General features: G+C 32.6%; 1 protein-coding gene across 1 annotated transcript; it reads right to left on the bottom strand.

Moving 5' to 3' along the window:
• Positions 1-26,730: 26,730 nt before the first annotated feature.
• crc (bZIP transcription factor crc) lies at positions 26,731-70,637 on the bottom strand. Its single transcript, XM_088266617.1, has 5 exons — positions 70,508-70,637; positions 69,269-69,452; positions 68,151-68,275; positions 55,777-56,040; positions 26,731-28,666 (listed from the first exon to the last, which is right to left on the bottom strand). The coding sequence occupies exons 3-5, from the start codon at positions 68,254-68,256 to the stop codon at positions 27,750-27,752; spliced, it is 1,287 nt and encodes a 428-aa protein (XP_088122743.1). The 5' UTR covers positions 68,257-68,275; positions 69,269-69,452; positions 70,508-70,637; the 3' UTR covers positions 26,731-27,749.
• Between the last annotated feature and the right edge of the window lie 1,452 nt (positions 70,638-72,089).

Genomic DNA, 72,089 nt, shown 5'->3' with positions numbered 1-72,089 from the left:
TCCCCATCGTCCTCCTTTCCTCCCTTCCGCCCTCCCCTGCTGGCACCCTGCCTCCTCGGGCGGGAAACGTGGGCGGATATAGAGAATACGTTAGCTGTAAAAACCTGTTGATACTAAGTATGAAACATCCTCAGCTACGCCAGATGCTCGAATCTGAAAGGGTCGGTTATCTCCGACGATATTACCTATTGATTCATGACATCGCTACTCAATAATCATAGCATATCATAATCCATAATAAGCCTGCAAAAAATGTGATCATTTATTGAAATTGAATCATTTATATATATATATATATATATATATATATATATATATATATATATATATATATATATATATATATATATATATATATATATATATATATATATATATATATATATATATATATATATACATATCATAAATTACTTTCACAAACAATAATTTTACTAATGAGAATTCTTTTTCCAAACTCACAATTTACGGAGTTTTCTTTTTTATAGGGGAGCAGCATTTAATATTTATTTAACTTATTATGAACTATGTTTAATGATATTTTTTCATTAATTATTTATTTGGCAGTCACCTAGTGAAATGATGTTTCTGCCAGAATCAAGTATCATTTTTATTTACAAACAAAATAATAATAATAACAGAAAACAACAATAACAATAAATACAAAATTTCATAGTTTAAATGCGTTTAGCTTTATCATTTTCGAAATTATAACTTTAATTCTAGAATTAGGTTCAGAAAGAAGGGTGGATACTTGAGTGCGGAGTTGAATTCCTGTCCGTGTTAAGCTATTTAGAAAGTTTCCCTTCTCTGTTGTGAGTGGATACTGAAAGAACGTATAGTTTGCATCCCCTATATTTTGTCCTCATTCGCAATGTGGTGATGTAACGCACTTTATCTTATAGAGATGCACAGGCAGTGAGCAGTGCCCAGACCTTAAGCGACATAACCTCGAGATGGAAGATCTAGACAAAGATAAGTTGCAGTAGCATGGTTTAAATGGGATCTAGATTGAATGTTGGCGTAATATGCTCCTCGATGCTGTTTGGACTCTTCCCAATGTTTGTCCCAGATTGATCTATGTATACATTTTAATGAAGAGATTAAGTCGACCACCGTAGAGCGGGAATGTTAAATGGATTTTTATTTCTTCTATCTACGAAACTTGTTTTTATTTTAATCTGTTTTGAGGACAAGAGGGAAATCTAGTGTGGGCTAATCAGGAACTTCTCGGCACTTGCTCATTGGGAGGAAACCACGTAAAAATCCTCTGGAGAAGCCTGGACTCTTGGCTGTCTGTATGTTATGTCCTAGCTTGGTTTATGGTAATACATAATGTCATTCACTATTTTTATCATGTGAAAAACAATATAACACAGCATCAAAATTATGCAGTGCCCTATGCACCATTGATGCGGTAAAAAATTAGAAAAAATTCGAAATATTGGTATCTTAAAACATTATCCCTAACCGAATTACACAGTATGTATGTCGTAAAAGTTGAAAACATTTTTTAATTCGTTACTTCACACATATCTTCGAGTTTCACCCATAGATACTTCCTATGAGAGAAGTTAACCTTGTCACTTGTCTCCCCATAGTGCTATGGTATTGACAGCCTAACAGCATAGCTGAGGTCATGAAATAGCTACCTAGAAAATTATCATTTATAACTCAATTATTTCAGTTCCTTAGATAATGGATAAACTGTGTATCTCACTCATCGATCAATTATAGAAGAATGATGAGTAGTTTCTTTAATTGACAATATGCTGAAATCTCCTTTAAGGTTTCGTAAAAAAAATTGTCCACCTCCGTAGTGTGATGGTTAGCGTGTTTAGATACTATGGCAGAAGCCCTGGGTTCGATTCCCAGGTGAAGTAATAATAATATTAATAATACTATTCTGGACTGGTATATGAATACAGCTTTAATGTAAGTAATGATCAAAATTATAATACGATAAAGTGCCCTATACACCAATGGGTGGTTAAAATAACAATACAAGTGATTACTCATATTATTTGAATCGGACTCTTACGATGGATTTTTTTCCTTCCATTACTACATAAAAAAGTAGATAAGAATGAAATTTCAAGCAAGCAAATCAAAGTTACCTTATTTTTTTACGAAAGGTGATAGACCTCACAGTAAAACTAAACAAAACCCATCAATATATGGTTAAAAAATGTGAAGTTATTTGTTGGTGCAAAATCTTAAATCTCCTCAATTTATTTACCGATTGGTATGAAATTTTGTCATAATGTTGCATTCAAATACTCATGTTTTTAAATTACTATTAATTTCATGCAGAAGAAGGAAGCGTGTCTTTTTAAAGGAATTAATAGAAAGCTCATTTGCGCACATAAGCTTATCGCTAAGCAATGGGGTATTAAAAAATGCAATATTTCACTCACTTTGAGCTTAAAATAAATATGAGTAACCTCAATCCTGAAAAAGATTTCGTATTAAATACTTGTTTTTTAAAACATGACTAACTTATAATAAATTTATAACTAACCAACTAAACTAACTATCACGCCGCTTCACTGCAGACCGCTGCTGAGGCAGAGAAAATAGAAGGCCACACCACTCAGTCATTGCAAACACTTCTCCTCTTCCTCATTCATACATCTCCTCGTACGTACCCGTCAAATGTTCCACCTCCTGAACTGACCGCTTTCAAGCATTTGACATACTTATAAAAAATTAACGTTCTTTCCTCAATCATTAATTCCACATGTCCAAACCATCTCAACACACCATTTTTAATTTGATTGAAAATGCTTGTCTCAGCCTTGCAGTTTTTCCTTATTTCACCATTCGAACATCTATCTTAAATAGTTTTGCGACACATTCGTCTGAGAGAACGAATTTCGACTGCATTCAGTCTACTTTCATCCATATTTTGCCAACTCCGTGCTTCACTTCCATACATTGGGATTCAAACCAGGACTCCGTTGTTAACTGCCAGTTTAGCTTTCGCGGATAGTTTTTTTTAAAACTAATTTCAGTACACCATTATTTCTGTTCCCAGAATTCACTCTCTTTTCTATAACTTGAATCAATCTTTCCATCACAAGAAAACATGCTTCCTAAATATACTAAATCATCTACCTGTTCTAATTTTCCAATTCACCAATATTTCACCCCTAGATCTACATTCATTTCTTTCAAATAACAAATTTTTTGATTTGCCAACAGCAAGTGTTCTCTGCTATCGTCTATATAAAAGAACAGCATCGTCAGCATACAAAAGGCAACAGACAGTCTAATTGTTCATCTTAGCTCCCATATTAAAATCTCTTAGTTCTTTCATGGAAAACTGAAAATAACTTTGGGCGGCTATTACGAATTTTGGAAAAACGCTGAGCCTTTTATTTAGATTTTTCTGGCTTGTTTGTAAGAGAAAAAATGTTAATCTCAATAATAGATTTATATTATCCACTGACACTTCGTGATGGAATTGCATTTTTAATTTATTATTCGATTAAAACCAATATTTTTAGCTTTTCCACTTTTTTATTTGACCAGCGACCGGGTTTCGTCGTTACCGACATCATCAGACTGGTGAGAGGCTTTACAAATTTGTATGTTATATATAAAAGAAGGCAGGAGTTGATAACCATGATTTGATATAATTTTATGAGAAATTAATTTAATTTTAGTGAATTTAAGTATTGTATGATATTTTAAATATTTTTTTATAAAGGTTTTTTGTATTGAAAGCAGATCAGATTCAGATCCACAACTTAACTATGATCCTTTTATTAAGTTGTGGATCATGCACTGCATGATCCACAACTTAATAAAAGAAACAAATTCAGGCTCATATTTATTAAGTTGTGGATCATGCAGTGCTGAATACGTGGGGCAAACAGGACGATCGTTTAAAATAAGAATAAACGAACATGTCCAAAGTTGGAGAAATAAAAAAGAAAACTCCACTTTTGCAAACCACTTGATAGAGTCAAATCATGATTTCGATAAAAATTTTAATGTAAAAATCTTACACAAATGTAGTAAAGGTAAAAAATTAGATAGGCTCGAAATTTTGGAAATAAATAGATTAAAAAATTGTCATAATAAAGACATATTAAATGATCAAGTAACACACATTCATTCTCCCTTACTTTACCCATTAGAAAAGAAACAATAGATGCCTTAATGTCTTGTCGATAAGAAATGACTGCCGGGAAATTTACATTTCAGAGAACTTCGGACTCCCCCCGGACAACCACAGCTTAGTGGAAGGAGCCGTCAACCAGCATTTCCTGATACCTCGTTACATAATTTAAATTCATTTACAAAAAATACAAATCTATTTTAACTTTATATAAAATCGTGCTTTCAATACAAAAAACCTTTATAAAAAAATATTTAAAATATCATACAATACTTAAATTCACTAAAATTAAATTAATTTCTCATAAAATTATATCAAATCATGGTTATCAACTCCTGCCTTCTTTTATATATAACATACAAATTTGTAAAGCCTCTCACCAGTCTGATGATGTCGGTAACGACGAAACCCGGTCGCTGGTCAAATAAAAAAGTGGAAAAGCTAAAAATATTGGTTTTAATCTAATAATAAATTAATCTCAATACTTACGCGAACCAGTAGAAAAAGGAAACAAATCTTTTACTTACATAATACATTGTCGTTGACAGGCGCTGCGCTACGTCTAGGCGTCATTGGATAGACTTCGTTCAGACGTAACATTATATTCAGCAAGATCAGAAAATAAATTTGAATACGTATTTATAGATTTGGTGTCTAATTTGTAGAACTTCGTTTTGATTTTATATTATATTTTAAAATGAAACATCGATTTTTAAAGTCTACTAAATGACTTAATTGTATATTATTTTGTGACATCTCATCAAAGATGAAAAAGAATATGGAAGTCTGGGCATTTACGGGGCTGACGAACGTCATGGGCTGGTTTAATTGATCACTTTACACACGTGTAATATTCACCAATTCAACCCATTATTGATAACCACACTACTCAAATTCTTTTATGTTCTATATATATATGAACCAATTTTGAAACATTGTTCTTGAATCACTAGAACTTCACTAGAGACATCTATTGGTTATATGAAAATAAGCTTTTTATTGAGCAGAAACTCTTTGCTCAGACTTCCATATTCTTCTTCATCTTTAAAATAAATCTTCAAAATAAAAATAATATGAAAATAACTCGTGTAATCGGAGATAATCCAGATTTTGTAAACAAGTATTTGGACACACTCAAAATGTAGTAGATTTAATTGTTTTTTATAATGATAAACACAAAAAATAATGTTTTTAACACTTGTTTCCCCTTGTTACGGCAATTTTCAAACTAAATTTATAGTTTAGTAGTTTGAAATTTATTTTCAATCGATCTGAATGTTGATAACTTAACTTGAAGATAAGCCCCAAACAAAGAGGCATTGCGGATTATTTCATTTACTCAAAAAATGTGTCGTGGATCGAAGCCAGTGCCTTGTGCCGACGAGTATCTTTGAGATATGAGAATAAACTAACTAACTAACTATCACACCGCTTCTCCGTAAAAAATAATAAAACACCACACCACTCTGTTTTGGCAAACATTCTTCGTCTCTTCCACATTCGAGTATATGCTGAATATTATTTTCTCTTTATCCCATCCTTGTCTCATGTCTCTTCTTTTATATATACTTCTCTTATGCATAGTTGTGAAGAACTGTAATTGGTACTCATGATTTTATTTTTTGTATTCTTATTTATCATATATTGTAACTGTTGTTCTTCCTTCCAATAAAATAAAAAATAAAAAATATTTGTAAATCGCCGATTATTTCGATTCCTAACCTGCCCACATTAAAATATTTGGCATACCTGTACATGCCGAAATTTTCTCGGTCTTCCTCTGCTTCTTTTGCTAATTACATTTACAAATTTGTTTTGCCGTTCGTTCCTCACTCATTCGTTCCACATATCCAAACCATATCAACAAACTTTTCTTAACTCAAATCTCATTATCTCAGCCTTGCATTATTTCCTTATCTCACAATTGGAAGATCTATCACACATCATTTTGCCGCACATAATATATAGACTTAACACCAACACTTAAATTCATACCAGAAACCAGAATTTCCTCAGTGATCCGGGATATATGGTCACGTGACAATGCGCATCCAATTTGTGTCCCATTTCATTTAGAGACATTAAAAGCCTCAAATATTAATATAGTATTCACAATGACAAGCTTTCACAAGGTTAAATCGCGACCTAATAACGCTAACTCTTCCATTATCGTTATAAATTTGCAAGGAAGACGGAGCTTATTTGAAGGCTTAAACATGGTTTACTCACAAAAAGCTTGTTGTGAAAAACCACGAATTATGTATGTAATATCTTTCAGTTTCAAAAAGAAATATTTGTGTTGACTTTTTAATGATTTTTTTCCTTCCCGTAGTGTAGTGATCAGCGCCTTTGGTTACAGTGCTGGAGATCCCAGGTTCGATTCTGAAGGGGGTCAAAATAAATATGGGTGACTTTCTCTCTCACTCTGGACTGGTACAAGAAGCACAGGGCTCATCCCCTTGCCTTCATGCAATTCACGTTCAAGATAACACTACGTCACTACGATACAGTGCTCTATGCACCATTGGGTGCAGATAAGGGTTTAAAAAATCTGGATTCAGTTTTTTTTGAAGACCGCTCTTACCGACAGACTCCATAAAAATAATATAAAATTGAACCATATTCACAAATTCCGATGAAATTTGACATTGTAGCGAAAAGTTCATATAATTTAAAAGTTTAGACCGATATTCGATATATTAGACTTTAATTTTGTTTATTCTAAAACGCCAGATTGACATTAGTGGATGTTTTTTATTTTTTTCGATTTCTGACCAATATATCATTTTACTCATAGAAAGCTTCAAACATACGCGATACCTTTACTATAAAATTAGGAAAAGTGAAGGTACGATGATAGATCGAAGATGACTGACATAATTGGATTGCGTTTTTTACTGTTTTTCGTCATGTGAAAAAATAAGGTGACAACTTTCGTACAGTCAATCAAATATATTCTTCAAATGTTATACTTCCTACGTATTCCTACTTATTTCAAATGTAAACTTAACATTGTTTTTAATGAATTCAAGTTTTAAAAATATCAAGTTTAAATTTCTCGTATTTCTCGCTTCATGTGCAGATATTTTTTAATATTTTCAACATTTCAACATAGATGAAGAAGAATATGGAAATGTGAAAATTTAATGGCCTTGAGACCGTTATAGGCTTTGTTAAGTGATCACTTTACATACGTATAACATTCACCAATTCTACTCATGATTGATAACTCGAAACTTTTATATATATTGTTAACTCGTGACCTAGTACATGTGAGTTTACAACGGCCATCTTTGTTGGAATAGGGAAAGCTTTTATTACGCAAAGACTCTTTCTATTTGTATTTAAGGCCCGAATCTTACGAGTACTTGAGACCCGCTTGAAAACATGATTTTTAATTGTTTATGTGGTTTATAATTTGTCCAGTTATCTTATTCACAATATTTGTGTGAGTGTGTCCAAATACTTCACAAATCCGGATTATCTCCGCTTACGAGGGAGTTATTTTTAACATTTTTAGACATCTCAACGGATGTTTTATTCCGATTTTGTCTAGTTTTTTAGCTGTAAACGTTGATAGTATTTATAAGTGTGACCTCTAGGAATATATTGTCAAAATGTGGTTTACGAATCTATTATACAGAATTCTACCCAGCATCCGATCTACTTGTCGTTTTTAGATAAGTAATTATATTTTGTTACTTGTATCTGTTCTAAAAATAAACACAATTTTATGCTAAAATAATTCATACTCGAGGAGTATTTTAGGTACAACAGTCGCCTTATTAAACTTATTTCAGTTTTGAACACGACTGATATAAATGTTAAGAAAAAATAACTCTCAGAATCGCAAACAACAACCGATGAACAGTTCGCAGAATTAATATCGAATACGCGGTGAATTTGTTTTCTGAAAATATGTTATTTCAGAACATGGTAAATATAAATACGGTGAAAATATGAATTCATACCTTCCGACTGAAAAAAAATAATATTGGATAGCACAAAAGGAAACTTAGGTCGAGAAATACTGTAGATACAAAAATAAACATTTAAAATACTTATAAAGTATAAAATTGACTTATTAAGGAGTATATATGTATAACTCCGTGTTTTTTCACATACGTTTAAAGATATCTTTGAAAATCGTGACATGCGCTTTGGTGACTTGCAACGAATATCTATTTTAAGTACAAAGATGATTTATCTTTACTAAAAGAAATGCTATGAATCATATGAGTAGGTACATATAATTATTGTATTATTATTTCCTCTGAGTTCACTCCCTAGCTAGGCCTAAGTGGAGCATATGAGTATAAAGATTTATCAAATTTACTGGTGTTTTATTTATAAAATATGATAAAACGAATAAGACAAATAAATGAACTGTGACAAATATTGAATGATGTAAGATATTGAATCCATTGTTTCTATTATATTGCATTGCATCTTTTGCTTTTCTTAGGGATCAACCTTATTCCCTATTATTTTTAAGATATTTAAACTAAATATGCTATAAATCCTTGTGCATAATAGGTAAGGAGAATATTCTTAAGAAACGAAAAAATCACTTAATTTATTAATTAAAATATATTACCATACCACAAAGTTGATAATGCTTTTTAAATACAAAAAAATGTATCGTAGGTACATATATTGAAATTTCTAAAAAGTCAGTGTTCGATATTTTCGGTTTAAGCGATATGACTTAACACTTTGGTATGAACGATTTATTAATGGCTTTCGGATGACCCACGGTCTCAATAGAACTCATGGCATAAGCATGCAGGGATATTATATCATTGGGAATGTTACTGCACACTAGAAGCTCTTGGTAGGGGAGGTATGAAGGCGTGAGGGTGGAAAATAAATACGTAGCCTTCGCATTCGCTCATTTAATCTGCTTCCAGAATGTTAGATGCAAACGGAAAATACACACCCCATGTGAAGCTCAAACAGAAATTATTTCAAGCGCGTTGTGTCAAACACAAGTACAAATAGAAAAAAATCAAAATATTTCATGCATCTGTTTTTAAAAAAAATACAGACTCATACTCTCATACTCTCCTGGGGGCTAAAAAAGATTTCTAAAGAAGGAAAAATCCTTCTTTAAAAATAATATGTTTAAACGTTATTTATGTATATCATTAGTGACGTTATTTACAACGGTAGTAAATTTTATTTTTTTTGTTTGTTTTTTAAAAGCACATCCAAATGTAGATTTAAAAATTTAAGAGATTTAAAGATATGTAAATTTTAATTAAAGTCAAAATACTTTTGACGTAAAATACTATTTTGAGTTTATCAACATAAACATAACTTGTTTCGGCAACAACTTTTTGCTCAGTTTTTGTATTTGTGACGTCGAACATACTGGCTTTTCACGCCCATGAAATTACTCTGATTACCACTATTCTATTTTTGGATATAATAACAGTTCAGTCCGAAGAAAATTGTTATTTGACGATTTTTTATATCTCGCCGCCTCGGCTGAGAACAGTATTTCTCCACAAATATAGGCTGTATTTTGTCAACAACAAATAAAACATAATTTCGCAGGGACCATTTTTCAATTATCGTAAAAACGTACGTCTGAGGTTTGGGGGAAACAGCATGGCAAAGTTAAGTAGGAGGGCATTTCTTAAGTCTTAATTGTATTTTTGCTTTTGAAAAATTACAAATAAAATCTCATGGGCCTGACGATTCTAAAGTTAGGTCGGATTAAATCAAGAAAATTGATTAAATAAACATTTAAAATTCTTTTATTTACCTTTTCGAAAAAGTAAGCCCAAGTTATGGCGGAATCAAAATAAAATTTAATTATCCACGTTTATCCTTTGTGGAGGTCCCAGTAAGAAATCCCCCAAATTTGTAATAATGAGAACTTCTACTCTATGGACTTTGAAAACTAATTATGTGTGGTCTTGCGTACGTAAATATCTGTAGGATTAATAATAACCGAAGATTTATTCATTAAGGTGGAACTCGCAAATATCCAGTTCATCAAGCGATCGGCCGTGCAAGACAAGCACATTTTTTTGGAATATATAATGAAAAATATTTTAATTTTTTTTTACTCCTCGCGATTCTGTAATTCTTTTTTTCAAAACTATATATTTTTTTCAATATAAAAACAGTCTTCTTCTTCTTATTATTATAGGCCTTACGGCCTGTTTTTAAGAGGGATTAGCCTCCTGCGACGTCGATTCCCAGCTATCGGCCCATCTCTTTGGTGGTCTGCCCGGGAAACGTCTACTATGGGGTTGGCCGTACAATGCGATGTGGGGGAGTCTGGATGGTTCCATTCTCCTCACATGCGCATAAAAAGTAAATAATTAAAATGGTGCACGTGTGTAAAATGATCACTTAACCAGCTTATGACAGGTCATCAGCCCTGTAAATACCCATACTTCCGTATTTTTCTTCATCTATGTTGAGATGTCAAAAATGTGAATGTAATATATTTAAGGTGTCTCAACTTGAAACGAAGTATCCATCCTTTTTTAACGAAAATTTGTAGCATTTAAAAAAAAAAACTAGCATTCTAGGACTAAGTAAAAATAACACTTAGAAGGAGGAAACCCAGATTTGTGAACAAATATTTTTACACACTCAAATATTGTGAATAAACATTACATTATTGATGTCATATAATCCATATAACGAAACTGTAACATAATGTTTGAGACAGATTTCCATCGGTTGAATTGGTTTATTGAATCGATTGTTTAGCTGTATTTTCAAATAAGTTTAAAAAAAACATTTACATTGTTAATGGAAAATCACGTGAGCTAAAAGAAAAGCTTTTCGTGTTTGTTTCTGACACGTGATACGAATAAACGATGGAAAAATGATAATAAGATAAAACCCTTAAATCAATTTATTACCGTATAAAGCCTAGAATAAAAAATAAATAAAATACGATACTAACACGCTTATATGGAGTATGATACATTTTGATATGATACACTGGATGATAAGCACGGCAGTGCATGTTTGATAACAAAATGATACGCGTATTCACAATTACCTTTAATAATTGACCTTGTAACTGTAATTGACCTATTCCTTTCTATACCCTGCCTTCATCCAGTTAAAAACATAATATTTTCAATCACAATTATTCTATATCTCATGCCTCTAAAACCATAAACCAAACGCAATAGTCTTTCTTAAACATAGTAAGATTTTCTCATGCTATTTTTCACTAATTCTCTCATTTTCTTTTTTATTGATCAAAATTAGGTGTACATCGCGTAAATAGATATGTATTTTATTAGAATCTTTGTTTCTACCTCTTGAAATGCTTGATTGTCAATTCTCAATCTCAAAAAAATACCTTTCATACTCAATTATTTTAGATGTACTTCCATACTTTTAAATATTTTTTATTCCTGACCAATATTCGACATAAAAAATATCATTTTATTCACTCAATATATAGGTTGAAAGCTTGATAAAGACCAAAAGCCCGGAACTGCCTTCGTGTAATTGACAATCAAGTTGTTACCGCATCGATCGGATGTAATTCCTCTTTGGACCATATGGGTACGAACAGATGTGAAAAAATAAGAATTACCCACAACAATATTTGATAGCACAGAAAATATACTTTTAATTCATAGTTTTAAGACATATCGATTAACTTTAGTATTAGTATATATTTGAGATGTGTTATTAAAATACTACATAAACGATTAAAAGAAAACTTTAGTATTTTCGTCTTAAAAATTAAGTAAAAAGTCTTAATTTGTTGAATGTGTCAGTATTGCAGGTACAAAAGTTTTGGCGACTCAAACGTAGATTTGCAGAGAGTGGTTGGTAATTTTATGAATAATTGAAAAGATTTAAATATAATTGTTTGATAAACAGAAAATATTTGTTTGTAAATCACACAAACGAAAATTTAATAACGGAAGGGAGTGATTTATGAAAATGGTGTTGTTCATTTTGTGTTTTGTTGACTCCCACCATTTGGGTTTAATTACGTTCTAGACTTTTAAAACCGAATAAAAATCATTAAAAAATATATTGTGACTAATTAAAACTAGGTACTAGCTAGTATTTGCGTATTGTTGGAGTGAAAATATTTTTAGCTCACTTGTGATTGATGTTCAAAAGTGAGTATTGTATAGAAATTAAAGTCTCATGCTAGATCAAATTTAATACAATATACATTCTGGAGTGACCTAACTAACTAGAAAGCGAGTAGTTGAATAAAAAAGTATCATATATTGTAATTCTTCTTCTTTACTTTTCGTATCTTCCCAACGTTGACTTCACTTGTGAGAATGTGTCGCTATTTTGGGCAGTCCGAAACAGCTCCTCGATACTCCGTACTTTTGTTCGCTCGTGTATATTTCGGAGTCAGGATATCCGCCTTCTTCTGACACCTCTTTATCGTATAATAATATAAATATCGTAGGAAATGGTGACCATATTTTATTATTTTTCTGATTCAAGATTCAGATGGCGCTGAATAAATACAATAAAATGAATCCTCTTCTGAAGAAGGTCGATCAACCCTCTCATCTGTAACGACTTACTAGTTCATATAACCCGTGGAACTAATTGACTCGTTATTGCTACGTAACACCCCGTAGAGCCGCTTATATAATTGCCCATTAACTGACGCAGTGCCGCTCTAAAAGTACGCGGGAATATAAAACACATTCTCGATTGACCAGTTCGCCTTACCCGGGATGCAGCTTTGTCAAAATATTCCAGGAAAAAAAATTACAACATGCTACATTAGGCATAAATAATTCAATCATGGATACGGGACTTCAGTCCTGAAAAGCTCAAGGGTGAAAGTTTTAGATCCCGAGATTTTCGGGATTATAGGGAATTATATTTTTAATTCTTTGAATCTTCTTCTTCTCTGCGTATCATGTCAGGGTCTCCTGACGTCGACTAACACTTAAGATATTTTTTCTTGTCTTGGGCAGCTAGCTCCAAACAGATATAAACATTAAACGATCGTTTAGAATTTATCTTTATCAAGTTAAAGACATATTATTTACAGTTTGACATCTCAACACAGATAAAGAAAAATATGTAGGTCTGGGTATTCCCGCATGACCTGTTATAAGCTGCTTAAGTGATCTCTTTACATACAGCATTCTACCCATTGACAACCACAATACAAACATTTTGGAACTCATACTTATATCTTCAATCTCATATTTTTCTCTTCATCTATGTTAAAAAGTTCAAATGTAAAATTAATTTCTTAGTAAACAAACCCAGATATGTGAATAAGTATTTAAACACACTCATAATAAAGAGAAATTATTTAAGTGACCAAAGATAAAAGATTGGGATGTGAGTTATGTTTTTCTCATTTAATTTATGCAATAAGTCGATACCGATCCATATAAAAGCTAAAAAAATAATATTTAATTCTCCAATGACCTAAATTTATGATTCTCTTATTTACAACGTAAATAAAAACTTTGTTCTAAAATCGCTTTATATTTTTTAATAACTTTATAATGACGTCGAAAGGATTCGAAGGGAAAATCCTCCTCAAACAAAAGGAGCTGTTTGCCTCGAAACCGGTCGGTATTAAAATTAAGTGATAATTAAATATGTATTGAAAATCATAAAAAGCGATTTTAAAACAAAGTAATTTTAAAAGCATTTAAACAATAAATTTTATTTTGTTTTTATTTATTATTTTTCAAAACATATTATATATAAGTCATATATTATATATAATATTCCCGATGATCAATTTCGATTTCTCATTTTGGGACATGGGATTAAGGGTAACAAGACTGGAACACAAATAATAAAGTTACAAAAATTTTTTCTTTTAAATAACCAAAACTAATACATGGCTAAATACAAAAACAATAAACAAGCATAAGAACTGTATTTAAAAGAAATAAATGAGAAAAATGTATGTTATAAACTATGTAGGTAAAAAAAAATCTAAGCTTTAATATTATACAGGAGTTTCTATCAATTAATCAAAATTGCAAATGTATATTAAATTTTAGTATGGAAATATATTTTTATGTTTAACATTTTCTGTACAACAAATACTGAAAATAATAAAAAAATAACAATTATATAGTATTTTCCAGCTACCAGCGATCAGATTTCGTCGTAACCGACACCAGTTTGATGACGAGACCCAGTCGCTGGTTAAATCAAATTTATGTAGAAAAAACTATGTATTTAGTTGTTATTTAAGTATATAAAATGCATTTCTTCCAAGAAATGTCGGTACAAAACTTAAATCTAGCACATACTGAATTTTTGTGAACCTAACCCCTTGTTTTTATTATGTTATTAAGGAAAGTGAGGTTAAATTTCATTTAGGAAAGACGAACCTCGTTTTTTTAACAAGTTTCGAAACGAGATTAATATTTAATTATACAATACGTTTCTGTTCCCAGCAGCGAAAAATGAGAAAATGTATTTAAAAAAAACTCGAACGTAATTTCACTTTAGGTGAAAATTATTTAATTGCCTTCAGTGATGCCCTAGGGCTGATTTCTTCCAACAATCGTAATATGGTGACCGCAATAATTACAGAGTTACGCGTCCTATTACCGTTCTAATAGATATATTCTTTAATATACGTGTTGACGATTGTTTTTAATTAACAAAACATAGTTATACTTTTGAAAAGCAAAATTATTATGTCATTCGCCTTAAATCAATCATTGGACATTTTCAATTTTTATCATCGATACCACATATGTTTGTCATTTTCAGTACGTAAAACGATATATCTACCAGTATATATGTAAGGAAGTACGATATAACAAAATATATGGTATATGAGTAAAAGTCAAATAAATATATTATTTCGAGAAATAAAAATACTTTGTGTTCTGATCCACTCACATTTTTATTGACCAACTAGTTTCGGCAACAACCTGTTGCCCTCTTCAGGGTTTAATTTATTACTTATTAGTAATAAATTAAACCCTGAAGAGGGCAACAGGTTGTTGCGGAAACTAGTTGGTCAATAAGAATGTGAGTGGATCAGAACACAAAGTATTTTTATTTCTCGAAATAATATATCAATTTGATCCACTAAGTTAATGCTTTCAATATTCAAAACATCAAATAAATAATTTGCGCTTTTAATAAAACAAACTGTCGAACTGGCGTTTCGAACCGTAAAACCCATAGAGAAATTGCGAGAAGTGAAGAATTATTTCCATATTGTATTTCGAAAATTCCTTAAGATTGATGATACTGGACTGCGATTATATTGGTTTTAAGCAAATGAGATACAAAGTAACATAATTTACCACATAATTATACTTTTAACTATATCAGGAAAGGATACGAGAGGTAAAGATGGGAACAAACCGTTTTAATTTATAAACATGTTTTTAATCCCTTTACGGGTCCAATTTCAACTGAATTTTTGAAAATGGGTAGATCTCTAAATATGTCGAAGTTTCTTAACTACAATAAATAAATACCAAAAAATCCAAGCACACATACATACATTTTTTTATAAATCACCATAAAAGAATTCATATTTGTTAGAATAAAAATTGTCATGAAAATAATAGTCCTTTGTTAGTTTAACGATTAAATAATTATGATTTAACTGTATTAGAAACCGTTACCCTGCCGCCGTGGGATTGCTAGTTGACAATGAGACGCCATGTTGTAGATTGTACCTACTTTGCACGGCATTAAATAAATCCTGGCGGGACTTAAGATCACTTTAAAAGTAATAACAAAATTACTTCTCTGTAAATATATACTAAATGATTAAAGAAAACACCTGAATTTTTTTTAACTTGAGTTTTATTATAGACTACATGTTTCAGAAGTTAAACTTCCATCATTCAGGTCTTTATAATAAACATATACAGACCTGAATGATGGAAATTTAACTTCTGAAACATGTAGTCTATAATAAAACTCAAGTGGTAAAAAACAAGTGTTTTCTTTAATCATTGTAACATGTCTTACCATAAAGTTAATGCCGAAACAATAAATAAAATATATACTTAATCATCGAAAACCAAGAACAGATGAAGTTATTCGTATATATATATATATATATATATATATATATATATATATATATATATATATATATATATATATATATATATATATATATATATATATATATATGTATATTTATATATATATATATATATATATATATATATTTATTTATATGTGTGTGTGTATATTTATATATATATATACATATATATATATATATATATATATATATATATATATATATATATATATATATATATATATATATATATATATATATATATATATATATATATATATATATATATATATATATATATATATATATATATATATATATATATATATATATCTATATATATATATATATATATATATATAAATATATATATATCCATATGTATATCCATATGTATAAATGTAATGAAGGTTTCTTAAGTACTTTTTTTTAAGTAAAAATTTTATATACTTAGAAACACTTGTGTGCAAAAAATACGAACCTTAATTCACATCGACAAGCATCTAAAATACGCGCTTTGCGGGTATTTCCTTTTTTTTTAAATCGCTAAATTTATAACTTCACCCTCACAAACAGTATTTGAAAACCCGACTTACAACCCTTTCGGCCTTCAAGCGGTATAATTTATTGTAATAGAGTGCTAAATTTATAATTTTTTCACCGTTTGCTGTCTCCCCAAATTAATATAACGAGTGAGCATTGTGTATTTACGCAAATGTACTAAAATCGAAGCGTGCAACGAATAACGTAGTATCTGATCAAATTAATGTTCGATCCATACTCTTATTGTATAAACAATTAAATAACCAAAAAATATATATAAGTATACTCAGCTCACCGAAAAAAAGCATAAATAATACGTTAAAAAAATTAATTTTACTAGCGATAGATTTACCAGCTCATGATATGGCTACATATCGTCAACATAATATTTTAAGTGGCCAGATAGATAACTTAGACATCAATTTTCGAACGAGTCAAACTCTTTATAAATATACGAATTCGAGGAATTACTATTACCGTTATTTTAAAAATATTTATAAATGTAGTTGTCTTAACAGAAGCAACTTTACATTTAAAAAACATAAGTTAAAATTTGGTAGGTAAAGAGAATCCGAGGGTTAAGAAATGATCATTATGAAAGGTTTGTATGTAGATATGGTTTGGGCATGTGAATCGAATGAGTGAAGTAAGGAAAGAAAACAATTTTATGAGTCGAATGTCGTTATTAATAGAAGCAGAAGTAAACCGAGAAAAAAATGGCATGATTAAGTATTTCAAATACTTGAAAGTTGTCAGGTCAGGAGTTGGAAAAATCTGCGTATATGTATGAATGTATAAGAGGCGAAAATTGTGTGCAAAGACAGATTGGTGTGGCGTTCTGTTCTCTCTGCTCACCCCTGCGGAGAAGCGGCAGTATGGTTAGTTTTTCTTAACGATTCAGCCATATTTTTTGCAGATTTGACGTTTTGAGCCGGGCGTATCGAGATGTGGCACTGTCTTAAAATCCATATCATTAGTTTGCGCTGTTAAAGCTTCGGAAAAGATTTTCTTCACAAACATAGGTTGCGGAAAGAAAAAGCAATTAATTTTCCGCTGGGGTAGTTTGACGCGGCTGACATTTTGTGTGAGCTCGGGGCGCGAGTGGGGAAACAACGGTGCCCCTTGACAGATTATTATAATAAAGGAGGGGCCTTTAGGATAACACCTACTAAAATAGTGACAAACGGACGTGGAGATGTGAATAAATTATCTGATTTTCGATTAACATAAAATTTTGCAAGGAATTTTTACACGATAAAAACTTATACAAAAGATATACAATTTGTAGGCTCCACAAACTGCTTCCAAGATTATTTGTGCTTGACATCTAGACCGCACGATCCGAGATCTCAGATGAGGGGTTTGTTTGTGTTCTATTTGTGCTTTCAACAACGTCATAAATGAAAAATCGACAATTTTCAGTTGTGCATGTTTTCAAAATGCCCAAAAAATGTACTATATCCCAGCAAAAGAGGCATATTTTTAACTTGATATTTACCCGCTACAGGGCAGAAAGTGTTGTTTTTGCATTTTGAAGAAAATGTAGTTTTTAATTATTTTTTTCACATCTTAAATATTTTTTAAATAGAGAAAAACCTTCAGGTTTTATCTAAAAAGATCTGTTGCACAGTAAAAAGTTCAATAAGTGGTTTGATATTTATTTTTAATACATTGTATCATATTTTTAAACTTTAAAAACGTTCTCCTGAAAATTTAAGTTTTTTATTAATGACGTTCTTGAAAGGAGTGAGTGATATGTGCTTTTCCTGTGTGTATTTAAAAATAATTGTTTTATCGTGTCGATTTTTCAGCGATCGTGAATTTAAAAATGTGTGTAAGGCAGGAGTCTCGAAGTTGAGACGAGAAACGCCGATGAATTGTCGGCAGTCAATATCCTGACGACGAGAACCTAATGCTTTGTACAAAAGGCAAGCTTATGCATTTAAAGTACATGGTTTAGTCAACTTGATGCGTTTTCTTGACGACAGTTGTGATCATGGGTTACACTATCCTACGCCTTATTTCATTGTTCATCACCGAGTCAAAACAACGCACGCCTAACATTATTCGCAAACTGAAAAGACTGGCCCTTTTAAGGAGACATGTTTTACAGCCGTGTCATAGGAGACATTCAAGTGAATCGAATAAAATCATTGTTTGAAACTAGGAAATAATTTTATAACTAGGAAAGTGCACCTTTCGAAATTGCTAAAAATATATGGCAGTTTAATCAATCTTTTTTCATTATTTCAATTTGATTTTAATTACTATCTATCTTATTTTACCTTAAAAATAATGTCAAACGGTTTCCAAACAAACAGCTTTTTCGTCTTCTTCTTTTTTATGGAACTTATTTGTGCACTTTCCAATATGGTACATTAAAATATTTTATCTTATATTATATCTATTGCATAAATATATATTTATATATATATATATATATATATATATATATATATATATATATATATATATATATATATATATTTATATGCAGAGGAAGACCGAGAAAAACATGGAACGATCAGGTATGCCAAATACTTGAAAGTGGTCAGGTTAGGAGTCGTAACGATCGGCGGGTATGTATGAGGAGATGCATGAACGTTGAAGAGGCGAAGAATGTTTGCAAGGACAGAGTGGTGTGACGCTCTATTCTCTCTGCCTACGCTTGCGGGGAAGCGGCGTGATGGTTAGTTAGTTAGTTATAAGGTACATTAAATTATATTATAATAATTTAATATACCTTATATAAATATAAAGTATATTAAAATGCAATAAGAAAGCGTTCCCTGAATGTGCCAGACTATTGTCGTACTGTGCGCAGATAGGGTTTATTAATACAATTGTGAATCACTCGCTACCAGCATTGAACGGATCAAAAATATGAAATGGAAGCAAACTGCATCAACATACCTTCTCAGAACTCGCCCCCTTTTCTCCACGTCTAAATTACGTCAGAAGGACATGAAAGGATTCTCAGCATGTATAATTATTTCAAAGCCTTCGACTCAACCTGATATTCTAAAACGTAAACAAGTAATATGTGCGTAACGTCAAAGCGGGTAAATATTCAACATCAAATCCAAAGGCTTTCCATTTTCCGTCGGCCGAATCTTTACACCTACGTAGATTCATAAACGTGAATGATTCAAATGAATAAAAGTTAAATTTTTTTATTGAAAAAAACACCCGTTCATATCCTGAATCTCGTATTCTTAAATGGCGTATAACGTCTGATTTTTAATGTTACGAAATTCTTTCGGACGCAACCTCATTTTATATCACACATAATTTCTCAGAATTACACGTTTGTTTGTAATATACATACATATTATTGAAAAAATAAACATGGAGTTTTATTTACACCCCTAAAACATAAATCAAAACAGATAAAAATATAATTTACGTTTTTTAACGCTTTCAAGAAAAAAACACTAACCATCCAGCCACTTCTGCAAAGGTAGGCAGAGAGAATAGAACTCCACACCACTCATTCATATTTTTGTAAACATTCTTCGCCTGTTCGGAGCTCTTAAGGAAGCGAAATAATCGGTGGGTGTTTATGATGAGATGCATTAATGTGGAAGAGATGAAGGTTTAAAAATACAGAATGGTATGGCGTTCTATTCTCTCTGCCTACCCCTGCGGAAAAGCGGCGAGATGGTTAGTGAGTTTGGAGTACACAATTAATATTTTGACTGTTTAGAAATTTCTGACTACGCGTTGATACGTCCACATATGAACATAAAATTTTTGTATATTGTATTTTCGGATAAATATTTAAAAACATTTTTTTACAAAACATAATCTCTTAAAGCCTCATTTTTCACTCTCGGTGACAAACCCTTTCAAATAATAAACGTACAATGAAAATAGGAGTGGATTTGCTACAAAAATAGAATGAAGTACATATTATATTGATTTTTAGCTGATTTATTTAGAATATTTGTGAAAATCGTACTTTTTTCCATTATTTTTATAAATAAAGTATGGCAATTTTCTGTTTAGCCAAACGTACAGATCAATTACCAACCACCATAGAAACGGACAAAAGACCTACGTGTAGCTGTCTATTACAATACATTTATTAATATACATAAAGCTTTCTTGTTTGAATAATCACGCCTGGGCACCGATATGTATTGTAGTTATCAAAAATTTGTGTATCACCTTCAGATAACCTTTCGTAGCAGAAATAGGAGATGACTTTTATTTTTTTATCACAGTCTTTGACAAATTTTTATTCGCAAATTCAAGATCTTCTCCACTTAGGAATTATTATCAAGTTTTTTTATTTATTAATATCTTATAGATAAAGAAGAATACGGAAGACAATCATGAATAAAATTATGAATTTCACACAGGTCGGAAGCCCTCTAAATATGCAGACTTCCATATTCTTCTTCATCTTTATTGAGATATCCACAAAAAATATTGATATCCTTTTATATATTTTTTTTCTGTCATGTTAAATTTATATGAGCAGATGGTCTTATTAACTTTTTGCATAACATACAACATTGCTAAAAAGCAACAAACTAAAAACGGATTGGTTATATTGGTCAAAACGTTTGATACCTCGTATAAAAAGTGAGAAGAAAAAGATCGTAAATTACAATATAAGTATTGCTGTATTAATTGAGCAACTACATACTTTTATTTTATTGAATATTTCTGATAATTACAAATTGAAAATAATAAATTTAAGTTTTGTACTTAGGTACATTTCTTGGTAGAATTGCATTTTATTGAATAAATACTATTTTCCACATAACTTTTATTTAACCAGCGACCGGGTTTCGTCGTAACCGACTACGTAATCTGATGGTGTCGGTTACGATGAAACCCAGTCGCTAGTAAAATAAAATTTATGGCAAAAATTACATACTTGTAATATTATTATTATCTATGAAAACTTTTTTGATGAATGATAGAGGTTGAAGCTAAAAATGGTATTTTCTTTATTGTAAGAAGTAGGTATATTATGTCTAGTGTTGGTCGGCAGGGCGCCGCCCCCCGCAGCGCCGTTCGATTTGGGCTAAAAGCGTTACGTCACCAATGAGCCTTTAATTTCATTACGGGCCCTGTTAATCCGCCAGTTTGGGCCCAATAATCGACCGGGGCTTTCGCCATACACGTTTCTATAATTGACTTTGGGAACTTGCGGACGGACAACCGAAACGTGGATTTTTCCGAAAAATTCATTTTCCGCTTAAGTGAAAATGGAAAATATTTTCACGATGCTTCGAGGCGGCTTTTAGTGTGTTTCGTTTACGAAACGATACTTGACAACTCATACGTGGGCGGTAGGTAACGCTGTCGCGCTAAGGATACAAGCCGTATCTGAATTGAAGGAGAATAAAATGAAATGAGTCGTAAAATAACCTTGTGGTCAGACATTTTAACAAAAGGTTATACAATATATGGTATAACCATTCATCTAATAGCGTGTAATAAAAGGAGGGCTAAAATGGCGTCCGATTCTGAGATCTCCACATCTCCTCCACACAAATTGGCTTCGCTTCAAGTCTATGCCTTCTCAAATCATAAATCGGACATGCGGATATCACTTTTTCAAATATTTTCATTAGCACGGATATTAAAAAGAAGTTAATGTTGATTATTTTAAAAATTAAACATTTTTATGATACCGTTTATTACATAATCAGTGGTATTATACGAGTGTTTAATTTTTAGAATAATCGACATGTCATTCCACAAAGATATTGCCGAATCAATAAATAATGTAAGTTTAATGTTAAAAAAATTTAAACCATGAATTTTAAATTACTGATAGGAGTTTCACTTTGTATTCTTTGCATATCAATCTAACATTAGTTTAACTAATAATTAAAAAAACTAATTTAACTAAAAAAAAAATATTAAAAATTAAAAAAAAAAAAAAATATATAAATTTTGTATTACCATGTCAGTATTCGGCTCAACACAGGCCATGCCTAAAGAGCCGTAATACGTATAATAAATGTGTATATGAAATGAATATGTATATTGAATGGATCTATGTATTATGAAAACAAATAAATAAATAAATTTAAAAAATTAAAAAAAATAAAAATAAAATAAAAACATGTTTGTATAAACACACAGCGAGATATTAGTATAGCGGTTTCGAGACTCAACGTCTTCATCACGCAACTTTACACCTCTACAATAGCACTATTCATTGACTTACACCTACATTTATCACATGCGTTATTAGTCGGTTCAAAGACCAAGATGTCTGCCAATAGGAGTGTCAAGAATCTGAGGGTTGGGTAGAGTGAGAGGGAACTAAATGAGTGTCCATTTGACCAACGATGTTGAATCAAATAGCGGACTACATACAACATACAACATTTATATGTTTTTTGTTGTGGTTGATTGTACGTAGGAATATATAAATCGTTAAAGAGATGAGACAATACTTGTAACTAAAACATAATAGTTAAAAATAGTTAGAAATAAACAAGGTTTAATATATTTCATTGTAAAAATATACCACTTTTTTGGGAAACAATTTTGTATTTGAAAATATTGATGAGAATATCGGTAGTTCTCGACACTAGTTATGTACATAAACAAAATAAAAATGTGATCTCACACGAATGTTATATTTTTATACTAAAATCTCTATATCATTCTACAAATTTAATGAAGATTCAATACGTTATGTAACACTTGAAAGGTTAAAACATAAAATTAAAAAAAAATAACTAAAAAGGATTCTATTTTTTTTTTAAATAAAAATATCTTGGAAATAATACAATTAAAATAAAACGCCAATCTAAGGATGTCGGCAACAATAAATTAAATGTATTAAAAGAAACTACATTCATAGTTGTTGTTTTATTATGTAACTAAAATATAAAAATATATATTATAATGAGTAACTGATACGAGTATGAATGGATATGAATGGATAACAGGATTGCATTTTTCGACATTATTCGTAAAATTAAAAATAATCGATAAACGTTATTATAGGGAACACCTAAAAAAGCTTGTACTCGCTTCGGCAGTACGTGTACTAAAATTGGAACCTTAAAAAAGCTCTACAAACAAAAAAAGCCAAAATAGGAGTTCATCGGGTTGTTTCAGCTCATACCCTACTTTAGCAATCACATTTGCAAATCCAGTAGGTAGATACTAAACGCTTAGTATATTATAAAACATCCGCCTATCTCAATATGTTAATTTGAATGTTAAAAACCTTCTTTCTGGGACGATTTGCATGCAAATGACGAACAGGTGTTTGAACGAAATCCTCCATTCTGTGGAATACAATACAATCGCATTGAAATCCATTTTGGTCAGTAAAACTTCATTACGTTTCCAACGAGCTTCCTTTATTCAATTTTGCTTTTAACTAAATTGTTTTCATTTTTCCTTCATCTTTTCCTACCTCATCTTGGATAATACTCGGGTTTATATTTTATCGTTTTTTTTCTTCTTTTTTCTGAGGTCAAAAGAGAAAAAGCATTACATTTAATTGTTGTATGTGAATCCGTAGAAAATAACACTTTTGATGATAATAATTTGGTAGATTGTTATATTTTTACCATTTCTTTTTCATTTAAGCGTCACTTGGTAAATACCACTATTTCTTAAAATTTATTGTGACACATGTTTCGATGCATTCCGCATCATTTTCAAATAATATAATACGGGGTACGGTGTTTAAAAATGGTGCGGAACGCATCAAAACACGTGTCACAACAGATTTTAAGAAATAGTGGTATTTACCAAGTAAAACTTTAATTAAAAATGGATAGATTTTACTACAAAGTGACTGACTAATCAATTAATGATCTTGCATTTTTATCTATACCCATCACCCATGTGATTGAATTAAAACCGAATTTAATAATGACTTCTTTAAAAGAAGTAGTTAATTGATTCGTTTTCAGGATTTGATCATTAAAGCTTATCACGTCAATCAGTGTATAAATTTGGTTGCATATTTCGTATATTTAGTTCGTCATATATTTCAAAATTGACTATAAAAAACTTAAGCTGGAATGAAATATAGATCGAGAAGAAGTAACGAACACAATTCCAATCGAGTAACCGAAAAAGTAACAGTTACAGATTAGTACGTTCCTATTTACATCCCTATTTACGTTCAAACAATCCTTTTAGTATATTGACACGATATATTTTTACTAAGAAGATTTTTATATTGTCAGCTAACGAGGGTTTTAATTACTTTTTTACAAGTACTTGGAATTTTTTATTTATTTTACAAAAAGTAATTAGCAGTTCAATAATGTCGACCTTAAGAATTCCATAATCTATTGTCCATATAAACCAAAATGTGAATGATTTCTTACAAATCTTAAATTTCCAACAGAAATTCACAGATTGTTTTAAAATTTTGGCACAACGTTACATTCGAATGCGCGTTTTCATGTTATAGACTAGTAGTCTATAACATGAGTGGTGTTTTTAACATGTTTGTAACACCAGTGGTGTTTTTACCTGTGACTGGAAAACCATATTTTAATCGCAATGGCGCCGTCATCTGTTAAATATAACAGCAACACACATACAATACTAATCATTCCACAGGGCGAACAGCGTGCTTCTTGACAGCTGCTTTCACTTAGCAGTTTAATTTTTTTCGATTGTATTGTTTCATAGATTTATACAATTTCTTTACTTCACATGCATTGTGGAATGAAATGTATTAGAATACGTTCTTTAATTTTTAGAATTTTTTCTTTCTTTTAACCAGATTAAGCCACAGCAATGCGTGGTATACAAAAATGGTACCATGATGTATGATTCTGCTGAATTAATTTATTCTAGTAACAGTTGTTTCGCCTTGCGAGGGTGTTAGACATTAAACAACTAGGTGGAATAAAAAATCGTGTTTTTAATAGATTTATATTATCCACTGACACTTCGTGATGGAATTACATTTTAATATATTATTAGATTAAAACCAATGTTTTTAGCTTTTCTACTTTATTTTTATTTGACCAGCGACACGTTTCTTTACCTAGGATACCTACAGCGTCATCTGTTATCCATAATAGAAAGCTTAACAAGAAAATACGTCTTCAAACCAATAGATGTCACTAAATGCATATTTCTAAATCATTACAAGGACTTTTTTTTCCTTTTGCGAAAGTAATGCATAGTGGACCACATCGTTTTAATGTAGTGGTTTTTTTTTAGTAAGTTAAACAAAGGCAATCTGATTAGCTTTGCACTTCATATATCAGACTGGGGCTGGAATTGCAGTGGAAAGATAACTACTTAGTATTTATTACTTTGAAGCATTGTCAGAAAGATAATGATAATAAAAAGAAAATTAATCAATGGCCCAGGTTGATATAAAATAAATATTAATAGTGAAAAATCACTTATTAATTAACAGCGATTTTTCACTCTTTGAACCCCTAAGGAACCAGAGCTGGGACCTCCAGTATGGTAGCCATACACGTTAACCACCTCACTATTGTAGGAGGAAAAAATGCTATTTACCATATCAAGTTTTGAGCTAGAATCGTACAGTAAATTCTTCTATAATTTTTTACCAAGAGATTTCTCAGATGTTTGCTTACATTAAATATTGCTTGTGCAATTTTCTAGTAAGGCCGTAATTTTTTTTTGGTTTGAATGTTCCCTCAAACATTAAATGAAACTACTGTGCAATCGCTTCACCAAATTGGCAAAATCAACCGACAATACTTTTATGCACGAATGACTTATCGCTCATGCTTTATTGGATTGCTTTGATATTTTGAGCGATCAGCAATCTGATTTTGATGAATGTGCTAATATCGCACTTTGTGTGGATTAGGTAAGAGATTGTTGCCAGTGTTTAGGGCACTTAAGTTCTAAGTATGTATCTTGTCTGAAAGGTGACGTGGACAAAAATCGACTGTGAAAATGGTCAGCTGCAGCTTACCTGTTATTCCCATTTTGTTGTAACATTTTCAGGCATAATGGAACTAGTAGTGTGGCGGGTGAGTATAATATGACAAGGCAACAGAGTGCATGAGGGTACTTTTGATTTACATATAAGAAAATAAAACCATAATTCCGTTTCTCAAAGCATTTATTGAATGATGTATTTTATCAAAAACCATAAAAATATCCAAAGAAAGGGCGGGACAATGATCTTTGGATTTGGGAGAAATCATCGAGCTACAATAAGGCGGTAAAACTGGCATCTCACGATGGGGAAAATATTGTCTGCGAATAATTCATTTTGTACAAAACGGAAAAATAGAACTATGAATATAAATGAAATTAAAATGTGATGATGAGAAAATTAACACAAAAGCATTTTTAGAACTAGACAATTTGAAAACACAAATGTCTCCATCCCGAGTGCAAATTGTCAATAATGCGTATTTATTTATAGAAAGCGGATAAACAAATTTGTGTTAATTCACCCATTCTCAAATGAACTTCTTCACTAATCAGTTACAAAAGAATCTTAACTAACCTAATGACAACTTGGCTTTCTTACATATTTAAGAAGGTAAATAAAATTACCAACAATAATAAGGTGACCTAATTCCACTATGCTGGTAAAATATTGTATACCAGAGTTATAATCCTATCTTTATGCGTCAATAAAAAATCTTATGTAAAACGAGTCAAAACAAAGTTCAAAAGGACACGATTACTTTCGGTCGAATAGAATCGATCAAATAGTTTTTGCTTACAAGTTAATAATAATCATTAATTAACGCTAAAAATAGACATTCTAACGTTAAATAAAGTTACACGAAGTTAAGGTTTGTAATATACTAAGTAAACTGCCCCTGAATATGAATTTATATGATCCAACAACCGAACAAAGAATCTCTTCAGCGTAAAAATATTTCTCACTAAAAACCTACGCCACTTGCGATATTACTTTTTTAAACATCAAATATGATACTACAAAAGAAGCACGGATTCACTTAAGAAATTAAAGTTATAAAATGTAATTTGTGTCGAATGTCAAACATGGCAAGAAATAAAGACAAACATAGCATGATACGAAATATAACAAAATGCTTCCGAAGTGGGATCACACTGGTGAAAGGAGAGGATCGCTCGCTACTACTACTTGATGAGCCCCTTGGCTCGGCACAGCTCGCGCATGAGCCCCTTGAGATACTTGACTTCCCGCTGCAGGTCGGCGCACTTGCCTTGCAGCTCGTCGTGGATGTCCTTCAGTTCCTTCTCCTCCCCGGCCAGAACCTCCACCTCCTGTTTCTTCTTCTGTCGATACCTCGTGGCGGCATTCTTGTTCTGCTCCTTTTTGCGGGACCTCTTATCGTCCGGGTTCCTGGAATAAGGTTTGGAGCGAGAGTAGCTTTTCTGCCTGCCGGAAATACTGGCATTCGAAGATGAGGATGAAGGACCCCAATCGTCGTCACTCGCGTACAAGCTGGAGGACGACGAAGAGTTGGGGGAGAAGGGTCCAGACTGAATGTTGTCATCCGCTACCGATTTGGCGTAAGCGTGTTCCGGAGCGGGTGGCGTGACTCCGGAGTCGGCGAATGTTTCTTTGGAATATTCGGACGAGCCTTGGTAGAAGTCAGAAACTGAGGCGTCGGATTCGTTGGAAACTGGAGACGGAATCGGTTTGATGTCGCTTTCCGATCCGGTGACGTCTCGAGCTCTGCAGAGGACGAGTTCCTCCACAACGGCTAGTTCCCTGGCCAGCTCGGTGGGGTTCTGCTGCTCCAGATCCAAGATGTCGGGTTGCCAGGTGAGCGCGGGGGCGGGGTGGGGGGCGCAGTAGGTCGTGGGGTAGGCGGCGGGGGGCGGGGGCTGGTAGTAGTGCAGCTGCTGGAAGGGGGGGCTCTGCGGAGGGGTGAGGTGGGTGAGCTGGCGGTGCTGGTCCTGGTGGACGCCCACGGCGCCGTAGACACTCTCGAACTCCCGGATGAGAGTCTGAGTGTCCGAGTACGGCTCCAGGGATTGCTCGAATATCGGGAGGTCCACTTTTTCTTCCATCCATTCTGAGAGTGATTCTGTAAAGAAATGAGAACGAATGTTAGATAGATTGAACATTAGTGATTATTTTACAAGCACATCGATTTATTAGTGACATTAAACTGTTGAAACAGAAAAAAATAAAAAAATTTAGACTATTTTATTACGCATTGTACATTCTAAAAACCTAAAAATTGTGACGAAATACCTTTGATATTAATATGCAACTCATCAAATAAATGTTTTGAATCAAGGAAGCACTGTAGTCAAGGGTATTTGTAACCTTTACTATACCCAATGGTGATAGGGCACCTCATAATTTCTAAGCAGTGTTATATAGATCGTGAATTCGCTTCAGGAACCATTCCATGTGATAGTAAATAAACATTAGTAATAAACGAGTGAAAAATCAGTAATATATATTTAAACGCCCCTGAGAGGCCAATCACGCCAGCCATTGCACTGGGAAGGTGGACAAATATGACATACACCATCTGTGATTTTCTTAAAAATAGAGTATATATAGTCCCTGGTAAAATCAAAATATCACATAAATCACATAAAATCACATAAAAAGCGCATCACAGCTTATCTTTTGTAAAACTTTCTACTATAGTACTGCTTACATAACTCATTTACGATAACAATATGACAAATTAAATTATTGTTTTTTTTTACTAAAACAACTTTGTTAGGTTATTATGTCGCTTAGTATTTTAATAATACACAATGAGATTTTGTGTCTGTTTTTTTTTTAATCTTTATTTACAACTGATGGCACAATAACAGCTAAAAGATGTATGGAAACTTTTCTTTTGCAAGTTTTTCGTCAATGATATGATAGCATATCTATATTTTAACACGTTGTCGTCGGGACACGGCATTTGCCGTTTTTCGCGGACTGTCGGTCAACTGCGGGACACGGCCAATGCCGTTTTTGTCGACTGTCGGTTATCGGCGGGAAACGGCAATATACGGGTTTGTTATCAGCGTGAAATAAAATGCGTTGAAGGGTAATCTGCTACCTGGGTGCTAGGCGATAGTCTGTTGACGTTATTTGAGATGTCTTGTCCAGATTGGCTAGTGTGTCGCTTGTAAAGGCATCCCCAGAAATCTACAGTTTTTATGCGATTTCAATCTCATGTTTAGTTTGAGCCATTTCACGTATTGGACTATTTTTCATACCGCTCGCACTGTTTTGTTTACTGTTTGGTGTGTTATTATTTGAATATATTAGCATTGTATAGGGAATGATACCTCGGAGGGGAAGACTATTTTTTTTATAGTTTACAATGCTTCTAAAATTGTGAAATACGGAATACTTAATTAAAAATTATGATTATAATTTATTTTTGATGATCAAATGTCATATATGATTTCTTTGAAAATTTCAATCGAAAATATTATTTGGTTTAGAAATTGTGTCAATTTTAAGAAAGCGATATATTTTTGCGCCAATCGCGAAAAACACCCGCTATAGGCTAGAGTCTATTGTTCGAAGCGCCCGACTACAATGTGTTAACTATGTGTACTATAATATTTTAAATATGAAGGTCCTAGTATGAATCTTTTTTGTAAAAGTCCACTAAGGAAGTGTAAAACCCCACTTTAATGTTTTAAATATGAACTGTGACATTTTTCTCGCAAATGAGCGATACGTTGACATGACAGGGATTTTGTGATCTAATGAATAAATATTTAAAAAGATAAAATGAAATGAGGTCGAGTGATATGTTATCTCCTCCAATTTATTTTCAAAAAATTATGAAACAAATTGTTTTTATTGCATAAACTTGCTGCTGTCGAAAAAAGTATTTATTTTAATTAATTTATATAATATTCCTAAAAGTGATCCATCATGTTATAATTGTACATATTACAAATTACTATGGTACATGTAATATAATATATATTTTTGATGTAACGCTGAACAAAGGTTGTGGTCCCGCAGTTAGTGTCGCGGACTCATAAGTCAGAGTTTCTCGGTTCGAACCCACTCTACCACAATTTGATACCTATTTCTAATAATGAGCCGCTTAGGCTCACACAAATAGTATGAAATTGAAATATTTGTGTAAATAATAAAAACACAAATATTTCTCTTTATTTATTAACTAAAAAAAAAAACAAAGTTTCAACAAACGTAGTGCCCTACGCACCATTGGGTGTGGGTAAGCATCAAAAAAAATTATTGCTATGGGTAACTTGTACCATATTTTGGAAAATACTTCTAAATGCCACAATTGAAATGTAAAATAAACATATATCATAAAACATAATCATTAGATATATTGATGGCTTAATATGTGTATACTGAAATTTATGATTAAATTGATACGATGTCGTAGACAGCCAGACATTTTCAATCACTGATAAGTGATAGGAGATAATGACTATCTATTAATGAGTCCATATATTAGTTTGACGTCACACGAGGGATTCTCGAAAATAAGTTACTAGATAAGTAACACAGTACGGTTTAAAAAGGAACAAAGTAATATGCAATCTGTAAACTGGCTTGTTTATTCAAAAAAAACTTTTTGCAAAATCTATATGTGTGAAAATATATGTAAAATATTTGTACACAGATTGTAAAGGTTATCGCGAAACCGTTTGGCTGTGGAATATCACGCTCAAAGGTTGACATTATTTTGAGCGTGTCACTTGCAAAATAAATCCAAGTTGGAATTAGAAATGATTAACGATACTTGAAAAATGATGACCGCAATTAAAAGTCAATTGATAAGTGTGAAAATTTTGGAGATGACGATTGCGAGTAATTAATAAACTGCAGTGTGAAAAAGGTGAAATTTTTGTCTTTTAAAAAAATTAAATTCTAAAATAGTTGTTTTGTAACACTCTCCTTATCATTCATAGTTCACTTTGTGTAATACCACTTTAATTGGTATTACACAAAGTGAACGATGAATAATAAGGAGAGTGCTATATTACCATACCACAAAGTTAACAATGCTTTTAATATACAAAATACTTTTTTTTGTAATTAACCTTTCAAACCAGATTTGCAAAATGTTGATTATAAATCACCCTGTCTTCGTATGGATATAATGCAGCACACCTTGCACTAAGCATAGGAAAAAGAGTGGAAAATATGGTAAAAAAGGAAGAAAAATTACGCATGTTTTTTTTATTATTATTATGAGTATTTGAATGTACAACGTTCCAACAAAAACAAAACACGCGCAGAAATATTAATTACTCGCAAAACTAACAAAAAATATTTTTTGTACGTTGTAATGTCGCCGTAGTCGAAAATGTATCCCGACGTAAATAGGACGTAACCTGTGATTATTTTCGTGAGAACGGTAAATATTTACGCGGCGAACTGGGTCGATTAAAAAATACGTAAATACCTATCAATAAAATTAAGTCTTATTATTTCATTTATAAACGAAAAATAACTTAGAGACGATCTGAAACTGTCAAAATATTTGCGAAATATAAAAAATGTTAGGTGCTGCCTCCCAACCCCCTCTCCCCGCCACGACCAGTGAAATAATTGGTTGAACGTGAAAAAAATAGGTTTTTGGGAAAATTCTTATTATCCTTTTTTAGCTGTGTATTTCTTTCAAAAGTATTTTTTTAAAGAAAAAATAATACAATTATCCTCGCAATACACATTTAACAACGTCCACTGAATTCTAACTTATATTTGAAAAAAAAAGTTATAAATCATTTAAATTAGTTTATTGTAGCAATTTATGTGAAATGTTGAAATGGAAAATAGTTGTAATTATGTGAAGAATTTCTGCATATAACACAAAATGAACGACGTTTGTTTCACGTAATTTTTGGGTGGCTTTTCGGGTAGGTAGCATTTGCGTACTCACACAATGTTTCTTGTATTTCACCACTAGAAATATATCTGATTTTACTCAATTCATACGCAATATATTGATTTATGTCAAATTACAATATTTTTGTCAGTTACTTGTGAAATTCATCAACGTTGCGTCATTCACGAAAATAAAATTGAGTTAAAAAAAATTATATTAAAAATAATAAATATATACATATGTATATATAAACGGAATATTTTTTTAAGGCAGATGACGAAAAGCGGAAATATGTCAGGCAGGTATGCTTTAAAAAACAGTCAATATTTTGGCAAAAATTTGGCATCGGACCAAAATAAAGTCGTTTGCAACAGGAGAAAACTAGAACACTGCATATTTCATTTTTAGCGAGGCCATCCATACGCATAATAATCAACAAAAATCTAATAATACAATGTGCTTACTATATAATGGAACGCAACGCAAAATATTACAACTTCACGTTTTCCGTATTTCAAATCGGGTTTTAATAGATTTATATTATCCACTGACACTTCGTGATGGAATTGCATTTTTAATTTATTATTAGATTAAAACCAATATTTTTAGCTTTTCCACTTTTTTGAAAACCGCCTAGGGTCAAGCAAAAAAAAGTGGAAAAGCTAAAAATATTGGTTTTAATCTAATAATAAATTAAATCGGGTTTTCTCTACGGCGATTAGTGTCTGACGATTGGGTACAGTTGCGTATCGGAGGAAACACAAAATATTTTATTAAAAAGAAAGTGAATAAATACGTTTAGTCATTTAGTAAAAATAAAGGATTTTGGTATTGAAATGCAACAAGTCGAACTAAAAGCATGTTTTATGTTTGCGTTCGATGCGATGAAGACCGATATTTGTTATCACGGAGGATGAATATCATTCAATTTGCACTACACATATCAGATGGGGACAGATATCAGAAGACAATTCGTATCGGTGCCATTCAATTTATAAAGTTAATTAATTAGTCGATAAATTAAACAAGGTTGCAGCCAAAATAAGTTCACTCACTTTGTCGATTATTGACTATAAATTCGACATAATATTGTACTGACAGATTCTTACACAAATCCCTTTATTATAATATTTAACATATTTCAAACGACGGATCATAATATCAATAAATGATCAATCAAATGGATGAGATTCCTAAAGAAATAATTGTCCTTATGTTTTTCGAGAATATTTTAATTTCCTCTGTAAAAGAATACAAATAAATTCCAAACATTTTCGGTCCATGAAATATATTTAATTAATATTTAGCTTTTTCTTCATGAAATAGGAAACATATGCTGAACGAATATTACTGCGCCAATATCGTTTAGTTTTGTTCCGAAAATTATCGAGTTAAATTAATATACAGGGCACGGTTTCATCTTGTTTTCTGCAAAAACAAGAATATTTTACGCATCCAAAAAACAGGATATGTAACCGGTTCAAAAAGTTATACCTCAATCTTATGCACCTCAGATTTCTTCTCTGGCGATCAGTTCTCGCAAAATCGCTAAACCGAATCGATTATAATTCCTCTGTACAGTAAGTTGTGACACAAAAAGCAACAAACGGGTTTAATAAGGCGGCGCGATAAGGCGCTGGACTCGTACCTAATACCTAATGTATGTGACCACGAGGTTACCAAATGCTGGCGGTGTCTGTCCTTGGACAATCTGAGAAGAAATATTCCACAATCGCCTCGACATCGCAGCGCCGAGAAGGTGGCAGTCGGCAGCGGCATACTACCGTTTGACAATACCCAATTCGGTGCAATTTTTCCATTTCGTGAGCGGCTAATCAAAAGGTCTAATTCGTTCGTAGTATCAATCAATAATTGCGAAAAATTCACGACAATGTCGGATGCGGAGTAACGTCTTCGGAATGATGAAGATCGACACATTGATTGGATTCAATTTGATTCATAAGTCCGTGGTAAGTGAGCGATATTGCTCAACCTTCCCAACAATTGCCCGGAGACACCTCGCACGCAAAATTTGTTTAACGACGAGTACTAGATGGACCTTATTGTTCGGCAATTATTATTTATGGCGCCGGTACCTATCTTACAGACAAATTCCTGTCGATACGTGCTTGGCCCTAGGCGGTTTATAATTCTATACAAGTATGCGAATTGTACTATAAAACGTATTAATAACGGTTGGAAATTCATCTGTTTTCTTTCAACATTCAAAATTGAGGACTTAGGGAGAAAAGCCACACATGTCACAAAACCGTTTATTTATAAGACAGTACAAAAAATCAAATATATTTATTAACACATTACATAGCGCTGGTTATTTTGCACATCCGATTTTATGGACATACGGTTTTCTTTGAAATATGAAAAAATTAAGCGGTATTAAATAGCTTTTTCTTTTTAAACCTCAAGTCCAATCTCTCATACAAATTATGAGACAAATTATGGCTACTGGAAGTCGCGCGATACCGGACGCGTTCAACGCGGAAAAGGAATCTGATGACAGTCGCTACTGTCCACGTTCTGTAGTATGCCCTCTGAAACGAAATCACGCCTATGGCAGTTCAGTACAACATAAATAGTACTGACATTAATATGCGCGACTTAATTAACACCTAAAGCGCGATGGCCTCAAACAAAACGCGCCCAGCGGTGGTGGGTCTGATCTGACCCAGTACAGAAATCGCCTTTTAGGCGTTTTTCGTCGGGTTTTTATATTTTATATATTATTCAAAATAGCCTACATAGCAATAGGATAATGTGTCATAAGTTTTGTATGAGAATTTTCAAGTTTTTGATAGTTTTGAAATTAAATTATCCAAGCGCATAATTTTACATCCAAACGCGTCCGCGCGCTGTGGCTCACTACCACAGACTAACTAATTTATATACTCACTACTACCGCGGAGCATGTCACACGCGCATGTAGCATGGTTGGCAATGAAGCAGTGATTGTAAACATTTTTATTTTTACTGAATTCAAATAATTTGTGTTTTTAATTTTATAACGATATTTTAAGTCAACACCATAACAGATAGAATTATTAACAAAATGCAACTAAGTAATTATCTTCAAATATAAAACGTGGCAGTTAGCTCCAAAAACCACAAAATGATTCTAGGATTTTGAGTTAATATTTCAAGATAAATTTTTGTCCATAATGCAATTAAAATTCATTTTAAATACAGTGAAAATATTTAAATTTTCATTGAAAAATATATACGGAATTGCCCAAAATGGCGTAAATATTCATTTAAAGTTCGCCATTTCTTACATAAACATTTTGCGGGTTTTAGAAATTATGATTACAATTTTGTACGAAACCAAATAAAACAAATTATTATAAAAAATTTATATACAAGTTCGTTAGACATAATAGGTATGATATTTAATTTTATTATTGACCAATAAATTATTACCAAAAAATAAGAGGACAACCGGTACTTTTCTTGGTGAAATCGATGTTTTTATCACTTACTGACATTTCTTATAAAACCACGTTTTCCGTTGCACTTTCAAATTCTGAATCTAAGGTTTTTGAATTCTAAATCACTGTCATCTGCACTATTCTCTCACTTTTCTTTCACTTTTAGAACTGTCCAAAAGTCGTTCAATCTCGTCATGAGATAATTATTTTTTTCCTGCCATTGTGGTAAAGTGTCGAAGATTTAAAAAAAATAAAACTAGAAATCGTTCAAATATAAAACAGTTTATTGTGAAGGTCTGTGTTTTGTAATATTAATATTTTTTAAATGTAGATTTACCTTATAGTCTATATATATGATATTTAATCCGTCATACAAGTAAACAAATAAATCAGTTAAAAACAAATATAAAAAAAAACAATAAACGGAAACAATCGCCAAAGATTGACAATGTATGCTTTTGTTTTTGGGATTTCAAAATCACGGCAGACGGCACACTAACACATTGATAGCGAACAACTGACCTTACTCAATATGATTTTTGATATTTTATTTGTTCTTTTTTTTTAAATAACTCATTTGAATCTGGTCCAATAATTTTCGTTTGTATCTCAATTTGTAGGTAATTTTTTGAAGAACGATTACACTTAAGGAAAACGACGTAAACAAATTACCTATTACGTAATCAATAATTTTCCGCGATGGTGGGTCTGACCAGACCCACCATCGCAGAGGAGGTGTTAAGGCAGCGAACGAGATTCGTTAGTATGTATGTTGGTACAGGAAAACCTTGAGTGTAGAAATACGCAAAAACGTGTATCGCGAACCGATCACAAAGGGCTCAGAACCATACCTCTACCATATAGAATGTATGGCTACTATCGTTACGTAAGTATGTAGAATTCCGATACACAAATAAAAACCTTTGCCGACTTTAAAGCAGTTCAATTAAAGACACATGAACAAAAAAAACTATGTTCGCTGCTTCGCAACTAGTCAACATCAACCGAAACGGTGTCGTCTTCTAGAAACTATAAAAAAATTACAGCCGTCCATATCATATTTTAAAACTTACTTACCTACATAAGTTCAAATTTAGGCTATTGAACTTAAATATTGATAATTCAATCGATTTTAAAGACTAATTTAACTTTTTAAGGTTTTTGGTGCTAAGATCGTTATTAATCCCGAAATAAGTTCACAAGCGACAATATCAGTAAATTCGTTATTTTGTACGATTCGTTATATTTCGTTCGGAAAATACAAATTGACGTCAATCGTATTTTTATGCAGAGAAAGTCCTTGCATGTTATCGCCGAAGAAAACTTCCTCATTTGATAGTAGTGCTCTTGTTTTTATTTAATCACCTCGAGACCGCAAAATACTGCTCATTACGAGGGAGCGTGTTGTATCATAAGTTTACTCCGCACAATAAACACGTCCCACCCAAGGAGAAAATCATGACACATGATAATATCATCGAACAAATTATAACGCGATTTGAAAAAGTCGTAGTGATCTCCCCAAGACTTCAATCCACGAACCCGTAACCCGGAACAATCTGTTCGTTGAGATTTTTGTTCGTAACCCAGATAGTGCATAAGGCACCGCATCATTTCGAAGCGGTGAAACTTGATCGTTAATTACACGAAAGAAAAGTGATTAGTCTTCGGCATTAGGTACCAGTACAAGGTGATACAGTGCCAGCTCGCTAATCCGAACGTAAATCGTGCAATGGGTCGTTCGGTTTACCAGGTGTTTTGAGAAACATGAGAGAAAAAAGGGAAATTTGGATTTATGAAAATGCTCTTTATTTTACATTTTTATGAAGGTAGGTACTGATTGAAGAATTAAAAAATAATAAAAACATATTTTGGCTTTAAAAAATCAGATATTATCTTTTGAACCGACGAACCTATCTAGCGTTCAAGGGCTAATAAATAACTCATTCCAATTCCTCAGTGTTCTGGACGACTTCTTTAGTCCACAGTTGATGGTTATGTTGAAAGCTTTCACAGCTTCAGAAGTATTCATTTTTACCCCCCTGCGAATCGAAACCTTGATCTCAAGCACGGCAGCCAAACGCGCTAACCACTATATTACGGAGGCAGACATAGTAAATACTATAGCTTGATAAAAGTTACATTATTAAAAGTAATATTTTAATATTTCTGCTGATAACTTCCTCGAGAAACGACGAAAAGTCATAAAATTAGTTCAAAAGATTGAGCAGTTGAAAAGACCGTTTAGCAGTTTAGTGGTCCATAATATTGAATATGGGGCATTCGTCTACTTCGCGGGGCGCATTAACTTATCGAATGCTGGAACTTGACGAGTGGAACAGGCCGGACACGGCGAAACCACTTCTGAATAAATTATTGTAAATGTGTGCAGTGGACCAAAGAGGAGGAATAACCAGCCTCACTCGAATTCAAATCGGCCCGACAAGCTTATTCTCGTTTCTTTAACAAAAAAATAATTACGATTTTCGACGAAACTCGTAAATCCTGTAGGCAGAGTGGAGTGACAGTACGCACGAGAGCACGATACTAAACGAAAGTTAATGTTTTAACTACGTAATGTAGATAACTTTTACTTTACTTCTATTAGGCAAGAAACAAATTCATTCATTTTGTTTTCAGTATTACTTGCTTCCTGAGAATAATAAGTCACTTCGGATAAGTAAATTCGATGCGGCATGGGGCACCGATTCGATGTGGTGCCCCATGGACCACTTTGGTGCCGATAAAGGTTAAGGACTTTAAAAATACATAAAATTTGTAAAAAAATTAAAGGTATGTTATTTTTTTTTTTCATATTAAAAAATAATAATAAAACAATATTCAAGAAAGGTGCGGTCCAACGGCTTTAGGCTTTACTCACAAATTGAAAATAATTTTATTACAAATCTAAACTATCCCATAATCGTGTGATTTTTTTTGATCGTCCAAAAGGAAAATGTAAAAAATCTGAAATACAACACATCAAATATGTAGGTACACTTTTGAAATATGGCATGCGATTTATTTAAAAAATATATATTAAATAATTAAAAACCAAGTTTACTTTTATAAATAATCTACTTATTAATTTTTAAGATACGGTACTTCAATATTTTGATTTGAATTTCAAATCTATTGATTTGAAGAAATAATGGTATTTACCAAGTGAAACAAATTTAAAATTGATAGATATTATCACAAAGTGACTTAGATAAGGTTTAGAAAATCTACCTAATTCATATGCTATTGTGCAAGGTCACGCCTAAATATTTTTAGAATAATGGCAGTCGATAAAAAAACCAGCCGATTGGCCACTGTTGTGTTACTCTGTAAGTAATTTTAATCAGCGCCAATAAATAAATATGGTATTTTGGCGTGAAAGTTGACGGGATTCGAATGAGCGGCTGGCGTACGTGCCGTCCATCACATTGGAGACCGAGGGTTAGAAGATATTGTATTGTATTTCAAACTATGAAATTTGTTAGTTGCATTTTTTAATTTTTTATTGATTTATTTGCAACGAGAATTAATAAATGCAATGGCGAAATTAGTATGAAGAGTGTACCCTTGCAGAAACTTTACTTTAACCCTAAACAAGCTTTATACATCTTCAAGGTATATGGATTTGCAGACGCTAGAGTAGTATACATGTACATAGTATTCGTACCTATATTCATCCTCCATTTCGAACCCAAGTAACTTCATTGCTAACTTAGATAATAATTAAATATTTTATTAAAATTAAACACTTGAATAAACCACTTTATCGAGTTTTATTTTATTTACGACTAGTTTCGAAAACGACAGTTGTTTTCATCTTCTGGTACAAATTAATTTTAATTAATTAATTGGTTTTAATTTGTACCAGAAGATGAAAACAACTGTCGTTTTCGAAACTAGTCGTAAATAAAAATAAAACTCGATAAAGTGGTTTATTCAAGTGTTTAATTTTAATAAAATAATCATGTCATTCCACAAAGTTAATGCCGAATCAATAAATAAATAATTAAATAGTTTAAAATCATGCCTTTTACAAGCAGGTATGTTAAGCAAGTATTTTTAGTACTGTATTTTTACACACAAAATAACTGAAATTACAGTAATTTCAAACATAAAGAGTAAATCCACTCACAAATAGGTATAGGCTAGAAAACTTATAAAGTTGAAGCCCAAGTAGGTCCATGATAAGCGATGTAGCATAAGCCGTAGCTAGATTTCAGGGTCAATTGGACGTTAGGTAAATCGAAATTCGAACTCTGCGATCTTGGCATTACCTCGGTTAATAGTAAATTAAATATGGTATATTTAATTTATATATTTTGATCAAACGCACGAACAAAATGCACAACAATGTCTTTTTTACTGAATTTTCCCGTGCATAGGGCAGATTTTATTTACAATACATGTTTATTTTTTTATTAGTTTCTACTTGTCTATGGAGAGTCGAGTAATGACTTGGTCGAATGCCACGATCTATTTCGTTTTTATCCGCTCACACTATCCATTGATTGGTAGCTCTTTTATAAATAGTTGTTTAATTATTCCAAAATATATGTTCAAGTATTGTTTGTAAAACTGCCATCTGGTATTTACTTATAAAGTAATGTTTGATCAATGGCTACAAAAAATACAAAAAATAATAATTGAAGCAAAAAAAATACAACTGAAATCTCGGGCGCAGACGGGTGGAACAATTTATGTAAATGTGCAATGTCAAAAGAATTAATATCAATAATGAAGATGATTTTTTTTAAATCAAATCAATTTTATTACCAAGAAACTTTTCCTTCACAATTAAATTAAAATAATATTTCGTGCAGAGTATGACCATGAACGTCGGAAAAAATATCGTGCTAATTTATCAGAAAAAGATAATTCATAAATTACATTGAATAATATACATGTAGCTATAAGAAAACCAACTTAAGTTATAGAAACTCAAAATATGCTGTAATGAATAACAAATATACAAAACCCATATCATTTATAACACAATTTTTTAGAGTTTATTAGTGTAAACACGACTAGTTTCGAGAACTATAGATGTTCTAATCGTCAGTTTGTATTTTCATCTGCTGATGAGAACATCGTTGCCGAACCTAATCGCGTTTGTACTAAGTTTTAAAAAATTAGTCTTATATGTATAGGAGTTTTATATTAAAATTTAAATATTAAACCCAAATAAGATAATCCTACGATTGGACGAAAAACATGTTATTTTTTTAATTAAAAATAAGCAGTTACTAAAAAAATACCTTTCGACTCATCGCGATCAATCGGCCTCCCACTAATTTACCATAAAGCACATGAAATTATCCGTAAACAAAATGTGAAACTGCAAGCGGAGAGGAGGGGGAGAGGGAGAGATGTTGGACAATAAATTACCTCCCAGCTTCCTGAACAGTCAACAAGGCTCAGGCACAAACTGTGAGACAGAACCAGTATGTATATTTGTGAGATAATTAACTGCATAACTATATGTAAATAATATAATAATAATATTGTCTATTAAAGTAAATCATGGCTAGAATAGTAAATGTCACACCATGTATAAAGTGATAACTTAAACCAGACCGGACTTCCATATTCTCACTTTATATGTTTTTATTTCAAATGAGGTAGTTTTGTAATTTAATTTGGTGAGCTTGTTGAACGACCATGTTCAATTAGGAAATGGAATATATCGCCGACCTCGTCGCATTAAAATACGAGTAGATCTACATGTCTATCGATATCAAGTCTGTCAGCAAACGCTAATTTTTTTAAGAGTCAACTTTTTATGGATTTTTTTATAGACAAGACTGACAATACTATAAGAAAGGTATTATATAAAATAGAAGAAAAAAAGCACGCGTTTAAGCTCGAGGACGGAGTTTAACGAGTATGTGACTAAACTATATAAAGTATCGAACAGATTAATTGAAACAATTTTTTTTCTTCGTATTTTCAAAACCCTCCAAAAAAATTTTTTGGGGGTGTTCTTTGTATTATGGACCAGGGCTGCACCTTTCAGTGACTGAGATGATGAATAACGAGAAGTATCACCCAATTCTACTGGAAAAGATACTACCAGAGATACAAAAATGAAGGTAAAATGGTAATGGAATTTTTCAGCAGGATTTAACCCGCTGCCACAAATCCTAAAAAAATATGAATTTTTTCACACAAAAACAATGAACTGTGTTGGACTGGTCAAGAATTTTGCCAGATATAAACCTAATTGAAAATCTATCGGCAATCTGTATGAATCGGCTCTCCAAAATTGATTGCACTACGGTGGAAAAGCTCATTTTGTCCACAATTCAGGTATGGTCGAGACGAAAAAATGGCATCCACGTGCCAAAACCTTATATAATAGATGCCAAGAAAAGTAAAATCTTTGAATGAGCCCAAATGAGACAATTTTAAATATTAATTTGAGATACTAATAAACAAAAGATTTTTAAAAACTTTTTACGAAAATACAAAAAAACTTTTTTTCCAATTAATCTGTTCGATTCTGTATCTTAGTAAAAAAACATTTAAACTTTTGAATATAATTTATTTTTATAATTAGCTGGGTGCTAGAATTTTCAAAAAAATTAAAGATATTGAAGCAGTAATGCTACAAACCTGGTTGGAATCACCATGTTTTTTACTACCACTAAAATGATTTGCATACTGAAAAATTTCAGAAATTACATATACACAAAACACATCTTTTAATCAGGGCATATTTTACCGTACCGTTTTTTCAAACCATTCCATCAAAAAAATAAGTAGAAACAACAAAAATCATTACTATAGCGCCTTAACCAATGGCCGAAATAGCAAATAATGAATGAGTTAAACCCAAAAATACATATTCTCCTCATAAAACTTTCATTTAAGAAATACGATTATATTATCAAACCGCGAAAAAGCTGCAATTATGAATAATCAAATATTCAACATTAAAACTGCAGTTAATATGGAAATCAATCGAAAATAATCCATGTTAATCACAAATTATAGTATTTTTTAATGTTATACGAAAAAAATGTATAATTAAAATAATATTAATGTCTTCTTAAAGTATGCGTTTAGTCTTATGTGTCGTTATAATAAATGAGTTCAAATAAAAGCGCACGTTTTCTTCTACTGCAGGTATTTCAAGAATAATCTGTTCAAACAACAAAATATATGAGTATTTACTCTAAATGGTTTTCTACAATATACAAGTATAAAAGGAAGTATTGACGGACTGACGGACTGACTGACTCATTGGCGCACCACCTAGACATTTTGATAGTATTTTTTTAAGCACCTACTAAGCAGTAAACCAACATCGGTCAGAAGGGGGTGAAGTAAGGCTCGAAGGGCCAACCGAACAAGCGAATAAAGAGAGTTTAAATATTTTTTTGACATCTCAACATGGGTGAAGAGGAATATGGAAGTCTGGGTATTTACAAGGCTGATCTATCTAGGAGTTCCAATAATTTTAGTAGCGTGGTCGTCAATCATGGGTAGAATGTGAGTGTTTAATGTTCCACGTGTGTTCTGTGTTCAGTGATTCCTTAACCAGCCATGACAGGTCATTAGCCCTGTAAATATCCAGACTTCTATATTCTTTATCTATGCTCAGATCTCAAAAAAGTGTATAAATATGACTCAAGTGGAGAAAATGCAGATTTGTGAACAAGTATTTGGACACACTCAAAATGTTGAGTTTGAGCTAAAAAAAACAAATAAAATTGTGTCAATCATATCAGTGCCAATATATTATTTCCCAATAAACCTAAAAAGCTTATAAAAAGGGCAATATGACCAATCGCCATAAACATAACCGTCTCTTGCAAGATGTAAAAGGTAGGTAAAAATAACCTTTTCGCGATGTTTACCACGTAGGTATTAGCAAAAGGTAATATTTTTTAGAAAGTAAGAATAGTTGTCGACCACCCGGATCTGAAATTCCGCTGCGCTATTTTGAGTCGGTGCAAATGAAATGTGAACAACATACGAACAAGCTTATCAACGCGTTTTTATGTACTTATATGTTTTTCAGAATCAAACGAAACAAAATTAAAATGCAAAAATAATTTTTGTACCATTTATGGATGGAAACCGAAATAACAATTATCTATGGTGAACTAATTACTTCTGATCGAGAGTTAGCCACGTTTAATTTGCGCAGATCGTATCCCATCTTGTTAGTAGATTATGGTAACACTATTTTGTATGTTGTATAACACGTTTTTTGCTGACAATCCATCTACAAAGGATGAAAATCATCAATTCAGTTTAATAAAAGTGTCAATAAGGATTACTTTAAAGGGAATGATTCAATTATATATTATTAACATTTATCAACGGTGCTAAAAATGAGAATGTTTTTTGATCAGTAAAAGTAGTCTTAAATTCTAGATTGATAAATAAATATGCTATTTTACCAATGTTTTTGTATTATAATGATATTCTATATGCTTCTTCTTATATTATATCTTAAAGAGGAAATAAGATTAGAATTTGAAAATGAACAAAGCGTAATGAGGCCGATTGGAGAACGATATGAACAACTGGTTTCTGGTACATAATGATTATGTAAACAAGAACACCGATTAAGTTTTGATTTGATTTTCTCTACCAATGAAATGTGGTCATCACATCGCGCGAGGTGCTCGGCGAGCGCTTTCTCTACCCACTCCTCCAGGTGGAGGGAGCGGGCATTATGCGATTACAGCTTGCACGTGCACACCGGACACCTGTGCGCGTGTTACGAAATAGATAAGGAAAATGGTCCAAACAGGTTGTGAAAGGAGTTGCGACACGTGTAGGGAACGCGGGAAGTCTCAGTGACCAGTGACCAGTGATCGCCCACTGCGCGTGTGGTAAACCTACCGTAATATCCAGACGCCATGGTCTCGGCCCTCCTGGTCCAGCTCGGGGGGTCGTGACGCGCGATTCCTCGGGTAGTTAGATCAGCGAAGCGGGTATGGCACGCTAGCGGTTTTACTTATAACTTAGTCGACTATCACTTTTTAATAATTTTGGTAACTTCAGTCAGATTTTACTTATACTATCTTAAGTACGAAGAATATAGCTAACGACAGTCTATGACGATGATCCTAACGGTACGTAATTCTAGTAATGTCTCAAATATCACCAGGAATTGCTTTTCGTAAATGGTAAATTTGGATCGGCGATGATCCGGCATCTGCCGATTGGAGATCTTTCAGCGCGCGTTGGGAGCCAGAAGTCCACGGTCCACGGTCCGCGGGCGGTGGAGTCCCGTCGGGAGGGAAGCGCCAGGGGAGACTCAGCGTCTTTTCACCAGCTTCTGCGAGTTGAAGACTATCTCCCTGTTCCACTTGCAACGGTATTCGAACTTCATTCTAGTCGTGACGCCGGGCCGACGCATGTGCGCGGCACGCGGGGGGCATAGGGCTAGTTGGACGAGAATTTTCGTAGATTTGTCTCCTCCGATGGCCGGGGGCGGGATCCCTCGCAGAAAGCGGTCGCGACTCTTCGTACCGTCCGCGTGCGAGCTGCGGAGACACTCGTATCTCGTCCCGCGAATAATATCTACAGACGAGATAAGATAAACTTTTCGACTTTGATTTCCACTGCCGGAAAGTCCGTAATAAACTGCAAACTGTTCGTGGATAAAGAAAAATCACAATCGACGATGGTCGGTGGAAAAAAACGCACAAACAGAACACGTCAACACGGCGCACCGTACCAAGACGGAGACGAGATTGTAGCGCTATCGGGGTATCGCGAGGCGGCGCACTAGGCGGACGGTAGTCGGTAGCGGACTGAAGGTGACGGCGCGGAGTGGACGGGCGACGGGCGAGTGGCGGCGCGGGACACGCGACGGCAGCGGCGGGCGGCGTGATCCGCGAACGCAGCCGCGAGCTTTGTGGGTCATCGTGCTGCCGCAGATAAGAAAATCTTCACAAATACTTTCGGCCGAAAAGGGACATCCTGTTGCGGGGTCGCGACAGAGGAACGAATATCCGCTAGTGGTCGCCGCGAAGGGTGTTTCGAGCGAGTAGCGCCTGCGGAGGGATGAGAGAACGAGCAGTTCGCGAGAAGTGAAAATGAACACTGAATCCGCGGAGCAGAATGCACGTGTTAATATTTCTATATCTGCTACCGATGTTTACGACTATCAGCCGATGCATCAAGGCTGTTTCGTATCTGATATAGATAATATGTACGTAACTATTACCTTTTAAGAAAATGATTTCCAACATTCCTTCAGCGAGATTGTAATGTGGGCGGTAATTTAAAACATCAACGATACCTTTGAAATATATGTTTAAAATATTAATAAATGATCGATACACGTGTCGCATAAATTACAATAATATTACAGATAGCATGTTTTTTTGTTCTTATATCGAAACTATACAAGGCATCAGGTTCGCGCCGCCCAGGACGACCACTGCTGACAATTCGTCGGCAGTTCTCGTCAGAACTTCGGGACGCGGATCTGACTTGGGAGGATGCAAGAGGGCTGGCAGCCGACAGAAAAGCCTGGAGACAGTTTGTGGACTCCATATGCTCCACCTAGGGAGCGGATATGGTCAGAATATCGAGACTGTTCTGAACACTAAAACCTTTTTCAAAAAAGTCTTGTTTTATGTTTTATTCAAACATTTTAGGTAATTACTAAATGACAAAATAAATTAATCTTATCCGCCTCAGTTGTATAGTGGTTGGAGCGTTTGACTACCATGCTGGAGGTCCCGGGTTCGATTCCCACGGGATACCCCTTGTACAATAAATAAATAAATCCAGTATATTTGTACAATAAATAAATAAATCCAATATCTCTACGTTTAAAGCGAAACAATAAACGATTTTATAACAATTAATTTAATATTGCAAGCGCAACCGAGTCCTGTCGAAGTTCTAAACAAATAATTTAACAACATGTCGACCTTGTGTTCAAAGAGAAACAATACAAAATCAAATAGTTTAACGATCGCCGTCGAACAAATACAAACAGAACGCATTCCGTACCTAGTCGAATATAAAGCAGTAGCAGTTAGAGCGAAATGTACACTTATCATTCCTTTTTACCAGAAACCTCTAATTGTAAAATCAAAACATAAAATGGCGGCCTGGGCCGACAGATTTTTTGGTATTTTCAAGAAAAACATTAAAAAAATTAGTGGTCATATTCTGTTAATACAAAGCTGCTTTTTAAAACTTTTATCAACAAATCGACTACTAAATATCAACAAGCGAGTACGAGTATGCAACCCCGAATGCCCAAGCCATTACTACTATTCGCCTCTTCCTCTCCTATAACACTATTCCTGCATTTTCAATGTTTTTCTCCCTGAATTCCTTCACTTACAGTGCCCTGTGCACCACTTGGCTGCGAATAAGGGCCAGGAGAAATATTCAACCAATTTAAAATATTTTCGTAAATTTCTCAAATAACTGCCAATACAAAACACATTTTTACTACTACAATATTTTTTCCAAACGTGACAAGAAAATGATGACAAATCACTAAGCAGTTTGACTAATTTATATTTTTTTATCCTTTCCGCACCCAACGGTGATTAGGGCACCGCATCAGAACTACGCAGTAGCCAACTGAACCGAGCTATGTTTGAGTCGAATATCAGTGCTTTACGACTGATCTAAAAAAAATATTACGTTTTTAAAAATTATTATAACATACATATTCAAAAATAACTCAACTCCACCGACAAGACATACAAGGTAAGGTGGCTTGGTGGGTCTCTGCAATTTTTTTTTAAATACAATATGTTTAAAATTTTGATTTTAATAAATGTATACATACAATTTATGTCAATAATTTTTTTTAATGTATAATTGGGACCGATTTACATAAAAATATGCATAGTCCAAGTACGGTGCGAGTGAGCTCCCAACTAGGGTAAATAAATACGATATCAAATAATATCAAATCTAGAGCAAATTATAGATAAGGGAAGTGGTGGTAATAATATATCTGGTACAACGTCCTCTGGGGTCCGACCGACAGTTTTAAAAATACAAGCTCTGTCCGTGATAAGGGGAATATCTCGTCTTCAATCTATCGTCGCAACCTTTGATTTTAGTAATTTATAGGATAATTTTATTTTTTAGGATAGGATCAACAAAAAGCCTTCTTAGGGCATCGGAAATGAAGACTCTACGACCCATTGCAGGCCTAACACTTCGCGACAGAGTTAGAAACTCAGAAATAAGAAAAATCTGCGATGTTGAAGATGTTGTGCGATGGGGAAGAGAAAGAAGACGTTTCCGGAGAAATCATGCGTGAAAAGCGAGTTCGGATCGAGTGGTGAGGATAGCAGCGGACAGCAGCATAAGCGGGATCAGACCTTTCAGTGTTGCCATCTTTCAAGAACGTCATAAATAAAAAATCGTCAATTTTCAGTTGTGCGTGTTTTCGGAATGCCCAGAAAATGTACTATATCCCAGCAAAAGAGGCATATTTTTAACTTAATATTTACCCGCTACGAGGCAGAATGTTTGGTTTTTGCATTTTGAAGAAAAGGTGTTGTTTGATTATTTTTTTAAATATTCAAATTATTTTTCAAGTGGAGAAAAAACCTTGAGGTTTTACCTAAAAATATCTGTCGCATAGTAAAAAGTTCAGTAAGTGGCCTGATATTTATTTTGAATACATTGTATTGTATTTTTAAACTTTAAAAACGTTCTCCTGAAAAATCAAGTATTTCGATTTATGACGTTCTTGAAAGGAGTGAGCGATATGTGTAAGATTCTTTTCGAATGACTTCCACTTTTTATCTGACCAGTCATTTTACTTACAATTTTCCGAGTGACTTCAAATCGTGTACAGAAATAATGGATCTAGCCCCAACAGGGTTTGTTATTAAAATAATATTTTTTTAAAAATCAGAACAGTTACTAATAAACGCGATTCAATAATAGAAACATTAATGTATTGACACTCTTGACTGTACACGCCTAGAATTAAAATGATTTGTTAGCATACCAAATAATAATAATATTGATATCGATTGATCGCAGGTACATATTGAACTTGCATTCTCGATAGACCTAGATTTGTCTCGTAATTAATTTTCAGCATAATGATATAGTTCATTAGGAATGTTGCGACGCCCAGTATACCAACAGCACTATTACTAATGACTTCAGTGCATTGAAATACATACTTCATTGCGCGGGTTTATGTTCAGAGGTGGATAATCTTTTGTTAACTATGTAATAATTCCGTTGTGATGTTGTCAATATTATTTTTCAGTGCATATTATTATACGCTCCGTCTCCGCATGTAGTGGTTAGCGTGTTTGACTACCGTGCCGATGGTCCCGGGTTCGATTTCCACGGGGAGAGGACAAAAAAATGTTTATATATATTTTTAAGAATAGTTTTTTTAACTATGCTCGAGGAAAAGAATGAAAAAAAAAATTGAAGACAAAATAAATCGTTATATTATGTATTTTTAATAGGATAAGGTGTTTCCCAAATGTCATACATTTTTTCGCACGATGTATGTACCTACTATGAAATGTTTAATCTATTATTCTTTAATAAATAATAAACTGTATATTTTTAAAATATTTATACAACTGCGTTCAAAGGTCATATTGGCCTGTTTTCGATTATCGCTTGTTTTGAGACTAAGCGAAAAAATACTTATTTTTGTGTATAATGAGAATTATGATTATTTTTTTATTTCTTAAATATACATAAACATGTAATTTATCTGCATTTTGGCTCTTAAGGCACAACTAACTGAAGTACATTCAACGTTTATGAGTTGGAGCATAATTAATTAGGAAGCACTAGTACAGAAGAATGTTTCCGACCCCTGCACATATCTGCAGCCAGAATGAAAGATCGGCAGCGGTCGTCCACTCGCACACTGCGGCATACGCATACAGCACCGACCCATTAGTGATACCAGTTTCCATACACTTTTTGAATATTATTACCATTATGTTTTCCATCCAACTCCCACTCTCACTGGACGGTGTATAATTTAGGTACCGATTTCTCCACAGATTTCAGTGTAACATTTCACGTATTCACGAAACAAAAGTTAAACACTTTTATGAAAATACAATTCTTTTTTGTTTTGAATGTTTTTTTTAAACAAAAAAAAGGTTTGTGTGAAATTTCCCAGAATTTTTTGCTGTAGTCGAAAAAAATAGTAAATTTGTGATTGAAAATTTCCTCCTCGCCGACACGATTTATCCGAAGAAATATCTATCGTTTAATTGATCCGGTCTTGGTGAACGGATACAGGTCCACGGAGGCAGATCTTCTGAATGGCCGAATCTTACCCTCCTAGTGTGTAGTTCATTATTTTTTCCACGCGTATCGACTAATCGATTTACGGGTGTAAAACTCTGCGCGTCGCATAACTGTTTCGCACGCTGCTTTTTTTTTGGTAAATACTCGTAGATGGAGATACGTCTCGCTTATAGTTTTCCCCTTAAATGGAGTATTGAAAAACTGATCGGTAGCATATTAAATAGACTTGTTAGTCTTGAAACCCTGGCGTGTCGGAATTTATTATTAATACCGCTTCTTTAACCACGCAAATGTGTTTTTAAAAGCCTTGACACACATTTGGGGATATCTTGTGATATCAATATTAATTACGAATGCAACGAACCTGAATTGCCCATGTACCTGAGATCCTATTAACATTTCTAAAGACTTAAATATATGAATGTATTTAAGTCATCTACATCAGCGGTCCCCGACCGGTACAGCTCCATGGATCAAATGGTACCGGGCCGTCCAAGTCCCTGCTAGATGCATGATCACCTACCTGTCTTTGCTTTTAAGAGTTCGAGAGCTACTTCCCGACCACAAAAGACCCACGAACTGATAAGGAATGGATCTGCGGCCCGTTTTTCAACAAACCTGGCGAAACTAGCATGTCTGTGCAAGAAGAAGCTCAAGTGTTGGAGATTTTAAATGACGGCGGCCTTAAAACTACGTTCGAGACAACAATTCTGTCGGTGTTCTGGATTATAGTCATAGCGGATTACCCTGAATTGCCACCACAGCACTTAAAACTCTTTTGCCACTTCCGACATCCTATCTGTATGAAGCAGGTTTTTCTGTAATGACAGCGACCGAAACAACACATCGGAATAAACGGACATAAGCAACACACTTCGGGCGTTTGTGCACTACACAGAATTTTACCGTCCGGCACTTCAGTTAGCGTGATAAAACGATGATTGGCTTGGATCGGTTTGTGCTTTTGTCCATCTTTCTTCGGATCGGTGCTCTTGATAGGTGCGTGAACACGTTGCGCGTAAATTCGATCACGCTAAACTGTCGTAGTCGCTTTAATTTTTAAAACCGGACTGCGGGATGGTGAAATTCCGTGTAGTTCACAAGCGGCGTTCGGGTGTCATTGTCTTCTACTACCCTCATGGAATCGTCTCGATGTAAATAAACAAGCTAAGAGTTTTGATTCATTTAGCGTTTTAGCGACTTACATTATATGGTTATATATTGCCTAAAATTAATGTAAAGTGATTTAAATTTTATATCAGTTTAAATTAATTTTCGGCAATATACAACCATAATGTTTAAAGCACTTTAAAATAATATATAATTATTCAATAAACACAATATAAAATACAAACCGTCAACGGCCGAAGTAAAATTATCAAACGTTGACCGGTCCGCGGCGATAAAAAGGTTGGGGACCACTTAACTCCATAAATGAACTCTGAAAACTCTCTTGACATTTCTTGCATATATTCGTAATGGAAACAATATTTTTTTAAAGGTTGGATAAGAGGGGAATTAATGACGTATAGTAGACAAATTTTAATTTTTCAGTCTTTCATTTTTAAGTCACGACAGCTTGTATTAGGAACGATAATCTAGTCTAAATGTTTCTGCTAGTCAGTGAACACACGCACACCGTTTTGGAACTGATTTTTTCCCAGGTGCGTAATATATTTTGTATACATTAAATAATGTGTCACAATTTTAAGCTTTTTATTAAGTTAAGTTGAAAACAGGTTATTTTACCACATGTGTCCAGCCATATAAAAATGCATAATTTTTAATACACATGTCATTTGTCATACTCCAAATATATCTGGCATACATAGCGGTTTTGCAATTCTTTTTTGGTCTTAAAAAATTAAGAAAAAAGCCTAAGTTACGAGTATAGATATGCAATCCCGAGTGCCTTAGAAATTGCTGCTATTCTGATTTTCCTGCCTTCCTTACTACATTGCTCCTCCCTTTTCATTCCCATATAATTGAAGTCCTTTACCCTGAGCTCCTTCACTTACGTCATCTGTATCTCACCAAATATTATCCGCTACTATATACAAGAAGCTGGAGCACAGGACTGATTCACCTTGCCTTCGTGTAATTAGCGATCAAGTCAACATTGCGTCGATCCGATGCGGTGCCCTAAGCACCAATCGGGTGCGGATACACGAATTCATCTGGCATCAAATCCCTTATTTATTAAATTTGTAGACAAGGAAACTGCGATATACATTGCCGGAAAGTTTTAAAAAAATCGTATTACATAAACAAGATAAAAAGCGAAGGCCGTCCGAATATTATCATAATATTATTAATATTAACAAAGTGCAAAGATTTAGGCCTGGGTAAATTACGCGATTATACAATCGAAAAAAATTATTGCGTAAATAATATAATGTAACAACCTTTTTTATCTGTGATGATATTCGATCTCTTTTTGGAATATTACATAAATTTTGTAAATAACCATAAGTGTAATTTTTCTTAAATGCAATAACGGTAGGTGCCGCTTTCGGTAGCAAGGTCGACACTTTCAAAGCCCGTGGAAACAGAAGTAATGAAATCGAAAAACAGAATTATATTATTGCCGACTAATTAGTAAGCAAAACGAAATAACCCTGTTATCCTTCATTCTAAGACTTGTTTGTTTAGTATGCGATGAAACGTAAACCGCGGCTTACACGCTCAACTATCGGCTTGATTTTACCTCCAACTTCTCGGAGATTCTTCCGGAATGAATAAAAAGGTACGGCAAAACTGAAGATTACATCTGACTAGACTTTAACAACCGGTTCTCGCGCGTTTACATTAGCGCACATAGAGGTGTAGGTTTAACCGAACCAAGAGCCAGGTTTAAATGTAAAAGGTGACATCAAGAATTAACGCACTCCGCAAATAAAATACTGTTTAAATTTTGATACTTCCAAACAAAAACACGACGTATTCAAATGATTATTTTTCGGAGTTACAGTTCGTTAGAGGAAAATTCCACTGAGCTTGGTACCTTTCGAGGCGAGTCAAGATAAGAGATAAACTTGGGATAAAAAAAGAAATATCGCACGCGCAAATAATCTAATAACGCTTTATATAATATATAGGTGATGTGTTACGTCGAATCTCAAATACAAGAAGACAAGTACTCACCCATCTCTACACCTAGTGGCGCATATAGTGCTCAATAGGTCATTGATCTCAAGTATAAAATTCTGCATTTTATACCGATCAAAGGTAATGATTAATTAAATATTACAGTGAAAAATCACCTATTTTTATTTGGAATCTTCTGGAAATCGAACGGACACATTGTGCAAGATAGCTAAACGCTGACCACTGCACTACAAAGATGAACAACCCAATACAGTAATCTATATAATCCAATTTTTATTGGATTACTAATAAATAAATAAAAATAACTAATTATACAATATCAGGTATTGTAAAGTTACAACATTTTGAGTGTGTCCAAATACTTGTTCACAAAATCTGGATTATCTCCAATTACAGGAGTCACCTTCATATTATTTTTTGACATCTCAAAAGTTAGCCCGTGTAACGATCAAAGAGAGTGAGACTGGGTGGGCCATGTATCCGAACAGAAGGATGCCAGGTGAGGGAGAAAAGTTCTAGAGTGATAGCCGAGAACTGGACAAAATTATAGGTTGACAGCCAGGGCGGATGATATTTCCAATATTGCCAATATTGTTGGAAAGAAGTGGTCGAGGAAGGCCTAGAACCGCAGGGAATAGCGCCGCAATGAAGTATTATATACGCGACAATTGCAATCAAGGACTTCTTGAACATGCAAAATACAGAGCTTACAAAGTGCCAGACTAAAGACGCTGAACCTGTGCATTATTTGCATATATTGCAACACAGAATACGAGGCAGAACAGAGAACAACTATCTCCTACAAGATACACCGAATAAAGGAATTCAAGGGATCCACCAAAAATTGCCATGGTATAAATACACTAGCTGTTTTTATTGAGCCATCCAGGAATTGAATTGTGTCTAAACGTGTCACATTAAACAACTATACAACTAAAGTGGATGGAAAAAAACTACACCTGAAATTTTAAATTTAAATTACATAACACATTCTGCTCAAACACAATAATAAGTTGCCAACCACTATATTTTTGCCTGGCAACACATTTAATAAAATATGTAAATAATAGTTTAAATAACAAAATAAATTAGCATTCATTAAAGAGCCATAAAAATGATACTCGCGAACAAAATGGCGAACCCATATGTTGAACCTGTTATTATCACAAATTGAGAATATTATAAACTCCGTCGGGTCAAAGATGAACCATTTAAGAGATAACTTTTAATGCGGCTTTTCTTTAAATGATGTCAAAAGTTTTGATGTGTCAATACAATAATATCTATCAAGTTAAAATTTAGTAAAAAGCTTATACTTATCAATGAAGTAAACATGTATTTTAATTATAAGATAATTAAAATAAAAAGTTAGCCAAGACTCAAACCGTTAAATTACAGATACCATTTTCTTTTTACTATTAATTTTACAAATGAATCCATAGATGTCTCGGAATATATATATTATGGGGGGTTACTATTATTAATGATTTAACCACAAGAAGTGAACCTTCCTCACTCATGAGACATTACTTTTTAAGAATACAAATGTTTTTTAGTCTTTAATTTAAAAATCCAACATATTGAGAAAAATAAACGGTTAAAGTTTACAACATTTTGAGTGTGTCCAAATACTTGTTCACAAATCTGGATTATCTCCAATCATAGGAGTATTTTTCATATTATTTTTTGATATCACATCAAGTAATTTTGTCATAATTTCTATCTACATAATAATAGTAACATAACATAGTAATATAGGTTTCGCAAACATTTTTTTTGTCATGTAAAAAGAACCCACCCCCAGAAAAAGTTGGATATCAATGGATCATTCTCATGATGTGTTATTATTGGCTAATAAATTAATATGGAAAATCAGAAGACTATCGGTAACATTCTTATTGAAATCTGTAGAGAAGTAAGGGAGATATTAAGGTTTAAACTTTAGATATTTGAATAAAATGAAAAACGGATACCGCTATACGTCATCGGGTGTGTTATGGGGCGTATCCCTATATGTATCTGCTTTATAGAGCTTTAAAAGTAGTAGTGTGGATTCATTTCTATAAAGTCATTCGTTACCGACTTACGAAAACAACGTTTTTACACAGGCTAATTTTGCAAAAGAAAATGATGAATGAAAATATTGATTATATATTAACCCTTCACTGCATAGTGTATCAAATTTGTTACATACCCAAAAGTAGTGTTAAAACGGCCTTTAAAAATATAAGCAACAATTCTTTGTTGTTACTGATTAGATACATTCATAACTCACGTATATACTTCATAATTTAGCCAAAAGATAACTTCACTTGTCTCCCGAAGACGAACTGTCAATGCAGTCATGCAGTCATGCAAAAAAAGTCATGCAGTGATTGGTTAACACAAAACGAGTTTTACACAATCCTTTATAAGTTGCGTATGTTAAATTAGATATTCCTCCCGAGTGATAATACCCTATTACTGTACTCCTGAAAAAGTTATTACAGAATTTTTCTGAGAAACAAAAGAAGAGTTGAATGTTCTTCATCGTGAGACGATTCATCTCACCTTGTTTGCACTGGTCTAGCTCGGTCAGCAGGCGCTCGGCGAGGCGCGCCCTCGCGGTGCGGCTGGAGGGCGCGCCCCACCCGGGCGAGGCGGGCGGGCTGGTCTCCGCCTCCTGCTTCACACTCGGGACACTCGTTGACTCGGAGCCGCTGTAATCCAGCGCCGAGCTGGCCGTCTGGGGGAACGAGTACTGCTCATCCTGGAACTGGGTAGGGTACTCTTTGTCTTGCTGGATCATAGACAGGGGAAGGGACGCGTAAATATCTGCAAAAAAGATGACATTATTAGAATTCTTCTTTTTCTTCAAACCCTTATCTGCACCCAATGATGCATAGTAGTGGCGGTCGGTGACGCTGGACATCAAATGTTTATACTCGTACTTACTTATTCTAGTACATAAGTAATAATAATAATAATAATAAAATTGGATAACTTATATAGCGCCATTTTCGTAAAAAAATACCTCAAGGGCGCTTCACGGTGAATGAATTGGGGAAAATATTATGGTGGAAATGATTTAGCAAACAAATGTGTTTTTAGTCTTTTTCTAAAGATCATCTCACTTTCACTATTTCTAACCATTGGTGGAAGAGCATTCCACGCCGTCGGTCCTGCAACAGCAAAGGCACGCTCGCCAAATTTAGTGCGTTGGTTGCGAGCTGGTAAGATAACTTTGCCCATTGCAGATGTTGTAGCCGATCGAAGCGTGAGACGTCTATCAACCAATTCATCTGGAATACACAGCTCCTTAAGATACTCTGGAGCCATACCGTGTATTGATTTATACATGAGTAGGCAGAGTTTATACTCAACCCTTTCGGGAAAGCGTAACCAGTGGAGTCTGTGAAGTAGTGGGGTGATGTGACTGAATTTAGAAATTCCAAAAATTAGTCTCGCTGCTGCGTTTAACACTGATTGCAGTCGAGTCATTTTATTGTATTTAAGTAAGTACTTACTCGTACTTACTTATGTACTAGATATCAAATATGCACATCTAGACGGTAGCCCATGAACAAGATACAAAGTATCGTGTAAAATTATCTCCATAAATCCATTAAGCTCCATAACTCAACAATTACAGATACAAAATATCTAAAATGTGTTATTCGTATTAAGGAAAAATAAACGGGACGACATATGCACAATGTTTTATAATAATAATATTTGTATGATTTTGTACAGCGCCATTTTTATAAAATAAATATTTAAATTGCAGTATTGCTGTTTACGGATAGGAGTCCAAAACTTTTTACTCTAAAATGCACGGAATGCGGAGCATCCACAGCATGTATGGATGGACCGCGCCTGGTGAATAAGGCACTGCATCATATACACATGGAGGAAAGGTGATCAGCCCTCCGCTTCAGGTACAAGTCCAGGGTAATTTTAAATAAATATTAATAGTGAAAAATCACATATATTTACCAAAGTAACCAGATCTGCCAATTTTATTTTATTTAAAAATAAATATTATTATAAGCAATAATATATTTTCAATACACACAATATATTGCCTTTATTCATTTCTTTAAGCCAAACCAGTTTCCAGTATGTGTGAAAAGAAAAATAATTTTGAATATTTACACTGAATATTAAATCTGTGTTCAATGTGAAATTCAACCTAGCAATGCCCAATTGAAAGCAATATAAATGTAAACTTGATGTTTGGTCAGGTGACGGTAAATTTTGCTAAAATGAATACAAAGCAAAGAGATAAATATATAAAAAATATTTTATTTTTTTAAGTAACAGTTTTCATATAAATATAATAATGTATATGTATATTTTTCTTAAATGAATTAAAATGTAAAAAAATCATACATAAGTGTGATTTCATATTTATAATATTAACCAGAAGTACTAAGCACGATAGCACTTCTCGCAGGAAATCTTTCCTTGCGATGCGTTGCAGCTAATTCCAAACCACTGCATTCATAGTTCGGCCAATGAGCGCATCTTTGAAGTCAGCGTATGTATTTTAGAAATATAGTTGATGAAACAGTTTGATTTTTTTTTTAATAATTCGGATAACTGACTGATAAATTGTTAAACAAGCAGAGGATTTGAAGATAATCATGCAACTTGGCAAGTAATATGAATAACAGGCAAGATATTTAAAATACAAATCTAATAATAAAACATATATTGAATTAGAAACGCTCAATCTTTTAAAATCTTTGTCGATAACCTATGTGTTGGTGGGTTTATAGATTTCGGAGAAATGCTTTTTCATTTGGTATTAGTAACATAACAAATAAGTTAAATCAATAAATTATCTCAATACATACACAAGTAACTTTAAAATAAATAATATTATTAAATAAAAAAATTATTGATCATACTTTGTAGTAATGTATACATTATTTCTTGGCACTGGTAACACATCTTGACACATAGAAATTGTCCACATGAAAATATTTATAATAATTATTATTTAAATATATTAGTACGAAATCAGTCTTGTAAAATATCACCGGTAAAATTATTATAATCAAAATCAGTCTTGTAAATTATATTGCCAAAGTAGGGTTAGAAGTAATGCAGATTAGTATTTGTGATTGTCCGTGTAGGGTTAGACACGACCGTTTGGCAAGTAAAGAGTATTATCACTGAATCGGGTGGAGAGTGGTTATGTGGTCTTGCAAAAGCAAACCTCCCGTGTCCAGTGACGCGGATAGCAACAATTGACCTAACTCACTGTCCAAAACAAGAAAGGGTGTTTATCAACACTTAACACTTTGTGGTCTGCTTCCAACAAACAAGAACAGAATATCGAGTTTACGCTTCTTTTGTTGACATTATTTCTAAATGGAATTTCACTGCGACGATGTTATACTATTGCATAAATCATATTAAAACTACTTGGTTTATTGTATTATATGACCAACGGGTGGAAGCCAAAATATAAATAAATGGAAGTTTACGAAGTAATCTTAATTTTATTTGTGCAAGAGCTCAAGTAAATATTGCTATGGAAACTCATTTTCACCTATTTGGAAATATGTTACTTTAATGACATGTCAATTTTAATTTCTGCATCAAACTAGTTTTTATAAAAATATCACAAATAAAAAAAATGTAACTTAATGGTTTTTAATGTTATGAATCAAAAGAATCCTAATTATGGGCTTATTTTATTTGCTAAAACTGTGTATTGGAGTTTCTTTCTAATGATGGTTCAGACACCATTATGGCAGCCATCCTCAAGGTCTCACAATCAGTGCCCTGAAATGAACCCTATGATAGTCACCAAACGTTGGTCGAAGGAAATATCAACACACAATTTCACAATGAAAAAAATAAAAAATAAACTTTTGGTTAAAGAAATTGTTGGTTAGAGTCATATGATTAACTGTTTTTATTTTCCATTTATTATTTGAATACAACACCTTTCTAGTCACAATCAAGAGTGACCCAGGTGAAGAAATGACCGAAATGACCCGACTAATTTTTAATATTAGTTTACATCTACTAAAAAATTAATGATAATGTTTTTATGTCTCCGGGCATCTGGGCATCTGATGATATCAGAAAACATTAAAGAATCATTAGCAAAGCATACAAAAACATTTACCATAGTAAATTATGATAATGTTATTGTTGTGAGTTGAGTAGTCTCAACAATGTATATGAGGAGCAAGTTTATAAAACCAAATAAATTAATAATAAACCAAGATTATTTGTGGCATAGATACAATGCTACAGCTGTCCATCAGAATGAAGAAAAAAATGTTTAATTCAATAGATTGAAAATAATACTTAAAAATTAGAAACAGTAAATAACAACTCAAACATTTGAAAATTTGTAAAACATGCTAAATAGAAACATAAAAAAGGATAGTGTAAACAGTAGTGTAATGTTTGCATCTAATACATCTGGTTAAATGTGATTCTGATGAACTGTTGCAAGGGGAAACTCGGGTTTAAAAAGAACAATTTATTTCTCCATCTATGTCTTATTTAAATATATCCATTATAATAAAATGTAACACAGCAATGTTTGTGAAATTCTCAAAATTGAACTTAAAGCTGTATATTTAATAAAGTATAAAATACAATATTTAAAAATAAAAATAGAACTTGTATATATTATTTTTTAAGCTGTCTAATGTGTTAAAAGTAATTTTAATAGATCTATGTTGAGAAACATCAACATGATTAAAAAAGTATTTAAAAATTAATAAGATAATGTAAAGTACGTCACAAGAAAAATTAAACAATATGAAAAATACAGCAGAATTATACCAACACCACAATACGAAATATAATATTCTATTTAAAAAATATACTATACAGGATGTCATATTTGATGATAACACACCACTATGAATGAATTTAATCAATTCCAAAAACGTGTATTTAAAGAGAGAATAAAAACAATATTTAAAAAGGTATTAGGATTTCAAGCTATTATGTTAAACATTAGTTTGAAAATTTGATTTTGTTTTTCAAAATTTTCACTACCAATTTACATTTTTCATGTCTAAAGAGATTTTTCGAAAGTCAAAACTATGTACTACCTTGATCAAAAAGTTCATGGAATCACCACAATGTGACGTTCTCAGTCACCCGATTTGAGTTTTTTTTATTAGGTTGCTACATCTGTCATTGATATTCTATGCAATTTTCAGCTTGATAGCTTGACATTTGTAAAAGTGACGCCATATTGAGTACATCTGCGATTGTGCGTGTTCTCAATTTTTGACAATTTTGAAAAATGGAATGGAATTTGCTACAACGAGTTTGTATTAAATTTTGTAGTTTTAGTGGTGCAACGACATTGAAAATGCTAGAAAAGTGTTTCTGCAACGATACTCTGAAGAAAACGAACGTTTCAGAATTGGCCATGAGTCGACGATGATGAACGCAATGGCAGGCCGTCGACATGGAAAACTGACGAAAACATTAACAAAATTGAAGAATGGACGACCATAAGCCGCAAATGAGAGAGATGACAGAGGAGTTAGGCATCGCTTTTGGATCCGTTCAAAACGTTTCGGCGAAGCAATTCGCCAAACAGACTAGATTTGTGGGCAAACAAATCGTGGATCTTGCACCGCGATAACTCACCGTCCCACAATGCCATCGTTATCATCGATATCCGGAAATATCGAAGATGGCTCTGATGGCCATACCAAATACCGATTATAAAAAATGTTTCGAGGATTGATCAAGCGCTGGCATAAGTGCGTTGAAGTCGATAAGGGGTACTTTAAAGGGGACAATATCGATTTTGAAGAATAATGTTGTATTTTTAATTTTCTGAACACATTCCGGGAACTTTTTGATCAAGGTGGTATGTAAATTTCTTGAAAAAAAAAACAAACAGCAAAGAACATCTCTTAAATGAGAATTGATATACAACCAATGTATACATACATACAAGTACAAAAAGACAACAAAAGAGTCCCTTTAAAATATGGCATCAAAAGAAAAAAAAATTGTAAAATGTAACAATTGGTTGCCATATACATTTTTTAAATGCAAAACAAACAAATGGACTATGTTTCGTATAAAAGCATTTTTTTTTATGTTTTGTCTTATATTCAAAGATATAAATGTTTTTTGTAACAATTTCATGAAATATCTCAATAGATGTATAGCAGTTTAAGAATTTCAAATTTCAAATCACCTGTATAAGGATAATTATAATATGAATTATTATTCTGTTGCTGTGTGAAACGAATAATAAAATTTCAAAGATAAATCCGAAAATAACTAAAAAAAACTAAATTGAATGGGCTAACAAAGTGAGATCAGTACATAGTAATAAATAAATGTTTACTTGAACTTGAGAAAAGAAAAAAATTACACATATTACCATCTAGAATATAGCATTCTATCCTCAATCCTTACATCAGAAGATTGTCGATGAAGGTTTATATTTATATTCAATTTAATTAATTACTTAGCTATTTCTTATCCGCACCCAATGGTGCATAGGGCACTGCAGTTCATTGACACAGTGTTATCTAGATCATTAATTATGTAAAGGTAATAAGTCCAGGGTGGTATTGTATAAATATTATACTGAAAAATCACTTATATTTATTTTGATCTCCCTTGGAAATTGAGCCCGTACCTCCAGTGCGGTAGCCCAACACGTTCACCACTACGCAATAGAGGCGGACTGGATATATTACACTTTTTGGGTAAGAATAATCAATTTGTAGGTAAACTAACATTCAAAGGAAATTTTACAGTTTTTTTTATAGTCTTTGGTTTTTAACTAAGCTCATTGCAAACACTTTTTTTTTTAAATATTGATTTTAACATACCTGTATTGTTCAATTAAATTGTCATTTTTTTAATAAATACTTGATTAACAGTTTAATCAAAGTTCGTTGAAGTAGAATTTAACAAAAATGCTGTCGTATAAATTTAATAATGTTAAAATTCTTATTGAATTAATTTAAGATTAATTTTAATTTTCATAAAGTCATCTCAGGATAAGTATAAAATGTGAGCAAAAAATATGTAAGTTAACCTAAAAAATAGAGTATGATCAATAGGAGAAGAATTCACTTTTATGGCTATACCATTTTTAAGCTTTTATCCATATCCAAAGCTTTTATCCAGACATATAAATATTTGCAAACTTTAAGAATGACACAACAGATTTTATTCCGACACTGACAATTTGTTAACCCTCATGGATATTGGCATGAAAAACAAATGTAGGCGGTGTGACAACAAATGGAACCGCTATTATCAGCACGGGCCTGCTATTAATGTAATAAAATAATCTCATGTCATTTTATCAGGTTCCATTAAGGAATAAAATGTATACACGAGATAAGCTGGATTTAGAAATATTCAAATATGAAAATGCATCTAATTCTGATTATCCTATACTTTTATATTCTGCCCACATATTTGTTGCAAACAATGGAACTAAATATGGGAGACTTTATTGGTAAATTTTTGCCGTAGCATATGTAATTTAAAAATTACTTACATCAATTTTTTTTTTTTTTTACGTGCTACCTCACTAAGAGAGCAGATTGCTCGTGTTTAGAGAGGGAGTTTGCTTACAAAGTTTGTACATGTAAATAAGTTTGTACACATAAATGTACAGTAAAACAATCATAAAAGTTACGATTTAGTGTACCAAGAATACATTTATGTTTCAATAATGCTTGTGTTAGAAAAAATTATATGAATGCAATTCCCCAATAATTTCATTCAAAGCAAAAACTACAAAAACTAATTGTTTTTAACGTTATTCATAGTAATTGCCAAAACAAATTCACACCACAAAAGATGAATAAATACTCCTTAAATAACCTGTAAAATTCATTTGAGATATCTCTTGCTAGTAGATAAACAAAAGTTTTAAATTATAATAATTTCTGTATGATTTAAAGGAAAGAATTAAGGTATATTAAATGTAATTATGTAGAACTTTTTGTAGGAAGACAATGTCGGGTCGTAAGCCCTGCGATTGCCAAGACTTACTCCCTTTGTATAAAAAAACATTCCGTCTCTGTAAAGCATTTAATATATCTTAGGGGTTAAATCCAGTATTTAAATGCAATCAAATAAGAAAAATACATATTATTTACCCAAAGTTCAGCCGGGGTCGATGTAACATAATATTCTTCATAAAAAAAAAATTATATATTATTCTACATAAATGATATCGCAGAACTCAAATAAAGAATTAAATAACACCTAGATTATTCTATTGTTTTTGTAAATATTTTCTGTTTTATTTTGGTAACTAATGAAAAATAAATAAAGGCTTGTCGGTATGGTCCGATTCAGTGTTTATGATTGATACTGAGAATAAATTTATTATTCTGACGTCAATCAAAATACTTAACATATCATTTCACAAACAAAATATGTGGATAACCAATCTTATTTTTGCAATACAAAATGATAACGTCACAAGAAGTTATGTATAAATAATAGTGTTGGTTCTCGTTGAAAAGACGGTTGACCCAAATTATTTTGACTTTATAAAAAAGAAATATCTGTCCCCACACGAGCAGTAAATGATGCACAGGGCACTGCTTTGCCGGGGCTTAAAAGTTAATTAAACAAAGATGAAAACTGTTTTTTTTTTATATGTTACGCAAAGAATTACAATTCAAGAAAAAAATATAAGCAGAATTGATATTACCATACATTTGTTACGAAATTGGTTTGGAATAAAAAAATCCTGTACATATTCATTATTAAATATATATATTTTTTACCATACTTACTTCCAAGAGATATTTTTACAATCCTTTTTTACTTTAGTGCAAGAGTGATCACCTTGCCTTGATTAAGTAATGATCAAGATAACACTGCGTCAATTCGATGCAGTGCCCTATGCACCATTGGGTGAGGATAAGGGTTATTAGTAAGTATGTAAGATTTTTACTTTCTCTCACAATAATGGTAAAAAATGCTCCAGTATTATGCTGATCAGTCAAGAACCCTACCCTGGACTTTACATAGTATCTTTTATGTCTCATATAAGTAATATAGCAATACACAGAAACTAACCAAAAGAAAAACCACATTCAAACTCTCGAGATTTCTAAACAAAAAAAACTAAACAGGTATAAATTAAGAAGAAGAAGACTCCGAGTATAGGCCGAGATAAGAGAAGAATTATTTTCGTTTCGGAGTTTCATATTTTCTGGGTGTGTCAACAGTTTATCAAAGGGTCACGACACACACTATTTTTATTTGGTCCAAGAACCTTGCGGATAATTCTAGAACAAATAGCGTGATATAAATACTCAGCTACGTCAAGAACAATCATTTTATTACTCCGAGATGCGGCAAGTAGGCAACAGTACATAAATTTAATAAAACTATTATTTGTCGGTGATAAGGGAATAATAACAATTCATTGTCTATTTAAAACAAAAAGCTGTTATCTTAAATTAGAGCTTCAGTTTTGGTAGCACCAATTCAATAATTTATATTATCTATTATGAATTACTTTATTCCTCACTGCAATCTACAAGTGTGCCACCCTGTCCTGTTCAATATCCTACCACATCAGCCTAGCATCGTGAACTAACATCTCTTACTCATAGTCAAAGTTTGAGTTATGTGCGTTCACCTATAATTAAATATAGAAACATAAAACCAAAGATAAAGCCATCTTAATAATGAAAATATTCAATTACAGTGAAACCTCTATCAATCGTTACTCGAATAATCATTTTCCCGAATGTGGCGTTTATTTCTTGTACCCCAAATTCATTACATACAAAAATAGATCGCATCGATCATTTCTCCATCATCATTTTACCGTATTCATCGTTTGGATTACGCTTCATATTTGATATATTTTGTCTGTGTTTCTTTACATTCCTCTCAATTTTATAACATTCAACGTTTGAGATAGAAACTATCGACAGCTTGTGTGACGCAAGGTTGACGGATACAGCGTAAGAGGTCGATATTGATGAAGAGGAGCCGCTACCTATACCTTCATTTTCAGAAGCATGCATACTCTTTGAAAGATTGAAAACTTTCTACTACCCACATTCAATAACTGAAAAAAAAATACTATTTACAGAGCCGAAAATATACTGTTGACTTACGGAAATAACGGTAAAAAACAAATGTCGATAACAGATTATTTATAATGCAATTAACTTCAATATTTTTTTGGTTCTGTTCAGCATTGTATTTTTTGTAAAATACTTTTTTTGCATCTAAATCTTGTATTCTTCTTAGAATTTCAACCTCCTAATGGTAATGCAGATTGGGAGGACGGTATCTTTACTCAATCGTATCTCACAAGGAGATTGAACTCTTAATCACGCATTCATTGTTTTCTCGCATTTATAGTTTATTTCGATAGGTCCCTTTAAAAACGATAGATAAGAGGTTTCACTGTAATCGAATTATATTTCTTAAAAAAGGTATGGCTTTCAAATCTTTTTCAAGGGATGTCTGGAGGTAGGAGATACATACTGATTTCTAGAATCAAGTGAATAAATCAATGACTTTTAACAATCATTGATATAAATTATAGGTTCTCAACAGAGGTGGTACCGCCGCCTAATGGGTGTTAGAGAGATCTTCTAGGCAGTACTAGAGGTCCTAGGGGACAGAAGGGAAAGCATTATAGCATATGCGATGAGAAATTTCGGCCAAAAAAAGGTTGAAAACCTGCCATTTAAAAGAAGAAATTAATTTAATAGTTGAAGTATTTTCTTTTAAATTTGTCTTGACAGCTCTCTTGTAAAATTGTTTTTTACTTAATTCCATCCGTGTCGCGAATGTTCCTGAATAACCAATCGGGCTGAATAACCCCTGCACCAGTCGGCTAAATTATTCACAAGCAGACCTTCCATCTCGTGCAGATAGACTTAGTTTAGACTGAATATACGAGCCATTCATTGAAAAAAATAAGTACATATGCGTAGATATCTGGTATCTTCAATGTGTTTAATGCTTGTTTGAATAAGTATAGAAACGAGTGATTTGTATATGAGACTAAAATGAAAACCGAGGGAGTTATATACATATATGTGTGCTTTATACCAGTGTTTCCCAACAAGGAATCAATCTTCTGCTGGTCCACAAATGGCTGTCACCATTTTCAAATGCCTATCCGAAAAATAAATTTTTATTTAATGTAATATAAAATTAAAAATCCGCATTTTCAACTAGGTGAGAAAAATAAAATATTATTTAGATGTCAGGTTTTTGCATAACAGCATTTAATTACATAATATACAACATGCTTCAAATTTAATACTTTGATATTGAGGGCCCCGCACCATTGAAGAAAAAATCTGGCACTTCCATTGAAGTTTATAATAAAAAAAGTAAATTTTAAATCACGCATACCAAGCGTGATTTATAAAATGTGCGACTACATGTGGTAGATGGTTAATATTAGAAACGCCAATATGTGTTTAATACTTAGATCAAACAAGTGTCAATATGTTTAACGTGACCGCAATAAGAGTGAATAAAAGTAAACAAAACCAGATCATTTAAAAAGCTGGTTTTAGGTAGAATTCATAAAAAGCAGCAGCGCAAATGGCTAACGATGGGTCTACTTGTATAACGCATACTTGTGTAACCACAAAACGCTGCTTAAGAAATTGCTATACTCCATTTCTATGTATTGGAAAACTGTGTCATATGCATCAGCCGCCGTTTAAAATTCAATTGATTTGAAAATGGATTAACAAACCTCAAAATAAACCAAATAAAATGCATTAAATTAAATTCCCAATATCAATGTGTAAAAAAAAATCTTGAAAAATTATTTTAAACGTCTGTTGAAATTTCAAAATAAAAGTTGGCTTTTGTCAAATTTATATTATTTACTTTCATTCCTGATCAATATAAGTTGAAAAAATTTTATTTTACTCTCTGAAATATCAAACACACAATGCCTATACTAAAAAGAGCGAAAATCGGTGGTCGATGCGTGTCACATCAGGAATAATCTATTTGACTTTTTTCATTATTTCGCTTTTGTAGAAAGCCCACAATAATGTTAAGTTTCAAAGAGAATAATGAAGAAGGTTGGAATCCGAGATATGACGGTTATTGAGAATATGTGGTTTGCAAATATGATAAGTGTGAAATTTATTATAATAACCAAGATTGAATTAATGATGTATCTCTAATAATTAGTATGAAAAGAGGAATCAATGTTTATCAACAGATGGCGCTCAAAATACTGTAATACTTCTTGTAATATAATCTTTCGAAGACCAAAAATATTGATTGATATGAAATAAAGTCAACATATACATTATGTCACGTAACTACCAAGTGATTTTTTGTACATTTTGCATTAAGTTGTATATAACAAAAAGTGGTTAGTCGAAAAACACAGATACATTGTGTGAAATGAAATGTGTATCATGACTTTTCGTTTAAATCATCTTTTTACATTATAAAACCCTTCAGATCCAATTCTACAAATGTATTTTATCAATGCTTTAACAATTTCAGAAGAACTAAGAAAAAAAGTAATTTCAACACATTGTTGGGTGGTTTTTTTCATGAATCCTGACCCTAATTATACTCAAGACAGTCTGTCACCCGACCCTCAGTATACTAATCACAAGTAATCGCAAACCCAATTCCGGATCGGTACAATAAAACAAATATAACGTTTATAAGCGTCTCCTGCTCTCAACCAACATTATGTAAAAGGAACTTTGTGTTTCCCGAAAACACTGTTAAAAGTCATAGTTAATATTTTTTATGTTTTTTTTTAATTACCGGGTTATTACCGGTAATCGTTAATGTGTTTTGAACAAAAATCATATTTTTTTAATGTATTTTTTGCAAGTTGCAAGATCCAATTCGGAGTTAGGAAATTTTTACTGGAATCAGATTTTATTGCGGTCATCATGAAAAAATAAAAAAAGTGTAGAAAGAGTCACCTTTATTGAGAGCCAAGTCGTCATCGATTATCCAGTCACAGTCGTCAGTAAAGGGAGAAAAGGGCTCCGCTTTGGCAGCGGGCCATTCCAAGTCTGAGAAACTCATAGCAGCTCTCGGTTATACCCTGGAAGTATCACAATCATTATTTTCTGTCTTCCACTCTAAAGCAGACCTCAGAAACTAATGTTAGCACGCCAAAAATAATTTGTTACATAGGTAAAATTATATCTAATATCTAACTTTTTATTAAAAAATTGTACTTGGGAAAAAGACAGTAAATAATATTCATCGTTTTATTCTCTGTTTGTATGCATCTGTTGACACTTTAGGCTTATTGATTTACAACTCAAGTCATCATATCAATTTCATCATACGTAATTTATGTTCTATTATATAAATGAATGTTTAGTTTATTAGAAAGTATTTCTTATTTTCAAAGATTTTCTTAATTTATGATAAAAAATAGTTGTAGAAAATGCTAATTATAATAAATAATAAATTATATTACCAACAAACAACAAAAACAATAAATAATAAGTTAAGTCCAGTCCAAGCACAAGAGCTTAGTCTCAATATTGAAGAGAACTGCTCTATTCATTTTAAGATTGTAAAGGTAGAAATGCCTAGAAAATTTGTTTAGACTATAAAAAAAATTGTAACCATATAAAAAATGGAACCAAATAAAATAAAATAAATTATAAAAAAAAATACAATAATATATAATGTTTCACATTTTATGAGTATTTGAAACTAATAAAAGACTATAATTTAAGTTAATTTTATTTGGCTAGACACATAGTAAAATAACTTTTTTAACATTGATAAGTACACAGCTAAAAATAAACTATACATTGTGATGATTTTACGAAAAAATAGGTTAACATGAACAACTGATGACTTTATTCTGCTTATATATTTTCAAAACATATTTTGGCACAGGATTTTCAAAAAATACAGTCTTTATTTAACCCCTTCCTGCACCCAGATGGAGCATAAGGAGACCACATCGGATTGTCGCAGTGTAGGATTGCTAATTACATTAAAGAAAAGTGGTCAGTCCTGCGCTCCAGATAACAGATACACGCACACACGTTAGTTTAATGTAAATAGGACTTACCTTGTTTGATGAAAAGTCAATCTGGAATTGATCCGAATGTAACGATGAGATTTTATCCAATACCAACGATGGAATTGATGATGAAAGTAATGATCCGGAATGTGATTTGATGATGCTGAGGTCTTGATAAAATAAATGTTGAGTCGAAATGACTAAAATGTTTGTTAAAAACGCCATGATGGCTCTGAAAATAAAAACAAAATATGTAATTAGCAAAATGCATTCTTGTTTCATTTATAAATTTTTTTTTAGTTATTTTAGTATTCAACTGAGACTGAGTCTAGCGGTTTAAGACCATATGCGGATTGTCAAATTTATCGTGGCCTCAATAACTTAACACACAAGTATAAATTACAATTTTTTTAAGATTTTTTGAAAAAGCTTAACACAAAAAAGTTGTTAAGTGGCATTTATTCTTCATTTGTTAATATTTTAAGCCTAAATAATAACTTCTTTACTAAATGTTAAAAACAAAAACTGATTTTTTTGAGTGTGAGAAAAATTGTGTTTTTTTTTTACAGTAAAATATAATTTAGTAGACTCAAAAAAATCCGTGTTTGATTTTAACATTTAATATATAATTAAAATGGAGTTCCACAAATTAAACGCCAAATCTATAAATAAACTAAATAAAAACTGTTAGGCTACACCGCCGTAAGATGAGACAAATGTTTTATTTTATTATACTGATATTGTTTCATAAGGGTATACTGACAACGGGGGCCTAATCAAAAACAACAAAAAAACAACTGGGAAACAGATATTTTGTATAGGTCAAATCTCGTATTAAAATGTTTATAAATAATTCTACATTATTGGCAAAAATGGCCTAGTAAATATTGCGTCCACTAAGTATTTATTTACGAATGTAGATAAAAAAATGTTTTGTATGGTTCATCTACTTTAAGTTTGCCGCCCATTCTTAATTCATTTTCCGACCACGATAACGTCACGTGTGTACCAACATAAACAATAATCCGCCATTTTGTGCACTCACTTGGGCAAGTTCCCAAGCGAAAATGTTGACTAAACAAAACTTTTTCCGATAACCAACACAGTTCAAAATTAACAGAAAAATACACACTTTAACAATAAAACATTTCACATTTGATATCAAGAATTAAAATATTGCGTCATCCTTGTCGAACTATGTGGGCCAATATGGAATGACATGACTTTCCAAAAGACCGAATAAGTACAAAAATCCACACAAACTTGAATAAATAAATGTGTACTTACTCCATGATTAATTATTTTTAAGCACACTTGCGTGTGCGACGAAAAACACAACTAGTAATCCATTTTTACCGCGGAGGTATCACGAGAAATTTTAATACGATGCTCTTTAGTTGTGTCATGGAGAAGGAATGAATTTATTTGTAGTTGACCGACCGCTGTCACGTATTGCTATCTCGCGCAGAAGTATGCTTAACACGAACGCTAAAACGAGATAGCAAGATAAACCAACTTTCAAAATTGTTCTCAAACACGTTTAAATTAGGACAGAGAATTGAATATTTTTTTATTATAATCGTGATCAATGCATTTCTAAATTGCAATCGATATATTTTTTAAAAATAAAATATCAACTTACACTTAACGTTCTCGTTTTTAGTATATCCACGTGCGATTGCGACAAGTTTCGCAATCGGTTCGTGGAAAATCGTTGACGTCATTGCGGAGAAGAAAAGAAAATTTACGCAAGCAAAGAGCTTACTTTTTCAACTCACGAATATTTAATATAAATATCTACTTGACTTATATCTGACATATTTAAAATTATAAGATTTTATTTTCCATGGTCATTCTACTTCTTTCCCTTTATCTTTATTTATTATCTTTATTTCAGTGGTGCATAGGGTACCACATGCACCGAACAAGATCTTATGAAGCCAAGGCGATCAGTGTCGCGATTCAGAATTCACGGATACATAAGTGGAATATGTCAGATGGGATGTAGACGACGTGAGTGAAGGACATACTGCTATATGGGAAAGAGAGTAAAATAATAATAACAGCTAGGGCACTCAGAGTAGCACATTCGAACTCTTACTAGCTAAGTTGTGCGCTGCTATTTTGAACGAGGCTCTTGAAGTTATTATCTTCTTCTTCTTTTTGTAAATCCTAGGGATCTGTTTGTGCCTTCGCATGTCGCTCTTGGGATGTCGACTCCCAGCTGTCTTTCCATCTTTTCGGAAGTCTGCCTGGGGGTCTGCGTCCTTCGTCCGAAGTTATTATAATCAATGAAATTTCTTGATAAGATAGTAATTTATTTGCCGATCACATGTTGGATTATTCCATCAGAAGTGGTTATTAGTTCAATCGATCAGAGCAGAACCTCAAAATCAGAATCAATTTTTTATAGCCTTTCGTAACTATACATGCTTCCTCTAGTATTCGAATAAACGCATGAATGTCGCAAACGAATACGCTTTCTTTATGAACAGAATCTAATAGTATTTACACATAGCTCACTACTTTCAAGAACGTCATAAATAAATAAAATTTTGATTTTTCAGGAGAACGTTTTTAAAGTTTAAAAATATAATATAGTGTATTAAAAATGAATATCAAGCCACTTATTGAACATTTTACTGTGCAACAGATCTTTTTAGGTAAAACCTGAAGGTTTTTTCTTCATTTGAAAAATATTTAGTTTATTTCAAAATAATAATTAAACAATACCCTTTCTTCGAAATGCAAAAACAACACTTTCTGCCCTGTAGCGAGTAAATATTAAGTTAAAAATGTGCCTCTTTTGCTGGGATATAGTACATTTCCTGGGCATTCCGAAAACTTGCACAACTGAAAATTGTCAATT

This window comes from Brachycentrus maculatus, unplaced genomic scaffold, assembly GCF_059751285.1.
Source record: "Brachycentrus maculatus isolate JH-2025_06_01 unplaced genomic scaffold, ASM5975128v1 h1tg000272l, whole genome shotgun sequence".
Lineage (NCBI taxonomy): Eukaryota > Metazoa > Arthropoda > Insecta > Trichoptera > Brachycentridae > Brachycentrus > Brachycentrus maculatus.
This window is presented reverse-complemented; position numbering and strand designations above follow the sequence as displayed.

Excerpts from the sequence above, each read along its gene's own strand:
- crc (XM_088266617.1), bottom strand. The coding sequence starts at position 68,256 with ATGAGTTTCTCAGACTTGGAATGGCCCGCTGCCAAAGCGGAGCCCTTT. Across the intron at positions 56,041-68,150 it reads CGACTTGGCTCTCAATAAAG|ATATTTACGCGTCCCTTCCC; the intron begins GTGACTCTTTCT and ends TCTTTTTTGCAG. Across the intron at positions 28,667-55,776 it reads GCTAGACCAGTGCAAACAAG|AATCACTCTCAGAATGGATG; the intron begins GTGAGATGAATC and ends ATTTCTTTACAG.